General features: G+C 40.3%; 1 protein-coding gene across 1 annotated transcript; it reads left to right on the top strand.

Moving 5' to 3' along the window:
- Positions 1–8,362: 8,362 nt before the first annotated feature.
- Positions 8,363–36,686, top strand: LOC134573762 (sodium- and chloride-dependent neutral and basic amino acid transporter B(0+)-like). Its single transcript, XM_063433541.1, has 14 exons — positions 8,363–8,542; positions 15,113–15,260; positions 16,953–17,084; positions 17,957–18,118; positions 20,501–20,636; positions 21,596–21,728; positions 26,590–26,730; positions 28,184–28,412; positions 29,615–29,740; positions 32,012–32,130; positions 33,303–33,402; positions 34,313–34,422; positions 34,823–34,990; positions 35,584–36,686. The coding sequence occupies exons 1-14, from the start codon at positions 8,483–8,485 to the stop codon at positions 35,746–35,748; spliced, it is 1,929 nt and encodes a 642-aa protein (XP_063289611.1). The 5' UTR covers positions 8,363–8,482; the 3' UTR covers positions 35,749–36,686.
- Positions 36,687–72,089: the final 35,403 nt, after the last annotated feature.

The raw sequence follows: 72,089 nt of genomic DNA on the forward strand, positions 1-72,089 counted from the left end.
CCACCTCCTGGGTTGTCAATTTAATGGGTTGTTCTTTTATGACATGCGTTTGCCCATGAATTGTGCCATTTCTTGCTCCTATTTCGAGATGTTTGCGACATTCTTGGAATGGGTGGTGTCCCAGGTGTCGGGTTTGTCCTCGTTGAGGCCGGCGGTTAGGTTGGCTTACTTGGGGATCGAGATGACTCTAATGAGATGGTCTTTCGATTACCTGAAGAGAAGCTGGGTCAGTTACTCTGCCTTATCGACCGAGTTAAGGGCTCAAAAAAGTACAGTTGTAGCTGATGCAATCGCTTTTGGGTCACCTGAACTTTGCTTGTCGGGTTCTGTCCATGGGCCGAGCATTCTGTCGTCGCCTGTCCTTGGCCACGGTAGGGGTTAAACAGCCATTTCACTTTATCCGGATTACAAGTAGGCTGCGGTCAGACTTACAAGTGCGGAGCGCCTTCTTAGGTACGTATAATGGTCATTCTTGTTGGTTGCATTCGGAGGTGTCTAACCGTGAGCTGGACTTGTTTACTGACGCATCGGGGTCCATAGGTTTTGGGGCCTATTTCCAGGGGCAGTGGTGCTCTGCGGAGTGGCCGGCCAACTGGCGGGGTTCGGATCTGATGGGTAATCTGGCGTTTCTAGAGTTGTTCCCCATTGTGGTCACGGTCGAATTGTGGGGCACGGGCTTGGCGCACAGGAAGGTGATTGTTCACACGGACAACATGAGTGTGGTCCAGGTGATCAATTGTTCCACGTCTGGGTCCCCTCCGGTCTTGGCATTGCTCAGGCGTCTAGTGCTACTCTGTCTTCAATGTAATTTGTGGTTGGTAGCCAGGCATGTGCCGGGGGCAGGGGCGTATTAGCCGCGAGGCAAACAAGGCATTTGCCTTGGGCGGCATTTTCCAGGGGGCGGCAAAAAACGCCGCCCCCAAATGCCCAAGGCAAATGTCTTGTTAGCCTTGCGGCTAACAGACATGCTGGGCTGGTTGCTGGGCGGGCGGGCGGGCGGCCGGCCGGCGAGGGAGCTCTTCCCCTGAGCTCTCTGCTCAGCTCCCTCGCGCGCCGCCCGCAGAGTGAGACTGGGAGCCGGAATATGACGTCATATTCCGGCTCCGCCTCCCAGCCTCACTCTGCGGGCGGCGCGCGAGGGAGCTGAGCAGAGAGCTCAGGGGAAGAGCTCCCTCGCCGGCCGCCCAGCCTGCCCGCCAGCGCCGCCCTGCAGCCACTGGACCACCAGGGAATGGGAGAACCCCCCACCCCCAGCATTTCCAAAGGTAAGGAGGCTGGGGGGGGGGAGTAAATAAAAAAAAAAAAATGTGTTAATGTGAGTGTGTGTGTGTGTGTGTGTCTCTGACTGTGTGTGTGTGTCTGTTAGTGTGTGTGTCTGTTAGTGTGTGTGTGTGTCTGTTAGTGTGTGTGTGTCTGTTAGTGTGTGTGTGTCTGTGTCTGATAGTGTGGGTGTGTGTCTGACTGTGTGTGTGTGTCTGTTACTGTGTGTGTTAGTGTGTGTCTGTTAGTGTGTGTGTGTCTGTTAGTGTGTGTCTGTTAGTGTGTGTCTGTTAGTGTGTGTGTGTCTGTTAGTGTGTGTGTGTCTGTTAGTGTGTGTGTGTCTGTGTCTGATAGTGTGGGTGTGTGTCTGACTGTGTGTGTGTGTGTCTGTTACTGTGTGTGTTAGTGTGTGTCTGTTAGTGTGTGTGTGTCTGTTAGTGTGTGTGTGTCTGTTAGTGTGTGTGTCTGACTGTGTGTCTGTTAGTGTGTGTGTCTCACTGTGTGTGTCTGTTAGTGTGTGTGTGTGTCCGACTGTGTGTGTTTGTTAGTGTGTGTGTCCGACTGTGTGTGTTTGTTAGTGTGTGTGTGTCCGACTGTGTGTGTGTGTCTGACTGTGTGTGTCTGTTAGCTAGTGTATGCGTATCTGTCAGTGAATGTGTGTGTATTTAGAAGGCGGGGCAGGGGGGAAGGGTTGGATGGGGGTGGCGCGCGCGCGGGGGGGGGGGTGTCTGAGTTTTGTCCTGCCTAGGGCAGCACAAAACCAAGATACACCACTGGCCGGGGGTGGACAATGTCATTGCTGACTCTCTTTCTCGGTTTCAGTGGGACCGTTTTCGGGAGGCAGCTCCGGAGGCGGCGCAGACGGGAACCCTGTGCCCGCCCTACTTGTGGGACCTGGTTTCGGACATCTGAGACGATTGATTCGGGGGTCCTTATCGGAGTCTTCATGGAAGGCTTACACCGCAGTATGGGATCGCTGGTGGGCCATGGGTAGGAACGGGGATGTGGCGTCAGACTCCGGAAGATTGACCATTACGCTGTCGTTCCTGGAGTCGTTGTGTGCCGCAGGTAGGTCGGCTGCAGCGGCTGAACAATCGTTGGCTGCTCTCTCCTTTCTATTTAGTTTTTTAGGTTGGTTGGATGTCACCAAGGCTTTCTGCATTTCCCGCATTTTAAAAGGGTGGAAAAAGCGCCGCGTCCCCAACAAACGGCGACCTATCTCGGGGGCCATGCTACTGCAGCTGTTGGAAGTTCATCCGGAAGTGTGTAGCTCTACGTACGAGGTACTTTTATTTCGGATTGTGTTTCTTTGGGGCGCTGCGGATCGGAGAGCTAGTGGCCCCCAGGGCGAGTTCTGTGGCAGCGCTGAGGCTTTCCGACATCTCAGTGACACCGTAGTGCGTGACACAGTTGATTCGGCGGTCCAAGATGGACCAAGAGGGTACGGGAGCGAGGGTACGTATCGGGCTTACTTGAGGTGTATTTTGTCCGGGGTACTTGTTGCGGGCATATCTAGGCGCCAGGGGTGGCGTTGAAGGCTCGCTGCTGGTCCATCTGAATGGGTCTTCACTGAGCCGTTTTCAATTTGCAAGCCTCTTGCGGAGCTGCATTCGCAGGTTGGGGTGGGGGACCCCAGGTTGTATTCCACGCATTCATTTAGAATTGGAGCGGCGACGCAGGCGAGCGAACTGGGTTTCCCAAAGGAGGCACTTATGCGCCTGGGGCGCTGGGAGTCGGGGCGGTTCCAGCTTTACGTGCATCCTCATTTGCTGTGATGGTATACCTCTGTACAAGTGCAAGTTTAACTGGTATTCTTTGTTTTGTAGGCCACGTTCCTCGTTATGTGTGGATCCTGGGGCATTCATATGTTTACTGGGCGGCTAGGAGGGCAGAAGAAAGATCACATGGCCGTAATTTGGGATTCCCGTTCCAGGAAGTTAGGGTACGTTGGCGGGGATTGAGGGGGTTACGTTGGGATCAAGTGTACAGGGAGTGCGAGCAGCTGAGTCGCTGCGTCGCTGGCCCAGTGACGTTGATATTGCATGCGGGCGGTAATGAGGTTGGTGGATCTCATTCACGCCATGCGTCACGATCTAGCGCGCTGTTTTGCGCTTTTTCGTGACTTGACGCTGATCTGGTCAGATATAGTGCCCCGCCCAGTGTGGAAGGTGGGAGGTTATGGGAAGGCGTTTGAACGCTGTAGGCGTAAGATTAATGTGGCTATTTCACGCTTTGTGCGTAGTTTGGGCGGAATAGTGGTACGGCACTTTGAGTTGGAAGGGAATAATTCAGACGTGATGCGTCAGGATGGGGTCCACTTGACCCCAATTGGGCTGGACATATTTAATGTGGGGCTGCAATCGGGCATTGAATTGGCGCTGTCTGCGGGGGGGGGGCGCGAAGCCGGCGCAGATCAGGCTGCGGCAGGACGGCTTTGCGGTGGCGGTTTTCCCTGAACAGCGGAATCGAAAAGGTAAGGAGTATGACGCAAGGTCACCTTGGGGAGACGACAGTCGGCGCAAGGCTGATGGCTAGCGACGGCTGTGTTGGGCTCTTGGAGAACAAAGAAGGAGAACTGCCTGTTGGGTCCTCACCCAACAGCTGGCAGGAATTAAGAATTATGTTTTACTGTTTAATAAAGCTGTGGCCGTTGCCCGTATCCACTTAAAAGGTGTCCAGTGTATTATTTGGGGGCAACGGTGGGATGGAATATGGGTCAGCAGTCAAGTAGGGAAGGGGGAGCACGACTGCTGCCCAGGATAGTTGGATGGAATTATGGGAGCAACAATGTTGCAAATATGGAAGGATTTATAAGGGGGGAGCAGGGGAGGAGACTTACCAGTCAGTAGGAGATTGTCATTCACCCTAGTTTAATTTCATACCCTCCCTCCCTGGTTTTTAGGTCCCCCCCCCTTATTAGTATTTAGGGCCCCCACCCACCGCTCAGGGGTGGGGGCCAGGGGGGAAGACAATAGGTCCCCCCACATCATTTTACTTTAGGGCCCCCACCCGCCGCTCAGGGGTGGGAGACGGGGGGGCAATAGGTTATTTTTATTTTATTTTTTTAAACAGTGAGCAGCCACAGGCTGCTCACTGTTTACTAGACTAGACATGCCCCTGTTGCACTGTTTACTAGACTAGACATGCCCCTAGTCATTTTTACTTAGTATTAGTAAATTTGTCTGAAAGACCAATTTAGGCCTTTCAGCCTTTTAGTAGATAACTCCCTAATACCGTGGGAATTAGGGAGTTATCTACTAAGCGGCTGCAAAAGAAGTCCCGAAGTTGCTGAAGTCCCGAAGTTGCTGAAGTCCCGGAAGTTCCGAATTGTTAAAGTGCCGAATTGCCGAAAATTTTGGAATGCCGAACCGAAAATTTTCCCCATGCACATGCCTAAAAATTGGTATATAATATGTGTTGGTGCAGCAAATGAGGAACATCGAAATTGCACTTGAATACAAACAGAGCAAAAATGCAAAAAATGATTTGGTCCTTAAGTGAAAAATAAACAAATTAGACTTGGTCCTTAAGAGGTTAAACTCACACATTGCATCACAAACAGCCTGCTCTACTCGCAATCCCATCAACATCCTCGCTCCTTGCCCTTGTCCTACTTTTGCAGTCTGGTATCCCACTTATGGAGACACAAGAGAATAGTCCTCAGTAATTGTGAGGTACATTTTAGTGGAACTGTGATACTGACAAATAAAATTCACATTACTTTGTGTTTTATATCTGTGGGGCTCAGTAATACATTACTATGCACATTACTTTGATTTTATTAAATATTTTTGGTGGGGCGCTCTGTAATACACTCATACACACTGCAATTTTTTACTGTGGACCCATTTGATACATTCATAGACACCACACATTACTGTAAGTTTATTTTTGCTATGGAACTTTCTGATACACTGTCTGGTGTGTCCCTTCATGCAACAATTAATGCTTTCTCTGTAAATCTGGTATGGTCGATATTTGCCTGGGTTATTTGACAAATACATTCCATACATTTATTGGTGTGTATAAAGCTTTTTGGCCCTCTGCTCCATACTGAAATGAATGACATCCGAGTAGTTAAGCTATAATTTGACTTGGATCCCTGTATGATAAATTGCTACTGTTTCCTCTCCTACAATTCCTGTACTCAATGACCCATGTCTAGTAAATGATGTGATATTGGTTTCTGGGGCCTTTGTCACTCAAGGTGTGACATCCTACCAAGAGAACCAAATTGTCTCTTGATAAAAGCATTTCCTTTTGAAAATAAGGTAGTAGTGTTCAAAGTTCTTATGCTACCTACAATATTGTCTTTAACAATACAACACAGCAAGAGTTAGTTGTAATCCAATCAGATAAATACCTGAAAAATTAAACCTTTATTTTTAAAGGAGAATAATACACCATTTAAAATAACAATTGTGTGTAGTCTGTGTTATTATGCCAATCTTATCAATGATTGTGCAGTAGAGATAATGTATTGTATGGTGAAGAAACTCAAATAAACTAGTTAAAACATACACTGAAGTGAATGGTTAGCCAGAAAGTAATTAAATGCATTATCCTTTCTCCTTTATATTTGAAAAACTAGATTACGTTGCACTGCGGATAGTCCCAGGAGGACATTTTCCTAAGTGGGTTAATCTTATCAGAGCAGGCATTAGGTTACTAGAGTAGGACCTTGCAAAATTGGAGTACATTGGTGTTGTGGCAGGACTTTGCAATATATATATATATATATAGACAGACATGTTTGGATGAGTTTGGTGTGGAAGAACTTGACTAGCCCGCCTAGAGCCCTGACCTAAACCCCATCTAGCACCCTTGGGGTGAATTGTAATGGAGATTGAGAGCCAGGCCTTCCCATCCAACATCTCTGCCTGACCCCACAAATGTTCTACTGGATGAATGGGCAAAAATTCCCACAGAAACATTCCAAAATCTTGTGGAAAGCCTTCTCAGAAGAGTAGAAGCTGTTAGATCTGCAAACAATTACATATTAATGTATTTAGATTGCAACGTCATAACATTCCCTGTTAGTGTAATGTCCAGGTGCCCAATACCTTTGTCCGTATAGTGTGCGTATACAGTATGTTATGAAGTGGCATTTGCCTGTCCTGGGAATATATATAGATGAATATCATTTTGGCACCTGTGATGTTTATTTTGGCACACTAATTATAGAAGTTCTTTGTATGTTCTTTGTATGGGTGTTTATTATTTTTAAGAGATTCAAAAGTGCGTTACGTAAGTGAATTAACACGAAGTGTGACGGCACTAAGCTGAGAACTTTAAACAACATTCACTTATAAAGAATTTGACCATTGCAGATATCTATGTTGTGTACTCTATTATCCATTTAATGCATGAAGGGAATGTTCATTTTCAGTAAATACAATTAGACCAAGCCCCTGTGCCATGCAAGGATTTGGAGCATGCTATTGTGCAAGGCTTTTCCAGAATTGCACAATTTTGGCTAACACTGCTGATTTGGGGAAAATTTTCCAAGAAATGTATAAGGCAGCTTAGAGATTTTAGTGTGAATTTTGCACTTCAGTTTTCAGCTCACTTCTATTGTCTGTTTAGTGGATAAATCGCTAACAGGGTTATTTACTAAAGTGGAAAATCAAAGTGAATTCAAGTGGATTTCAAGTTTAAGGTCAAAGTAGCTGAGAACTTTTCAATTTTGGGAAATTTAACCTTAAAATTGAAATGAACTTCAATTTCACCATCAACTCTCATTTTAGTGAATAATCCTGTAAGAGTTTTGCAATGGCCCATTTTTATTGTCTTAACCTCCTGAGACCCAGCCCATTATCCTCTGTCCTCTGTACTGGACATTTCGTTCACCTGCATCTCCTTTTATTCTTTTGAGTTACTCTATCAATCCCTGCTGTATTGTAAAGAGGCCATCCTGAGCTTTCCAGTGATATGTCATGCGATAGGCTGGGATGATGGAATCTTCCTCTTCCTTTTCATCAGAAATGGATGGCATGCTGGAAGACAATTTTTTCTCCTCGGTTCCCAGGAGGTAACAGCACATCACCTGAGTTTTACTGTTCCAAAAGTGCTCCTTCACTGGCACGCAGGAGAAAGCTCTACATGATTAGTTATTACCAGATACAAACTGGAATTTATTATAGCTGATGCCTCCGCTAGTTGAGACATGAAACTGTCATTGAACTTCGCAGAATATCCCAATGAACTTGTTTACCTGTACTAAAGTCATTTCTATGTAATTCACATTTTCTGTAGGTAAACTTTTAGTCTACAAGAAAATCCACATTTTGAATGACCTTTGATAATGCTATTCAAACCCTATAATGGAACAATTCAAGTATCACCATATCATTGAGAAAAAATACAATTAAAGTAGGAACAATTGTATCTCTACACATTGCACATTGGATAATGACAAAAAAATAAATTAAAAAAAAACAAGTTTTGATCAATTTCAGTTTATCATATCTTGTCATTTCTCACAATTCAAAGCAGGAACACACTCATGAAACGAAAAGGATCAACACTATGTGGCCACAGGAACTAGGGTGACTAAAAATCTCTCGTAGTATATCAAAATAAAAAAAAACAGATGATTGGGTACACATAGGATCTAGTCAAACTGCAGACTTTATCAGAGTAAAATGGGCATTTCGCCTCACAAAGACACTTGTCATTTCCCATCACCCATTGCAGCTGAAAGGAACGGGTGTCCTTACATTGTTAACTTTCTCCAAAATCACTGTAAAAGAAAAAAAAACACTGAAAAAAATCATCATTGTATAGTGAAAATAACCCTGACTATTACAAAATCTAGTGCGAAACCGGTTACTCAAAAATAGAATTTACGTTGGCTCTATGGAGGTGAGTTGGCACAATATAATTTCCTTGAATAAAGATTTAAGTCTTAAGGTATATCTCAGTCAACCACAAGAAAATCTCTGCCAAATCTTATCTCATTGAAGATCAACAGGTTCAAGCATCAGTCCATCCCATTTGTGAAACAAATCTTTAATGTGACTGATATAATCGAGGGGGTGGTGATTTGTATTTATAAAGGAGCCTTGTGTGAGAACATTTCCCACTTGGTTTCACTGACTGGTGGAGTTAAGAAAGAAGGGAGGGCCAGAGTGTGTCTAGTACATTTGGGAGACTCCGGGACACTGAAGAAAAGCACACAGATACCTGCCAAGCACACAACTACTTATTTTTCAAAAGCAGAATGGGGAACTCAATCCCAAATTGTCTCAAATGTTGCAATAAAAAGGAAAGCTTTGATCTGGTAAGTGCTCTACAGTTTATTTAAATACTTTGGCAGGGTAAGCATTGTAGTTTGAAGAGGTTGGGAAAAAGTCAACAGGTGTCTTTAAAATTTTTTACTCAAAGCACTTTAAATGTTTTACTCGAGGCATTTTAAACAGACATACACATTTTTTTCCCACATACGGTTCAATATTGGTTTTCTTTTATTGCATGAACTTTTAAATTTAAGGTGAGAATTAGAGATAAGATTAGCAATAGGTTATTTTTATACTAAGACAACACACATAATTCAGCCTGCCTGAGAGTAATGGGAGTTGCACAGCCAGCAGCAGCAGCTATTATTTCAGGCTTGTTTCCTTAGTTTAGCTCCTAACCCTGTGATGATATGCTGGGAAGGGAGCTAGGGAGACAGGATTGCAGGATATCTATCCGCACAGTCCTCTCTCAGCATATCATCATTAGGAAATAGAGTGATCTAATGGTAGACTTGTGCACAATGGCCATTCAGCGATGCTAAACAAATCAAATGCAAGATAATTGCTGGGTGAACAAATTGATTTGTTTTCTAATTCATGAGCAAATTGGTTCATTCAGCATAGATCAATGGGATTTATGCACAAGTCTATTTAATGGCACTTGTTGCAACTATTAAGGAGTGTGTCTGTTTATCAGCCTGTCTGTCTGTCTATCCTTCTGTGTTTTACCAAGTTCATCTGTAATTTTGTTTTGTGCTGTCTGCAATAAATTGTACATAAAAAAGAGATAATAAATCTGCATATGAAGCACAGAAGTCTAGGAAAATTGAGTGAAAAATGATTTTTCAGATCTTCTTTGTCTGAGGCAGGTGTTTTCTAAAGTTGGGATATATATTGTATGTGCAGTAGCAATTTTTTTCTAATTTAAGTGCAAAGTTTTGTTAGACTAGGGTCATGTATTTTGTTAGAGACACACATACTAACACACTCACTAACAGACAAACACATACTAACACAGGCATAGGCAACCTTCAGCAGATGTTTTGGACTACACCTCCCATGATGCTTTACCAGCATTATGGGTATAAGAGCATTATGGGGGATGTAGTCCACAACATCTGGAGTGCCAAAGGTTGCCTATTCCTGTAACTAAAACATTCACTAACAGCAGTGGCGTACTAAAGGGGGTGGCGGCGGGGGTGGTCCGCCCCGCTTACCACTCACTAGGGGTGTACCCGGGGCGAACTTTCACAGGGGCGGCATTTTGCAGCCCCTGTGTCTTATATCCAGCAGCAGTAGGTCCTCTGTTCTCGCGATCCGCGAGAGCGTTGCCGCGGGTTACTATGGCAACTCGCGGAATCTCGAGAACAGAGGACCCTGCTGCTGCTGCTGGATGGGAAACGAGGATGCAGAGTTCTGGGCCCCTCTTCACTGCCCAGTGATGCTGTGCCACCAGGACCACCAGTCGAGGAGGACAGGATGGGCAGGTAAGTGGCAGCACTTATTCCACACAACATACACACTGCACACTGCATACACTACACACACACACACACACTGCATACACTACACACACTGCATACACTACACACACACTGCATACACTACACATACACACTGCATACACTACACACACCTTGCATATACTACACACACTGCATACACTACACACACACTGCATACACTATACACACACTGCATATACTACACACATACTGCATACACTATACACACACTGCATACACTATACACACACAGCACACACTACACAAACACTGCATACACTATACACACACTGCATACACTACACACACTGCATACACTACACACACTGCATACACTATACACACACTGCATACACTACACACACACACTGCATATACTACACACACTGCACACACTACACACACACACACTGTACACACACTGCATACACTATACACACACTGCATACACTACACACACTGCACACTTCATACACTATACACACTACATGCACACTGCATACACTACAAACACAGCAGACTTCATACACTATACACACACTATACACACACTGCATACACACTGCACACATCATACACACTGCACACTTCATACACTATACACACACTGCACACTTCATACACTATACACACTGCATACACACTGCACACTTCATACACTATACACACAATGCATACACACTGCACACTTGATACACTATACACACACTGCATACACTATACATACAAGCTGCATACACTATACACACACTGCATACACTATACAGACAAGCTACATACACTATACACACACTGCATACATTATACACACAAGCTGCATACATTATACACACAAGCTGCATTCACTATACACACAAGCTGCATTCACTATACACACACTGCATACACTATACAAGCGCACACACTGCATACACTACACAAACACACTGCATCCACTATGCAAACACACTGCATTCACTATGCAAACACACACTTATACATGTGTATCTGTATGTCTGTGTATCTGTATGTGTATCTGTTTGTGTGTTTGTGTATCTGTTTGTGTGTCTGTGTTTGTTTCGGTGTTCAGTGCCAAATACATAAAAAAAAATTGCAGTTGTTTTCTACATTTCAAAGTTGGGAGGGGTGCCAAATAAAGGATCCGCCCCGGGTGCCAAATACTCCAGGTACTCCCCTGACTAACAGACACACACACACACACACACACTAACAGACACACACATAGTAACACACTCCCTAAGAGAGACACACACTAACAGACACACACCCTCACACTCACTAACAGACACACACACACACACACACACACTCCCTAACAGACACACACAAACACACTCACATTTTTTGTTTTTGAATTCGATCCCCCCAGCCTCCCTACCTTTGGAGTGCTGGGGTGGATTCTTGCTTTCCCTGGGGTCCAGTGGGGCTGCTGGGCGGCCGGCCGGCCGGTCACTGCAGTCGGCGAGGGAGCACTGATCCTCCTGTTCAGCTCCCTCATGGGCCGCATAGTGATGCTGGGGCCGGAGTGACGTCATTTTCCAGTTCCGGCATAACTGCAGTGCACGCGAGGGAGCTGAACAGGAGGATCAGTGTTCCCTTGCCGCCCGCCCAGAAAGTGCTGCCGCTGTCAGCCTTGGGGGGCCCAAGAGGCTGGCTAGGCATGTGCCAGGGTTATTGGGGGGTAGCTTTTTTTGCCGCCCCCCAGAAAATGACGCCCAAGGCAAATGCCTTGTCAGCTTCACGGTAAATACACCCCTGGAGCTATCTAGTAAGAAGCTGAGAGACTAAAATTACGAAAAGGATGGGCTTTTCGGTATTTTGGTCTTTCAGACAACTATACTAATACTAAGTTAAAATGACTTAGTATTAGTAAATGAGGGAGGTTAAATCCTCGCACCTTATCCACTGTGTTGCGAGTAGCGGCATATCTACTAAACAGTGAGCAGTCAGTGGCTGCTCACTGATATAAAACTGGGCAGAGTCGCTAATCCAATAAAGGGGGACCTGGCAAAGGTCCCCCAAGGCCCCATGGTAGGGCACCTAGCTAAATAATTAACTGTCCCACCTTTGCCCCTCAAATGGGGGCTATTAAACAAAACAGGGGAACCAAGTGTCTCATAGGGTCACACTGTCACCCACAGTGGGTGGTAGCAGTGGGTGCCCTAAATCATGATCATAATATTGTCCCCTCACCCCCTACGCATTGGCGGCTGGTGTGGGCCCTAAATCCTAAAGTGGTGGTGAATCTATTGTCCTTCTCAGCCCCCACTCATTGGCAGCAGTTGGGGGAGACCCTAAATAATAAAGTAACTTAATTGTGGACCTTTTCTCCCACCCACTTGCACCCCTTGTGTTAATTACCCTCTCTCCCTGACTAGAGGTTTTAAAGCCCCTAGAAACACCCTCTAGGTAACTATCCTCCCTCCCTAATAAATAAAATATCCTACCTGAATCCTTCAATAATACTGACCATGTGATGTATTCATTTTTCTTGCATCGTCTTTTTTCTGCCCCAAATAAAGGCCAAATAAAAATCCATAAGGTTGCATTGAACTTTAAAAAAAAAAAAAAACTAATTAAAATCAGCAAAAAAAAAATACCCTGAAAGAAAATCAAGACAAAAAAAATCTATGTTCACCCCATGAGGGCTCCGCACAGAAAGAACTTCCAGTGTTCGTTTCATTCGTAATTTCTATTTGCTCATTCGTCTTTCGGACATATGGAGAGATAGCCGAATTTCAGATGAAAACGTGTTCATTTGAAAACAAACGTCCAAGTCTATATTCTCCTGTACAGTATCTACATATAACAAGACAAATCCTTTATTTATCCCTTAAAATATATAACAGACAGCAGTTCTGAAAGCTCTAAAAAAAAAAACACTAGGTTGTTGCAAAAAGCTACAAAAATTTGATGGAGAAGTGAAAAGTGAAAATGCTGTCTATGCTTATCTGTCTGTCTGTTTATATCTATTACTATCTATTTTTATTGAATGAATCTCCACTATTATGCCCTAATGCAACTCTTTTAGTGTCTTTGTATCTGTGAAAGTCACACTTCTAGGTTAGTAAATGTTAGATAGTTTTGATAACAATTTAACTGTATTTGTAAATTGAACAGAAATACTGACTGCAGGTAATTCTCATAGAACACACAAAATTTAGATATTTCTTAGAAATTTTTAACTGGAAAAAAAACAATTTTAACGTTTCACTTTTTTTCACACTAGTAGTAAAAAGATAATGTTGTGTTATGGCAGTGTACAGTGTGGGAGCAGGGTTACCCCACTCCTGTGTTCATACATGTTGCTCCTTTTAGTACTGAATATAAACAGGCTGGTAAAAAAAAACTTGGTGTCTCAATAATTATCTCCTGGAATATTTTTTTTTATTGTTAAAAGCTCTTTGGGCAGATAACTCATATAATACATATTTACGTATATTTTGATTCAGATATTTTTTGTAATGTTTTTTTTTTGTCAGTGTATCCATTTCAAATGTATTGGCGTTTCAAGGGTTAATTAGCATTAGAAAGGAGCAAAGGGCAAGCAAGGTCATTGGAGTAAGGAACAATGTAGAAAGACAATCCAGTGAACAAATCCTACTTCTTTGCAAGAACAAATGTTAACCCCATCTTAACCCACATTGCTTCGTGTGTATCTCAATCCCCCTTATGTATTTTTTGTTTCCTAACTCATCCTCACCTCTTCTATCTTTTAACCCTTAACCCTTTTGTTGCCAAGCTCCCCACATACATATACAGTCACATGCATATATACATAGACATTTAATCATACATGCTGTCATATTCAAACATGGATGCACATAGTCACATGCATAGAAACACAAACAAATGCACAGTCGCATAGATACGCAATCACACACAATCATGTGTAGACCTAGACACACAGTCACATACGCACAAAGTCAGATGCACACTGTCACATACAGTCACACACACTCTGTCAAATAAAGTCATATACACAATAACACACACAGAGTTATTAACGATCACACACAATCACACACACAATTACACATAAAGCCATCACACACAGTCATGCACACAAACCCACATAAAGTCACATGGACACAGTCGCACACAGTCATATACATACAGTCATATGCACACACATACACACATACACACAGTCTCACATTATTATTATTATTATTATTATTATATTTATATAGCGCCAACAAATTCTGCAGCGCTTTACAGTGGGTGGACGAACAAACATGTAATTGTAACCAGACAAGTTTGATACACAGAAACAGAGGTGTTGAGGGCCCTCCTCAATGAGCTTACATGCCAGAGGGGTTAGGGTAAAGTGACACAAAAGGTAAGGGAAGTATTAGGGAAGTAGATTGGTAGAATAGTATTCAATGAAAACACAGTAACACAGAAACTCAGTCATCAAACCCCTCCATCATGCTGCATATTGTTTTGCACAAGAGTAGAGGAGGCTGGAGTTACAGTCACTGGTGTCTAGTGGTGGGGATGCAGGGACACCTTCCTTCTTCCCTCTCTGAGTGCGGCACAGTTAGCAGACAGCAAGTAATGGCATATGGCTCTCTGTGAAACCTGTCCTGGGTAGAGGATAATTAAATCTTCTAGCTGGATCTCGAGCCAACACTCTACAAAAAGTAACAGGCAGGACAGGGGCGTTGATCATCAATTTAATATGTGCTAATATCATCAATTAAATATGCAGTTTGAAACACAATTATCAAGTGAGTAAGAAACATACATGCATATATATTTATTGTTTGCATTTGTGTGATACTACATCCGACTACATGTTACATCTTAAAGAGACACTCCAAATGCCATAAAAACCCATGCTATTAACATTGTTGCAAAGAGGCCCCCAGTCTCCACGCAGAAAACTCATAAGCTTATAAATGCAGACATTTGAAGCATCACCAAGAATCTACCAAGGTGACATACTAGATTTAAAATTAAAGAGTTGCATCAAGGTCTCCAATAATCAAAGCTTTAGCTTTGTAAAAACAGTTATGCCTAATTAACACTCACTTATTTGTAAATAGGTCTCAGAGTACATTTTTGTCAGCATATTAACGTGGTTAATTATTTTGTATTGTAAAGGATAAAGGCGAGAAAACTAATACTGATGAGAATACAGAACGAGGAAACTGGTCCAGCAAATCCGAATATCTCTTATCCATGGTAGGATATGCTGTGGGTTTAGGAAACGTTTGGAGATTTCCCTATCTCACCTTCCAGAATGGAGGAGGTAATGTATCATTTAACATCTTAACACATTTGCATAAGATTTTTAAATTGACAGCATGCAAGCTTGGTGTGGGATCCGAAAACAATCCCTGCTGTTTTGGGGGGAGGGCGGAGAAGGGGGGGATTGTTATAATCTCTATTTAAATAATCATCAGCTTTTGCATATTTTTAAAAGAGTGAGGGGCAGTTTTCACTGGCAATAACAAAACAAAATATTATAAGTGTAGTAATCATTTAAATATGTTACTGTGCAATCTAAGAAGGTGGGGCTGTTTCAACATTGGTTCCATGTCAAGTTAGGACTGTGTCCTGTTCTGACTGTGATGTTGGCAGTACGCCAACTGAACATTTATGGTTTGACACAAAAGTTTTCTCAGGGCATCTAAATCTGCTGTGTTACCAAAACTCAGCTGCAGTGAGCGAGGCCGTCTTCATCACTTGTATGCAGGGTAGGAAGGCAATGGAAAGGGGAGGCAGTTGCTCTCTGGGCAACTAAAATATAGAAAATGTCATCACAATCCTAAATCATATTATGTAACATTATTATTATTATTATTATTATTATTGGTATTTTATTTATTTTTTATTTATTTTATTCTAATCGTTGCAGTACAGTATAAAACATTTATTATTACATTAAGAAAGAAAATGGAATGTGGTAAGGCAATGTACTGGTTCGGTTTCAAAATGGGTGTCTTTTTTTTTTTTTTTGCCAGCCCTCCCTTGTTTCTATCTGTCATCTTTATATTGTCTTTTAATTCCTTGCTGTTATACTATGTAAATGCATATAATAATAATATGATGTAGGCCCAATCCCAGCTAGCGGCAAATTAACATGCCTATGTCTAAAAGCTTATCTACAGACATAGCACACAACATGTGTTCCATGTTGTATTGGAAATAAGCACCCTCCCCAAACAGTCGCACCATACTGAGGAGGTGCCAGTAATAGCTGATCAACCTGCACAATTGAAACAAACATATGGTGAAATAATAACTCAAACTAAAGTAAGAAATACTATATTTTAAATAAAGAATATTTTTTAATTGTATACATATATAGCCATTCTCGTGAGATCCATAATACACATGCAGTACAAAGTGTTCCTTTCTTTCATTTTGCGTGCTACCTGGGTGGCTCACTATCTGGAAATTATAATAAAAAATAAATACTATTTTGGGGGTTTTGGTGGTATTTTTTTTTTATCAATCTGTCCACTCCACTCCATAGTTATAAAACAGCTTAGGAGAACCCCAGAAACAATTTTGAGTCAAATTGTGCTTTATAACCCTTACTGTGCATTAATTAAGATATTTAATTTATTAACTTACTCTTTGAAATGTGATTGAATCTTGTATCTTTTTTACAACTCCCAATAGATGTTGGCAACTTCATACCAGAGTTATCTTTCTTTTCTTTTATGTTTTATATTGCTACAATCAACTAATGTGCTGGTAATGCCTTATCATAAAAATCCGAAAATCTAATTTTTCCTCTAGATAAAAGTTATTTTTGATCTATAATAATATGATTCTAAAACATTTAGCTTTCCCATTTAATACTGTTTATGTGTTTTATCCTGATTTTCTCTCTCTTACTTTTCATTTATTTATTCATTTCTTTTGCAATAACCTCATATGCACTGCGGCACATAAATAACCTTAAACTTACGTCATTTTCTCCTCCATTCAGGTGCATTTCTCATCCCATACACCATTATGCTTGCGCTGGCTGGACTTCCTCTGTTTTTTTTAGAGTGTTCTCTTGGACAGTTTTCTAGTTTAGGACCAGTAGCCATGTGGAAGGTTCTCCCTATCTTTGAAGGTTAGTAGACAAAAACGAGATCAATATTTTTGCCTTGCCAGATCGTTAAGAAAGAATTGTGGAAACTGTCATTATTACTCACTTAACTAGACGTGTAAATGTGTCAGGTATGCTTAAATGGATAAAGTGATCTTTGCGCTAAATTAATTTTAAAATTGAATCATTAGAACATAAACAAAACTGTCAACATACTCCTTTATTTTCAAGTGATTCAGCAGTTTGTTCAAATACGTCTAATTATAGATTTTCAACAGACAGAATATGACACAAGTCAAGATGATTGGGATCAAAATCTGTCCCATTTTTTAGGACACCTAAAGGGACCGTCCAACCCCTAAAATTATTATAGAGCAGGCATAGGCAACCTTCGGCACTCCAGATGTATTAGACTACACTTCCCATGATGCTTTGCCAACATTATGGATTTAAGAGCATTTTGGGGGATGTAGTCCACAACATCTGGAGTGTCACCGGTTGCCTAAACCTGTTAAAGAGCACAGAGGCTATGGGTTCAGCCTCTCCAGTTTTTGTCAAACAATTTCAATAGGTTTGAAATAAGCAGAAGTTTTGATTAAAATATATTCATAGGTACGCATTATTCAGCTTAAATGAAATGATGTTAACCAACTCAGAGCAAACAAATTGATACAGACTAGGGAGCTGTAGACGTTATATATATATATATATATATATATATATATATATATCTTTAAAAAAATACCAGATTAACGTTTGACATTTTAAAACTGACACTATGTGCTACACATTAAAATAACATCTGCCTTTCTATTGCGGTATCAGATTAATTTCAATTCTTTCAACGAAAGGAAACACATTAACATGGCCATCTTGTTTTGTTTTTGAATCCACAGGTGTTGGAATTACAATGGTTCTTATTTCCACACTAGTAACAATCTATTATAATATCATCATTGCCTACAGCCTGTACTATCTCTTTGCTTCGTTTACAAGTGTACTTCCGTGGTCTGAGTGTTTTGAATGGGCTGATGCCAACTGTAGCAAGACTCCCAAAGGTAATCCACTTATTTATTTAAAATAAAATATAATTTATAGTTTTCTAAACATACGGTAGATTATTTTCTATTCATTTTTGCTGTAATTTATTGGAAATCCCCTTTACAGTTTAAGTCTTTGAATATGTCCCTTAGCACCTTCTGTTTCTGTACGTCCAACTTCTTCTTGTAAAAACGTGTTTGTTAGTCCACCCATTGTACAGAGCTGTAGAATATGGTGGCAATTTATAACAAATAATAGTAGGATACAAACAGACATTGGTGAACATAGAAACATAGAATGTGACTGCATATAAGAACTGTTTGGCCCATCTAGTCTGCCCAATTTTCTAAATGATTTCATTAGTCCCTGGCCTTTTTTAAGTCTAAGATAGCCTTATGCCTATTCACGCATGCTTAAACTCCCTCACTGTGTTAACCTCTACAACTTCAGCTGGAAGACTATTCCATGTATCCACTACCCTCTTTGTAAAGTAATACTTCCTGAAATTATTTTTAAACCTTTGCTCCTCTAATTTAAGACTATGTTCTTTTGTTGTGGTACTTTTTCTTCTTTTAATTCCTTTTGATTGCTTTTATGTATTTAAATGTTTCTATCACATTCCTCCCCCTCCCCCCTGCCACCCGCGTCTAATCTTTCCTCAAAGCTATACAATGTGAAAAAGTTCAGTGCAGTCTCTCTTTCCTCTCTAAATCACCTTGTCTCCAATTTGCCTGTCTCCCCGTGTTTCTTCTTTCCCTCCTGCCCTTTATTCTTTAATCACACTTTTCTTTTCTATATTATTTTTGTCTCTTGTTTTGCTTCTTTCTCGCTCATTCATCTTTTCTCTTGTTTATTCCTGTAACTACTGTATCCCAAACTCACTGTATTCTCAATTTTATTGGTTTAAAAAAAGCAATCTACAGTGTTTTTAATCCTATTTCTTAAAACATTTTAGCTCTCTTCTAATCTTTTCATAATTCTAATCAGTTAAAGAGATCTGCACATCTTTCAGTAGAGACCTTAAAATAAGTACAAAAACAGTAATTGAGTATTCAGGCGCTTAGAATGGATAATTGTGAAAAAAAAAAAAAACGTGCTGCTACCACCAGTGTATAATCCTCTCACAGCTTAACACAAATACATAAAGTGTAGTGGTAGACTGAGTGGTTAAAAAAAACAACGCCAGTCAATAGGTGGAGCGCTCAAAGTGAGGTAACTCACCCACCTCTTGGACTGTTAGAATAACCTAGAGGTGTGGATGAGATAAAGAGCAATATCGTATAATACGTTTGGATGATAATGGAGTGGTAGTAAAAGATATAAACCCCCTCACATGGTTCTGAGCCTTGGCAGGATAGGCTCAGATCACTTAGGCAGGCGTGTTTGGGATAACACGAAACCTTTCAATGGAAGAGGGTCACGCTGTTCCTTTTAAAGATATATATTGCACCATATCTGGTATCTTATCTTTTAAAGGAACAGCGTGACCCTCTTCCATTGAAAGGTTTCGTGTTATCCCAAACATGCCTGCCTAAGTGATCTGAGCCTATCCTGCCAAGGCTCAGAACCATGTGAGTGGGTTTATATATTTTACTACCACTCCATTATCATCCAAACGTATTATACGATATTGCTCTTTATCTCATCCCCACCTCTAGGTTATTCTAAGAGACCTTAAAATCACTGCCCCTCATAGTCATGCACACTGTTTTTCAATAATGCTGCACCCAGTACTTAGAGGAAGAATAGATATTTTTCTAGATAAGAGATATCTCGCCTACTGGCAACTGATTGTGAAGCACTTGATTGCAATGAGACACTAAATGTTGACATCATTTATTTAGTGACATGCATTGTTTTTTGTGGTCTAAGTAGTGTGTCCTTTTTTCCTAGATAGAAACTGGGAAAATTCACAGTTATTCAAACTGTGAGTTACTGAAAAACACCATTTTCATCTCTTGATAATTTAAGGCAATTTGCTATACTAAAAGCAATTTGAAATTTGACGAGTTAAACAGAAGTTATCAGGGAACAGTTAGATAATTACTTAATTTAATTGCACTATGATTAGATGGCTTACTTATTAAGTTCTGCTAGTGTTTGCATTCCAGACTTAAATGAGGATATGTCAAAGACTGACAGATCTCGTCTGTGTCATGCAAACATACGAGGAAAATAAAAGCATTATATATTGTATTTTTCGGTTTTGCAAATGTCAACTATCTTGAAAACGTATCAGGTGTCTACCAGCATGTCAGTTTAAATGTTTCTGTTCTTTATACTCTACTAACAAACAAGATAGATTGTATATTTATCAAACTCAAACAAAGACATCTCTTTTGGATTAATTATCTGTCGACGGTCAATATTACCATTGACTGATAACATTTCTTTCACAGGATTTTGCAGCGTTAATATGAGCTTCGATATATTGGAAACAGTCAATCTTACTTTTGTCAAGCAACAAAACTACACCTGTTTACCTAATACAACTGTGAGGCTCGACACAGAAATCCCAAGCAAGCAATACTGGGAGTGAGTATATATCCATAAGAAATTGATACATTACCCTTTATCCATTGCAGCCTGGAATTAATTCATTTGCATAGGCTGGGTTTGATTATCTAATCTTATTTCCATACAATTATGTGACGGAAATTTAAATTGGCCTTTTCACTTAGCCATACAAAAATAGCAAAACTTTGATGGAACTTTTAATCCATGATTGCTCCATTTATGAAAATAGTAAACACTTCATACCAGAAAAACAAACCCATTACAATTATCTAAAACAAGGCCACAAATTCTTGTGAAGTGGGGATGACATTAAATGTATCTTGAAAATGTTTAACCACCCCAAGCCAAACAAGATCAATAAACATAAAGAAGAATGTTTTCCTCTATTAAATTGCCAACATTCTGATAAATTAGCTTAATGACATTATGTTCAGGCTGAAATATCACTACTGAAATCTTTTTTTGTTATATTTTGGTAGCAATATAAATAGCACAATTACTGTAGGACCCAATGAAACATATTTCCATAGAGACCATTGTCTTGTATTATTTTGGGGTCGGTAAATATTTTTTTTTGAAGTTCCCATGGTAAAAATTGGATAACCACCAATCCCTCCCACAAATAAAAAATTGTTATAGATATATATAAAAGGTCACTTTCTTTTAAAATATAATTTGATTTTTCTACATACAATTATTGATCTGGTGTTTAATTCCATAATTATTTATTTGATTAATAAAATGTAATCCAATTGTTCTTTTGTTAAAAATACATGCATAATTGAGATAGCTCTAATAAGTATGCATTATAATAATTATAGTTGTGTAAGTATATATCATTAGTCTATCAAAATAAAAGTACATTTAAATTCGGGGGGAAATTATGTAGGCCAAATAATTTAAAAGCTAATACTTAGAAATACGGGCAAATATTATTATGAGAGAACCAGCAATAATTGTTTTATTTAAATTTGTAGAAAGGTGGCACTTCGTCGTTCTAGTGGTCTCGATGAGACTGGAGAAGTTGTTTGGTACTTGGCTCTATGTCTTCTTCTTGCATGGATAATTATTGGAGCTGCACTGTTTAAAGGCATTAAATCTTCAGGAAAGGTAATGCTACGAATGACAGTCAATTGAGAGATAATCTTTGTATTGCTTTATGGGATACATAGGTGTGTACAAGGTGTCTTCCAGGTGTGCCCTAATACAGGGATCAGTTGTGTACACTGTCCTCCCATTTAGGATCCTACTTGCCAGTTTGAAATTGTTCTGGTTAAAAATCTACGTTATAATTTATCTTTGTAAATTATGTTAACCACTAGATATTGTTTTCGTTTTGAAGTACAAGTGTTCAGTTGATAGTTAAAAAAAAAGGTTTAGCTATGTTTTAGGTTTTTTTTTTATGAGTAGAAATTACCTTTTTGTTTTTGTTTTTTTCATAAAAAAAAATCCCTGATCCCCTCCCTAATAAATCTAATGCCTCTACTAAAATTTACTGTGTAAGCCTTTGATGAGATAATTATCTATATAAAATGTATTAATTAACTAAGGACTCCCTTCCTTTGATATTTCACTTCTGACTAAATCAGTACTGGGATAGCCCTTAAAATTTAAACAGAGAACTTAAATTGTCTGGCTAACCACACCATGTAATCATTCTAAAGGTCTAAAATAAATAAAGGCATAATAATCCACTCTTCCCAAAGTATATTATATTTTTTGTATCACACAGAGTACCAATATTGCTTAACATATTTGTATCATGTGATAATATGTGAGGTACTCTATGTGATCCATTCTTAAAACTAACAAGACATTTTGAATCAGCTTTTATTCAAGCTAATTTTCTGATTTCTTAGATACCTACTGAAGCCTTTTCCTTCCAAATTATAAATTAAAATGTTAGAAATTAAGCTAAAATATTCTACATCAGGATTTTGGCATATATACGTTATTTCCTCAGTAGAAAGGTGATTAAACTATTGCACACAACAAAATTCAGTTTTTGAGCATTCTATGTTATAATTGGTGTAGCATGTTTCAAACACAACTCAACTGGCCAATCATTTGTTTAAGATTCAACATAGAGTACCTTTAACGCCTTAAGGACACATGACATGTGTGACATGTCATGATTCCCTTTTATTCCAGACGTTTGGTCCTTAAGGAGTTAAAGGGACACTAAAGTTACCAAAACAATTATAGCTCAATGTAGTTCTTCTGGTAAGTATGGTCAGTTCCTGCAGGCTTTTTAATGTCAACACTGTCTTTTCATAGAAAAGGCAGTGTTTACATTGCTGCCTAGTAACACCTCTAGTGTCAGTCAATCAGACGGCCACAAGAGGTGCTTTATGGGTCAGTGCTGCAAAGTGTGCAGCACTGGTGTTGAGCATCTCCACGCTCTGCTGAACGTTCCCCATAAGCATGTATTGATTCAACGTATGTATATGAGGAGATATTGATTTTGTCACGCATACACAATAGCCTCTCAATGCTTTCCTGTGGGAATGCATTGGATAGGCTTATATCAGCATATATGATCTCAGCTACGAAGGTGGAATGAGGCAGGTCAAGTCACAACGAGACCGGCGCAACGCTGGAATAAAGGTGAGTAAAAGGGGGCTTGTGCACCGAAAAAGCTATTTTACCATTGTTACCACCAATTCACCAATGTTGAACTGTCTCATTCAACATGATGTTGCTTGAGTGTGATATAGCTTTTCCATCCATAAATTCATTGCACAAGCACTGTTAAGGATTGAGTGGAGTTTTGGATTGTATAATACAACTAATTTTTGACTAGTCCAATAAAGTGGCAATAAAATGGTTGTATTATCTCATAAATCAGATAATACATCAGCAATCATAAAGGGCAGCTGTGCAGAGCTTTCCTTTGATGGAGCCATGGTTCTGGATCATATTACGTCAGATCAGGACTGTTTTAATGAACATAAAACTAAATTGTTCTCAGCAGGCTGGTTACGTAGGTCATTAACAGACTGCATCTACCATCCAACTCTATTTTGCAGTAAAACACAGCACTAAAGGTAATGACATTAGAAGGGCAAAGTATATTGGACTTATTGCCCCATAAACTGTAGCATACTAAAAAAGAATTAACCATATAGAATGTACTACTGTATTCGGCACTCAATGACACTGCTTTTTAAACCAATAAACTCATTGCGCTGTTAGGAAACAACAGTTTAACATATTGTGAAGTGAACTATTAAGATATAAAGTGCCCCATAGAGTAAACAATTTTTTGCCCAATATGAATCTATATTGTCCCATAAAGTATTAGTTTCAACCAAATAATAACATGAATTTGCTTGGTGGTTTAATACTAATTTTTCTGTAGAGATGGTTTATCTAAAGTAGGGTTTCATCTGGAGACACCTAGTCTGAGTGTGCACGTAAGTTCCTTCCCTGGAGCCATATTTTTCGTTATTTGTGTTACACCATATGTCATTTTAATGAGGCCTATACCTCTGAGTGTAATTGTTTAAAAGATCAATGATCCAGAACATTTAAACGTTGGAGAAGAAATCAACTTTGTTGCATCTCATCAGTGTTTTTTTTTCCACTTAGGACAGAAAGGGTTATTCACTAACTTGTCAATTGTCAGGAATTTAAAGTAAATTCAAAGTAAATGTTAGACCAAAATAATGTTAAAGGGACTCTCCAGGCAGAGGACTTTACTCACCTGGTTCCAGCGCCGGGAGCCTTGTGAAGCCGTGCCCCCTATTTCGTCAAAATTACGAAATAGGCGGGTGCGAGCAGGGAGCAATCAGACGCTTCCATTTGGAAGCGTCATTGCTCCCTTGTGCGCACGCGCGGCTTCGCCGCACATGCGCACATACTTCAGAGGGCGGCATTCATGCCGCCCTCTGAAGTCCTGAGCGCACTACCGCGCATGTGCGCGGTGTGCGCGGCCGCGAGCTGAGCTGACTGACAGCTCAGCTCGCGGTCTTTGCCCGCCCCCCTCCTCTGCTGACAGGCTGGAGAGAGAAGGCGCGCACACAGTGCCTTCTCTCTCCAGCACACGTCAGACGTATTTTAATACGTCTGACGTGTACAGGGCCTTTTTAGGGCAGTGCATGATAGGAAGTCCCTCTGGTGGCCGTCTGAGTGACGGCCACTGGAGGTATTCCTATCAATCAATGTAAACACTGTATTTTCTCTGAAAATACAGTGTATACATTAGATTGCCTGCAGGGAGCTATAGATCATACCTGAACAACTACATTAAGCTGTAGTTGTTCAGGTGACTATAGTGTCCCTTTAAAAAGTAAATGTACATTTTATATAAGCATATTTTTTTAACCTTGCACATAAAGATATGTTGAATTTTTTTTTGTGTGTGTGTTTATGTATCATTTTCAAAAGAAATACATTTTGAAAAGGAATAAATAAGGGCAAAATCACAATATAAAGACACTGACACAGTTTCACTGTTTCAACGAATGATAGGCTTGGACTGCTCCTTTTCAGAAGGAAGATGTGATGTGTAAAATTACACCTAAAAAGGAAAACCTACAAACAATGCAAATTGCAACTTTCATGTTGTGGATTTCAAACAATTATTTACTCAGACTCAGCAGTTACTTAAATAAAACACTTAACAGCAAATTAAAATGAACTTAAATGAACTTAAACCATGCAAGAATATATAAGCGTGGGATAGGCATAAGGCTATCCTAACTATAAGATAAGGCCAGGCGCTACTGAAAGTATTTAAAAATTGGGCAGACTAGATGGACCGAATGGTTCTTATCTGCCGTCACATTCTATGTTTCTATATATGTTGTATGACATACGAGCATACAGTCCTACCATACATGTGCTACAATATCCATCTCCAGTAATTACTGAAGATGTAGTACTCCCCAATTTGCTGAGATAACTGTTGGCTATTACCATGGTTACAGGATACAGGTGTTCCATTTATCCTCTACCTTCTTTGGTAGCTCAGTTTACTGTATGCTTGTGAAGGTACAACGGCAGTAGATCATAAGTCCAGGGCTGAAGACCAACTGTAGGGTCGAAAGTTGCTGAAAGCTTTGTTGTTATAAATTTGCCTTGTTGAATTTTGGAGTGCCTTGACCTTTCTTTCTTCTGGACAACTCCAAACCTGGAGAAACAACTATCCCACTGTTTTCAGTGGTTGGCAACTTGGCATGGAGACGTTATATTCTTTTGATCCCAGGCATAATAAGTTATTTAATGTAGTGGCTCTACCTTACTCAATGGTGCCCCTTTAGTACTGAGAACTGTGTAGTGAAAGTGTTTGGCAGGATATATTTCAGTATGTGTTATTAATGAAAACGGATAGTTGAGCTTATTTTACTGAAGAATAGGTCACCTAGCTAATTGCTTATTGTACATAATCTAGGTCCCAATCATAAAACATTAAGATGGGAACCTAGATTATGTACAATAAGCCACTGTGTAAGAGAGAATTTGTAGGAGATTGAGAAAGCCAAGGCTCTCTCCGGCACATAGTCCGACCCATTTTAAGCAGCACTGAAAATGGGGAAAATACTCTTCCACATTATCATGTGCAGAAACACCCCATTTGGACAGCAATGATAGTCTGTGAGGGCTAGTATATCTCTAACACAATTAGATACAATGAGCTGTAGTGGGTATGGTGATTACAGTGCCCCTTTAATTATTTATGCAGGAAATAAAAGCTGAAAAGCAATGTAACACTGTATTTCGATAATGAAAATGATCGGTTCAGCTGAGTTGGAAACTTTTTTCCCAAATGGATATTCTGGCCAATCTTTTTGGAGCTGCGTGTCGATGAGCCAGAATTCACTGTTTTGCAAACACACAAACCTCAACCCTGCCAGCAAAAATATATGCACATTTTCCACCTCCATTTAATTCTATAATGAAATCATGCAAGAATGTAATGTAAGTTTGAAACTGCTGAATGTGTAACTGATCATGCTTGTTTTGACAGGTGGTATACTTCACTGCGATATTTCCATATATTGTCCTTCTTATTCTCTTGGTACGAGGCGCTACGCTGGAAGGGGCGTACGAAGGGATTAGTTATTATATTGGCACACAGTCGGATTTTTCAAAACTAAATAACGCAGATGTAAGTGGTATCTTAATATCAGTAATTAATGTTTATTTATACTGTTTCATAGTCATATTTTAGATTTTTTTTATGCCAGTTAGAAAGAGGCTCAAGGAATTTTTACGTCCTAGTCTATAGCATAATATTTGGCTCTCGGCTCTCATTCTGAATTGTTCTTTAATGTAAGCAATATTCTCCCACCTTTACAAAGCCTCAACTTGCTTCTTTTTTTGCTAAGTGATTACTATTATATCCCACAACAAAAAACGTGATGCTATTATTATTATTATTATTAATATTTATAATGCGCTCGCAAATTCCACAGGGCTGTACAGCAGGTGTGTTAACAAACGAGTAGTTGCAACATGACAAGTTGTTAACGGTTAAATTGATATAATAGAGCGCTGACTCTGGTGGGCAGCGAACACTGAAACTTGGGTAACCTAACAACCCAAAAATACCGTACAAGTAAAACGTAAAAGAGAAACAGGTTTTCTTGGCTGAATTGATATAATAGGGGGGATAGATTTAGCGCTGACTCTGGTGGGCAGCAAACACTGAAACTTGGGTAACCTAACAACCCAAAAATACCGTACAAGTAAAACGTAAAAGAGAAACAGGTTTTCTTGGTTGAATTAATATAATAGGGGGGATAGATATAGCGCTGACTCTGGTGGGCAGCAAACACTGAAACTTTGGTAACCTAACAACCCAAAAATACCGTACAAGTAAATCGTAAAAGAGAAACAGGTTTTCTTGGTTAAATTGATATAATAGGGGGGATAGATATAGCGCTGACTCTGGTGGGCAGTGAATACTGAAACTTGGGTAACCTAATAACCCAAAAATACCGTACAAGTAAAACGTAAAAGAGAAATAGGTTTTCTTGGTTAAATTGATATAATAGGGGGGATAGATATAGTGCTGACTCTGGTGGGCAGTGAATACTGAAACTTGGGTAACCTAACAACCCAAAAATACAGTGCAAGTAAAACGTAAAAGAGAAACAGGTTTACTTAGTTAAATTGATATAATAGGGGGGATAGATATAGCGCTGACTCTGGTGGGCAGTGAATACTGAAACTTGGGTAACCTAACAACCCAAAAATACAGTGCAAGTAAAACGTAAAAGAGAAACAGGTTTACTTAGTTAAATTGATATAATAGGGGGGATAGATATAGCGCTGACTCTGGTGGGCAGTGAATACTGAAACTTGGGTAACCTAACAACCCAAAAATACAGTGCAAGTAAAACGTAAAAGAGAAACAGGTTTACTTAGTTAAATTGATACACCTTCCTGAAGTGAGTTTCATTAATAAGCCTCCGTGAGAAGTTGGGCAGACTGCCATCCACACTAGCCTCACAATCCTAGATTAAGACACTTATGTCTATTGTATTACACATCTTTCATACAGAACATTGATTTGTAATGCCATGAACATTTCATAATCATTATATTTTCTTCTACAGGTCTGGAAAGATGCTGCCACTCAGATATTTTTCTCCTTATCAACTGCATGGGGTGGCCTGGTAGCTCTCTCGTCGTACAACAAATTTAAAAATAATTGTTATGGAGATGCCATAATGGTGTGCGTTACAAACTGCCTCACAAGCGTCTTTGCTGGATTTGCAATATTCTCCATATTGGGCCACATGGCCTTTAAAGCTGAGAAGCCTGTACAGGAGGTAGTGGATTCAGGTAAACTCAGTGTGACCACTAAACAGCTTAATGCAAAATACACAACAAGGGGCAATCACTAAAATGTTGATTGTCAGGAAATCAAACTGAATTCAAAGTAAAGTTTAGGCCAAAATTAAATTCTCCTGCTGGTTAATGCTGTCAGTTCAGCTAACTTTTGAAATTAATTCTGACTTCCTTTTAAATGCCCATCAAGTAATTAAGTCATTTATTTTAATTATTATTATAATTAATACAGTGTCAACAAATTATTCGGTGCTTTACAATCATATAATGGGAATAATTGACAGCAACAAGTTGACATACAAAATATTAACAGAGACAAGAGGGATAGAAGTCCCTGTTCAAACAAGCTTACTAGCTATGAATGACTAGCTATGAATTAGTGAATAACCTGGAAAATACAAAATATCTGCAGAGAAAATTATATATCTGAAGAAAATGTTATATATGTACTACTTTATTAGTACTTTTCAGTGTATATTCTGTACTGTATGTGTGTGTGTATACACAAGACATTCAACTTCAAACTAGCTTTAAAATCTATAAAGTCATAAACATTTTAAAACCCATGGCTTAGGTAAAAATAATAAGGGTTTAGTTACAATCTAACCAACTTACTGTCTCCAATTTTTATATGCAATATTCTAACAGCTGATACGCAATCTGGGCGCCCACCCACCCGATACGCAATCTGGGCCCCAACCCACCCTGGGCCCCCACCACCCTACTCAACATTCAGTCCGAGTTATCTAAACACACAGAACCAAAGATTATAGTAACATCTTGTATGTCCCAACAGCCATTACTAACTAAACTACAACATATAAATCTACGCGCTGTATTTTCAATTTGCAAAGTAAAACTAAGGCTTTAGTGGAGATTAATGATGTCTAGACAATGTATATGTGCTTGTTTGTTAAATGTTACTTTGTTGAGGAGTGTTTTCTCCTTTGGAAGTGTAATTTGGATATATGGATTTTTTTTTTCATTTTAATGTTTCACACTAATCAAATTTATTTAGAAATGTTGATTATTGGTTTTAAAAACTATATTGACGATTGTTGGAAATATTTAGCAGTAATGGATACATGAAAAATATATATTGTTGATAATAAGGGAATTTCTCATACATTATGCTCTGTACCTGTTGTTATATTGCATTATAGATTTTTACTATATTGATTTATATATTTTACTAGGATTTGCTTTAGCGTTCATTGCCTATCCAGAAGCTCTGTCCCAGCTGCCCGTTGCTCCACTGTGGTCTATTTTGTTCTTTTTCATGCTGCTGACTCTTGGGTTGGACTCTCAATTTGCATCTGTAGGTGAGTGTGTGCTGATTTTATCTGGATAAATGTCAGTTAATCATTTGATGAGTTAAAGGAATATATTATACTTGCCCGTTCCACGTTAACACAAATGTGGTTTGTAGTTAATAAAATAAATTAATGTTTTTTTGTTTTCAAATTAATCAATGAAAAGATATTTTGTTCAACCACGGGCCATCAGAACTCTGGTTACGTCACCGTATTGTGCCTGTGTATTGTTTAAACTTTCGATGCCTTTCTAATCTTGTCACTTCCTTCTCTGTGTATACATGGATCATTTCAGGGAATTGTGATAACAATAGTAGCATGTAGAGTGCCAAGTTACATATTATAAGGCCATAAACAATCACTGTTTAGGTCCTTTGCTGAGCAAAATGTACCAGTTTGTCTTGTAACTGAGTCAAAGGATGCATGACAAACTAGTACATCATGTACAAAATGAATTACAGCTCCAAGCTTTGTACAGAAAAAAAAAATACAAAGGTTGTCTCAAATCTTAAAAAACCTTTTTTATCGGTGGGAGCTAAGAAAGCAGAGCGGATGTTTTACATATCCCAAGTGTATGAGTTATCGTCTAAATCTGGAATTGTAGAGAAGTGACAAGTGAATTACAAACTTAAGGCTGATATAACCATATTTAAAAATGATTTAAAAACAGAGTTTCTCTCTTCTGCATAGCTATGTAGAGTAAGCTACCACTATGTAATACCACAAGTAAATGATTAGTGAAGAGTGTAAAGTTAAGTTAGTTATATATTTACCCCCAAAATTTTGATGCAAACCATTAACAATAGACATCAATTAACATTAAGAAAACATTTAGGGGCTTATATTAGTAATAATCTGTACTAATTGAACTGTTTAAAGATTTATTTGAACATAGTAAATACTTTTATAAATTAGTGGAGAATCTTGTTTCTCAATGTAGAACAACCTTATTTTCCATAATATATTTTTGTAATTTGGAGAACTTTTTTTTAATAGAAACATTGCAGTTTTGAAATTATATCGGGTAAAAACATATATGGGTCTAGATTTAATGTTTTTGGACACGTGTTTCATATTATAACTTTTCTAATTATTTATTTACAAAAAGTACCATAGGTTTTATTGGTAACTTCTGTAGGTACATCATTTGAAAAAAAAAAAAAATTCTAACAGATTGCAGTCATTTAAAAAGCTTATCAAAGAATACTAAATGTAGGTCATAAATAAAAAAGTAAAATAAAAATGCATTAATTTTCAATTTTATGTAGAGAAACCTAGGGTTAGGATAACAAGGAGGAGGGGGGGGGGGTGAAAGGAGACCCCCGACTGATAAAATGGAAAGCAAGGTCTAGAGATGAAAATGGAAAAGGATAAAAAAAATAAGCAGAATAATAAAAACAACATATATTTTGAGGGTTTGTGAAATGTCATCTACTGATCATGAGTTCAGAGATGGTTCCATCTGGTATTGTAATATGGGCTGTGGATTGTCTTATTGAACTGCATCATGAATGATAAAGTTACTGATCTTTGGAATCCACGTGTACGACTCAGCAAACAAAACATTTAAAATATCGGTATACAAATACTGATTAATGCGGAGTTTGTGCAAGGTTGCTTAAAATACATCTTTTCCAACTCATCTATTTCTTAACTTAACTTTCAAAAATAAGATTTATGCTAATCAAAATTCAAAAGGACATAGTCTGCCAATTGTGTTTAAATTGCTTACCCATCCAAATTGGATAGAACGTTATGCTATTTGTCCTTAACTTGTCAGAACAGTTCCATTTAGTAGTTTCCCAACTAAGCCCTCAGGTAATGACTGATTAACCATATAATTAAAATCCAGTTTACTCGCTGACTCACAAGGAAGGGACGCACCTTCTATATGGGAAAATAATCTCTACTAATATAATGATGATTAAATATATTGAAAAAGTAAAACCCTTGTTTCTACATAAAGTTCAGTTTTAAGTATGACAATAGTGAGTATTATAACAGAGATATATCTACACAATGTTGTTGCATTTGTATTTTTTTTTTTTTTTTTTTAAATTCTACATCCTAATTGCTTATTCACAAACCGTATGCAGTTCCAAACTGAAAAAAATTTTTTGGGAAAATTTAGGCCAGAGTAACTTAGTTGGAAACATTTTACAATGGTTTTCGTGTCCAAAATCTTGCAACTTAGTTGTCACCTGAACACAACTGGATGAAAAGTACAGCGACTAGTACACACTCATGCCTAAATGTGGTTTTCTTTTACTTACCGCACAGAGACAATAACAACCACTATACAAGATGCGTACCCAAAGGTGATGAAGAAAATGCGTGGTTTGATAACTGTTGGAGCGTGCATTGTGTTTTTCTTTCTTGGTCTACTCTGTGTTACTGAGGTAATATTTTTTATATTATTATTATTATTTATAAAGCACCAACAAATTTAGCAGCACTGTAACTATAAAGGGTCAATAGGTTGCCTGACAAATAAGTAGCTGCAACGAGACAAATTGGACGTACTGGAACATAAAGTGCTGAGTGAGGGCCCTGCACAAATGAGCTTATATTCTTTGGGTTTTGAGAGTCTGCATTTTTTAGGTGGAAACATCTCAGTCTAATAATGAATGATGCTTCTGTTAATATCGGGCTAGGGCCCGATTCTCTGCATGTGGCATATTGCCTGTCATGAGTCCTCCTATAAAGCTTGCTAAAGGTCTCCAATATTAATTTGTTAGGTAATTATGGAGTTTAGCTTGAGCTTTTTTCGATTTAGCTCCTACCGGGCAGAGATTTGACGTCTTTATTCCCCCTAACCCCTCCTTTCCTTGAATAACGTATATACAGGTAGTCCTCACTTAACGACTTACCTGTTTACCAAATGTCCCTGGTTCCAACCTAGTACCAGGCTGGTAGCAGGCTGAGGTGGTCTATGTTCGAGAGAATTTCCCTGAACGTACATTTGAGGGACTCACCACGATTTGTTAGGGGAATTCCCTTCGAACATAGACCTGTTCTCTAGAGCATGCAAGACTTGGTTGTCACGCTGGTCTGATGCAACCTCACTTAGTGACCAATTCGTTTTATGACCTAGTCATAGGAACGGAACTCAGTCGATAAGTGAGGAGTGCCTGTACTGCAATTTTATGCATATGTTTGTGAAATTGGTAACATTCAGCTCTGCCCAATGTGTAGATGATACTTTACGTTCATCCGGTACAATATAATGAGACACTAGAAGCTATTTTTTATTATTCCTGAAATCAAAATCATGCTTTGCTTTAGCACCCATGATTTTTAAACTTAGATGAGTACTTGACATAGAAATATTGCTTGTATACTCATCAACCTTTCTCTGACATGATTGAATTACTGAATAAATTGCCCACTAGAGGACAGCCTAATCATAGCTCATAACACACTCTCTTTGACAGTGTTGCTCCTAACTCTATCTATGCCAACACAATCAAGCAACAAACTATGGAAGCATGATAGGCAGATATGTAAAGTGCTATCAGTATTTAAATTGACTTTTTCATGTCTGCTGATAATTATTATTCTGATTTTGCAGGCAGGGATTTTCTGGGTGGATCTTATTGATTACTTTTGTGCTGGATGGGGAATTCTTATTGCAGCAATTCTGGAGATTATAGGAATCTGCTGGATTTATGGTGAGTGTAACGTAATAAAACCGATGTTACTAAATAACAATGTATCTAGCAGTGTAGCAGCAATATACAAACTAAGGCCAGATGTCACCTTATATAGTAGCAGTAGACACTAGGGGCAGATGTCACCTTATATAGTTGCAGTAGACACTAAGGGCAGATGTGATCACACAATAGATTAACCCCTTAAGGACCAAACTTCTGGAGTAAAAGGGAATCATGACATGTCACACATGTCATGTGTCCTTAAGGGGTTAAATAACTAGTATCAAAAATAATCAATGTGCCAGGACAGTCATGATATAATATGATTTGCCTATCCCTTGTCCTAAATTGATAAAATAATGGATAGACAGGAAGACAGAAAAACCTTCACATATAAAGAAAATGAATTGCCAGAATGCAAACCTCAGCTATTGATGGGTCAGCTGTAGTCTGCAGTATGGCACAAACTTCAGAGTTAATAGAGGGGTCATATTTGACATAAGCATTTTAATAGGGTTTTTTAGATTTACAAAGGCAGAACATTATTCTCAAAATGATTCCTTGAGTCAATTTCTATTAAACTAAAGTAAAGCATTAAAGGATCAGTCATGCAATATGAGCCTGACACTCAATGTCAGGCACAAAATATGGTACCAAGTCTGGTTGCAGGTCCAGCTCTGATATATTATACAAATGTTATGTGACATTTCAGGGTAGCAGTTATAGGTCAAGACCTAGACTGTGTCCGTTTAGCTGTATGCAATTCACAAAAAAATATTCATAACAATAATGCATGTGTCCTATAAAAATGCCAATGAGTGGTGTTTGAAAATCTCCAGAACCTTGAGATAGCATTATGTTTGCATAATATACCCTACAGCATCAAGAGTCTGTAATAGTGCTGTAATATTTTTCTTGTCTTCCAAAGGTGGAAACCGTTTTATTGAAGATATTGAAATGATGATTGGGAAAAAAAATTGGATATTCTGGCTGTGGTGGAGAATGTGCTGGTTTTTCATAACTCCTCTTCTATTGTTAGTAAGTCAACAAAACTCTGTGAGATTCAGTTCATGTAATTGAGGACATAGGTTGGGGCGACCTGAGCCACAGTGTTCTTGGAGACACAAATCCCTTTTCCTCATGCTAGTATAAATAGTATGTTCAGTTGGATTTTCCCACTGCCATGGCAAATAAATCTGAAATGAACCATCTTGGCTAATTAACTAATTTCTCTCAAGCATCAAACATTGTTTTTTTCTTAGTGATATCTTCTATTTTGCATGCTGACAATGAGGCAAACCAGGGAAATTTAGTTGCTGGTTATTTGCCAGAGCCAATTAATGCTACATAATCCAAAATTGTGGATTTTGCTGAACTAAGTGTGGTCTAGACAACATTCTGCGTTACTCATGACAACATTCTATTGTTCTCTTTGTAGGCCATTTTGATCTGGTCCCTGGTAACATTTTCAAGCCCAATGCATGGATCTATTCCATACCCCACATGGGGCGTTGTTATAGGCTGGTTAATGATAATATTCTGCCTTATTTGGATTCCTATCCTTGCGTGTGTCAAACTGTACCAGTCTGAAGGAACACTTTTGCAGGTAAGAATCCATGACCATGATGCTATACATACATTTAGACACTATGGGGTCTACTCACTATGATAGACCTGGGACTTTTTGGAATAGTAATAGACAATGTAGTGAAACATTCTTTATATGTTACTAATATTGAGTCAGTTGCAAAGTCACACTATTAAAATATACTATTAACTTTGCTATCCACAAAACACCAAGTTGGATCCGACTTCAAAAACTAAGCTTGGTCGGTTCTTCAAGTTGGGAATTTAATTTAGAACATTAGCAATAATGGGCAAGTAATTAAATATATCTAAATTAATAAATTAATAAAACATTAGGACTTAAAAAAAAACAAAAAATAAAAATAAAAAAACACTCTAAGCCAGGAAGTAGACATGTGGGTGGAGAATTAAAAAAGAAATTTTAAAAAATTAAGAATGGTTTCAAGCTTGATTCAAGTCCTTTACATACCTTTATAGTCAGATGAAGTAATTTTCCTCTATATTCTGTGCTATATAGAAGGCTTTAAGCTCCTAATTTTTAAACATTTAGATTTTTGTATCCGTCATTGTAAATCACATAGGATATAATAGTAAAAGATAATTTATTTACAGCGCTTTCGGAAGATATGTTCCCCAACCCCAGACTGGGGACCTGCCCTGGAGCAACATCGACAAGGAAGATACAAATCTACTGATTTACAGAAAGTTACAAATGATGTCAATTTGCCAACAATAGATGGAGGATTTGTCAACACAGAGTTTGTTCCGGATAACTAAAAGAAAAACCAAAGGATATATTTATTATTTTTGTTTTTATTGGTGCAAAGAGGTTTTTTTTAACCAGTAAGAAACCAGATCTCCTTTATTGTGCATGGAATAGCAAGTGGCACATTGGACAAGAGCATTTCTTGAAGCTATTCCTTGTAGTATGGTTTAAACATCGGAAAATTCAACAGCACAAATTTCATAGTGAACTTGATAAATATAAAACACAATCATTATTCAAATGAAATTCCCATTTGCATCATCCTTTTTTTTTAAGGAATGTTTTTAAGGAATGTTAGGTTTTAGAGATTGTTCTTGTAATTTTTTTTTTTTAATTTTACCAAAGATATAGTTTGTTCATATGAGTTTATAATAATATAATGCAACACAACACTTCTTAAATGCACAAAAAAAAATGCAAGAATTCATCGCCATGATGCCAGATACATGGTGCTCATAGTATAAAAATATTTTGCACAACTATTCCATATCTGTGTTTGCCACTTTCAAATGAAGAGTGGAGACTGGTTCTCATCCATCATTATTATTGCGCGTAAATATATATATTTTTTTTTAGATTCACTTGAATGATACACTGTGCAGAATACGTTTGTGCATGCGCAGTAGTTCTCTTAATTGAATGCTTCAGGATTGCCAGGACTGACTGAAGAGATAGCAGCCCATTTCTAAATGGCCTCGTGGACAGTGAAAGATCAGAGGCCCAAAGATGTATTGCTAAAGAGGGACCTTCAGACTTGACTATCTCTATAACACATTCATTTCCATGTCACTGTCTTAGTGTTGTCTTAGTGTTGCATATGTTTCACTATGCAATTTGTATGAATCATTTATCCAAGTGTCACTGACATGTTTACATCTAATTTTCAAAGATTTTTTTTTAAGCAATTTATTAAATCTGATGAGTTTTGTTTCATTTGTTGCTGCATTTACACCTTAACCATCTTATTCGAATATCCAATTTTTCCAACAAAGGATTTATCAATCTTTCATACACTTTTTCTTACAGAAAAGTGTTTTGTTTCGGTTCTCTTTTTCCCGCTACTCTAAATTTAGTGGTCCTCTGAAATAACTGCAACATTGGGGAATTTTACTATGTATAAAACTATGATGTTTTAAATTACTTTTAGAACACTTTAATAAATACAATTTTACAAAAAGACAGAATTTAACACTCACTTTTTCAGAACACTTTGAGGAATAACCCCATTGCAACTATTATTGAAGCATTCCATAAACCTGGACAAAATTAGTATATATGATTCCTTAATGGGGCACTCTGAGAAATATAGCGCCTAGTGTGTAATGATGCCATCCCACAGTTTATTGTCAAATAGTGTAGGGGCCGTTTGCCACAAACTGTGACTCTTCCTGATGCGTAGAGACCACCCTCTCCTCGGCTGCACAGATAATGCAAAATTAATATATACAAATTATCAGTGTAAATTTCATCCAACCGAATGGCTTAATTCTCTCCAGCATGCTTAACCAATCACTGCCCTCCAAGGTGTAACTGATATTGATAATACAGATGTATTAATTCCACATTATCAGTTGGGACAAGTAGGGAGTGCTCCCCAGGCACTGGGAAGAGCCTTAATTAATGTCAAGCTGGTCCTAAATAGTTTGACAGTAAGCCATTGGGATATTGCAATGAAACACTAGGCAACATAACCACTAAAGCAAGTTGTAGTGATTTAATTGCTTAGAGTACATTTAGGATATGATAATTAATGTTTCAATATGCATGTATGAACTTTTTCTGGGGGGGCAAAAATAACAAAAAACGACAATACATTTTTTAACAGGAAGCTGGTTAGTCGAAATGTATACTGCAATATCCTGCATACACACAACCACTCCACACGCGCAAGTGTTTCCCATTGGAACACACTGTAATATATCTGTAATTCTTCTTTTAAATGAATGGGAGAATATTGTTTGATTGAATTCAGCCACTTGTTACTTTTCATTTCACCAGAATTTCCAATTTCATTCAGAAGCACCACACTTATTTGGTTTCTTTTTTCTTCTACAACTTCTCAAACCAAAGTGTCATCCCATCAGTACTGTGATATCTTCAGTTATGTATTTTACATTTATATTCATGGTTAGGGATTACAATCAACAATCTCTGTAAAGGGAAAAAAATAGAATTGCACAAAGTTTACTAAATCGTTTAATATTAGATAGAAGGAAACTGTATCTGATATATAGCAACATCATTGTACATATTGCATATTCTTTATCTTACACTCACAGTGAGATATATTTGTGTTTTAAATGTCATTGTGATATATATATATATATAATGGTTCTGTGTGTAATAACGTGTAGGTGGCTTAAGGCAGTTCTATCAAATGTTGGACCAAAATCCTAAACTCAGATGTTTGCATATATACAGTATCTCACAAAAGTGAGTACACCCCTCACATTTTTGTAAATATTTTATTATATCTTTTCATGTGGCAACACTGAAGAAATGACACCCTGCTACAATGTAAAGTAGTAAGTGTACAGCCTGTTTAAAAGTGTTAATTTGCTGTCCCCTCAAAATAACTCAACAATTAATGGCTGTGTGTTGTCACATGAAAAGTGGCAAACCTCTCAGGTGGCTCCTACACTAACCATTCACCTTGCTTCCTTGAACTTCTGGCAAAGATATCTCTAATGAGACAGAGGGGTATTTTTATATACACCCCTACATGCGTATTAACCCTTAATAAGGAACACACGTGGCAGGTGGGCTAATCTCTCTCATGGCCATTGGAGAAACTAAATAACCTCCATTTGTTTAAATATGCATAGGGATTTGGGAAGAGCGCAGGTAATTTTTTCTTTGTTTTTTATTGTATGTATTGGGGCTGATGTGTCCTATGGTCGTTGCTGCCACCCAAGAGTAGCGGGAGTTTGAGCGCAGGACTTGTTTTTTTGTATTTGTATTCAGGTTAGGTATATGAAACCCAAAATGCAGTACTTGAAAGTAAGCAAAATTAAAAAAACAAAGTCTAGGGAAAACAAATGTGGCAAGGGCAAGGCAAGGTCAGACAGTCCAATAGCCAAAAATCCAGGCAGCTAGTATCAGAAACGGAAGGGCAGGCCAGAGGTCAGATAGATCCAGGAGATCAGCTTTAACACAGGTAACTTACAGGGTATTAGCACAGAACAACTGAGCAATTAAATAGGGTAAAAAATGTAAGGCACTCCTATTCTGACATGCCTCTATAACACCCTATTGGTGCATTGTGCTGTCAGTTAAGCAGGGTTTCCATGGGAGTAAACATATCCCTAATTAATTCCAACCGCACCCACAGGGCTGCCCTGCAGCATGGAATAGTCCTGCACGTCTCCTAAGCGTCTATCATTGCCTGGGAGACGTGATGCGAACAATGTTTAGAGGTTGCAGCCCGCCCCTTGCATTTGCGCATGCATTCCATTGGCCTTGACTCTGAGGTGCCGCCGGAGCAGCGATGGAACAGAGGTTAGTCTTGACAAACTAGTCATATTGTTTCAAAATGTCTTTTTTAAATTGTTTGTCAACTTACCTGGGACCCTTTGGGAACTCATTGCTGCAATCCTAATTCTGAATTCTCTTGCAGGGAGAACCCAGTGAACCAAGCAGGCCTATGTAGAGCTGCTCTCATTGGCTGAAAGTGCCAGCTGACTGCTGTCAGTCAATGAGCCTGGTGCCGTATCGGGTTATGCTTAACCCAGGATAGACATCGGCTTCCCTTGCAGGAGAAGCTGGATGTGAAGCATGTTCCCAGGGAACAGCAGTAAGTTTTCGTTTGACTTCTTACTCTGGGTGGTCACCAGGGCAATCGTGGCACCATAACCAGAGCAGCCGGCTGTGGTGGTTATGCTGCATTGAGTGTTCTTTTAAATACTACAGTAGTTATTAAGCAGTTTACAATCTGTGTACAGCAAAATGCTGTCACTGCTACCTGAAATACACCAGGTACATCTACCATGTACTAAAGTATGTAATCTAGCAGTGTTTATGAGAAATTCCATTAAATATTATAATGTAAATTATAACCATAAAAATTATTTTAGCAGTCAGTTTTATAGTAGAAAAATATACTTTTTTGCTCATGGTACATGGTGAGTTTGTGCCTTCTTCTTGACCATTGAAAGTTTGTGGTCCTTACCTATGTAGTGTGGAGCTCATTTTGACTTTTCCTCTTGTGTTCATGTTATGCATTTCCTGACCCAACTTTTTTATTGACCATCCCTGATCACTACCTATACTAAACTTGGTTCGTTTGACTTATATGTTCTCTGGAATCCTTAATTTGGCTTGTCTTAGTTTTGTGAGTTACCTTACACCTTATGACTTTTTCTTTTATATTAAGCCCAGCCTACTCTATGGTCTGGAAAGACTTCTTTATCCCTTTGTCTTCACCTGCAGCTCAATATCTGATTTTTGATTTCAGGTTAGCTGACAGTATGGGTTACAATGTTATCGCCCTCAAATGCAAAAGGGGCCTCCTCATTGCTTTTTTACCAAGAAAATTCGGGCAACAACAATGTGCATAGCCCTCCCCTTCATGTAGAACAATAACTAAAAAACTAATTAGACAGCACTGATGTACATAAAATGATCTCTAGTCTTTTACATATGAAATCAAGTGTACTGAGACTTACTTAAAATGGCATGAATAACAACTTTGGAAATATGCTTCTCAATGATTTATGTATTTTTCTAGGGATAAACATAAAGGTATTTTTGTCAGTTCTTCGAATAAAGTTTTAATCAATTATATTTCTCCACGTTTCATTTTTTTCCTGTATGCTGTAGTGCAATAGTAAATTGTGCATTTATTCTGTTATTATGAACATGTTAAACTATACTTCCCCTAGTATAGTTCACGTGTCCACCAAAATCCATTAGTTCACAACTTAAATCGGTCAAATTTATTTTTTATTTTTTTTATCTTTGGAAAATGCCACAATTTTGTGTTTTGGTTTTCCAAACAATGTAACATTGTTGGATATATTACAGCTATTGATTAAACTCCATTTGATTTGAATTCTAAGTCAACAATAATACAATCATTTGAATAACTTAGCACCCTGTTTTTTTTTTCCCTCAACAAAATCCATAACAATAGGTATAGACTACCTGGGAGACCACTCCATATTCTATACTATGTCTGAATACTTGGATATTCAACTACACCAATTTGTTATAAGCACCAGAGCCTATATTAAAGATGCATTTTTGGTTTAAATAGATGCATCTTCCTTATTCTCCATCATATATCATTTAAAAGGAATAAAAGCAGTTGAATTATTTATTGCAAATTCAGCAATACTCACAACACTATTTAATTTTAGCTCAAAGGGACTCAGAATAATTTTAACTACTCTTGGCAATAAGGTGTTTTATTTGCAGGCGTTCAGTATGGAAATAAGGATTCAAAGCGTTCAAATTATTTATTGGAAATTCAGCAATACTCAGGACACAAGATGATTTATTTTAAATGGAATCAAATTGATTTTAACTAATAATTACATTTGGAATTTTTATTTACAGGGTACAGTGATGGGGACAACGTTTGTCCCCAGCTATGCAAACCTATCCATAGCGTATTGGGAAAATTCCCATACCTACCTAAAGATATAACCATTTAGAGTTTTTTATATATATATATAAATGCCAAAAAATAGCTGCTCACCGGCCTTTAAAAACTCAAATGCTTTATTCAAATCAGGATAAAATCAACGACCAACGTTTCAGTCCCCGCTCGGGACTTTCATCAGGGTCAAGGATGATAGGACAACAAAAAATACATGCATAAAATGACAATATATAGCTAGAATAGCAATTAAGAATAACTCACCCAGGTGCATTGTGTCAATGGCGAATACCGCCGTGTATAATAATAATAATAATAATAATAATAATAATAACAAAGTATTTAACCAGGAAAGGTACATTCAGATTACTCTGGTTTCCAAGTACGTCCTGGGGATGTTACCTTAGCCCAACATCCAGGGGTTGTTACTATCACCCAATTTAATGGTACTCATTTTATCTACCTCGGAAGGATGAAGGGCTGAGTCAACCCTGCCGGGATAATTGTGAATATTGTGACATATTACCAATAAAGGTTTAATAAATTATCTATTAAGATAGATCATAAATATGTTCTTAAGTATCCTTTATATGTTTTTTTCGGTACTCTCCTTGCATGTCTGTTTCTACATTTTTCCTCATAGACACTGAGCTTTTATTTTAGTCATTCATTATGGCACGTATCACGTGCACATTTGGGGGCGGAGTTTCAAGGTACATGCTCGCGCATACCAGGAAGCATACACGGCTTTTAGCCGCGATTGATATGCCGCACCCCGCCTTGCAGCCAAGGCGTTTATGGCTGTAACAGCCGACTAGCATTATGACACATATCACGTGCACGTTTAGGGGCGGAGCTCAGAAGCATAAGAGTGCGCATACCCGGAATTATACACGGTGGTATTCGCCATTATGCACCTGGGTGAGTTATTCTTAATTGCTATTATAGCTATATATTGTCATTTTATGCATGTATTTTTTGTTGTCCTATCATCCTTGACCCTGATGAAAGTCCCGAGCGGGGACTGAAACGTTGGTCGCTGATTTTATCCTGATTTGAATAAAGCATTTGAGTTTTTAAAGATCGGTGAGCAGCTATTTTTTGGCATTTTTGTATCTTTGGAGTCCAGGCTTTGGCACCCGGCTAATGAGGATCTACTGAGCGTGAGTGTAGGGTATTTTTCTGTTTTTTTTTATATATATATAATATATATATATATATATATATATATATATATATATATATTACAATCCTTATTAAGTATTTCCAACCTAATACAGATAAATGAAAGAAGTAGAAAAAAAAATGGTAGGGCAGCAGATGTAAACTTAGTAAACACAGAATTTAATATACAGTTTAGCTACACATTTGATTAAACATAAACGGCAGGCAATGAACAGTAGCGGATTTGGCTTGGCCTACGTTAAAGAATAAAACTAACCTTGATAAATGTGTCTTAAAGCGGTCATTTAAAAGACATAAAAACTGGGCAGTCAGGAAGATATTTTAGGCATGTCACTGAACAAAAAAAAGTGACAGATATGCTTTAATATGGTTAACAAATGGTTAACAAAACTATTGTGTAAATTAAGGTCAGTTGCAAAATCAGGGATATTAGTTTACGGTACATAACACAAACAATATGTGACCTACCTTGATTAAATATTATGAAAGATGAATAACATTGCGATAATGCATTACAAAATTAACTTACAATAGTCTTTTAATTATTAAAATGTCCCAATAAAGGAAATCACCAAAGAATTCCAAAATACAAAGAGCTACATACTTCTCGATTACTAACATGAAATACCATATTTTATACTTTTAGATTACCATCGATTATTCAGAATTCATCTTTAAACAGTCTGCATAAAATTGTGTGTGTTTTGTATTCAAATATTTTTATCGTTTTCCAACAATAAAAAAAGGAAAGCATAAGTGAATAACAGAATGATTACCAGGAGCTCAGCACACTTTGTAATGTAATATAAATACCATGCAAAAGTAAGTCAATTGGCAAATCTAAAGTACTGGGCACTGTTACCATATTGTATTACTGTGTTTTATTATGAAAGAAACATGAAATTTGTATCATGTATTTATTAACAAAGTATTAACAGTCTTGGAACTCAGAGGAATTGTCTATATTCTATATTATGAGTGGCTTCATGAATAATTTTAGATCAAATAAATAAAATACTGCACAGACAGCATCATACTCTAGCCAAGCCTGACTGTATTAAATGTAGCCAAGTACACAACATTTATGTAGTGTTAATGAGGCTATCTAAAGTTTTCTTAAAAAGTCATGCTGTTTTTTGTAAACTATTCAACGTTCTTCTGATGGTGAGAACATAAAAATAAAAAACAAAATCCCACCATACAAAGAATGTCATGCAAATGTACATGTTGCTCTTACTCAATCCTATTTCTAAATGTATGACCTATCAAAATCCATTGCTGTCTCCATATACAATAAGCTTATTTTATTTTATAATGTTATACAACATATATTGAATTTATATCGTAAGCATTTAACTAAAACTCTTTTGTAGCTGTGGTTTCTCTCTACCAACACAATTTCTTTCACATTGTTTTATTGTTAAACAAGTCCTACAATTTTGCCTTGGACAACTTCTTTATTAGAAGACTATGTAAATATAACTCTCAAAGAGCCAGAGAGACCAACTAATAAAGATCAAATAAACAGAGAAGGGGGCGGGGCCTGACAGCCAAGATGGCCAGACGTGCGTCCTGAGTCCTCCGGCACCAGCAGCCACGAATTCGACAATTCTGCCCAAACCACGGGTGCTGGCGACTCAGGGTGCTTGGATCGGGCTGCAGTACCAAGCAGGGAACACAAAGATACCAGTCCGGCACAGATCCGCGCCGGTAGAGCCTGCACCGGCCATGAGGCCTAAAACGGAGCGGAGCCTGCAGCAGGGTGGAGGCGGCCGACCGCCCGGCAAGGGACCCGCTTCCACACGAGACACACGCACAGCCCTGCTACCCCCCCCAATGGACCGGCGGGGGTTATCCCGGTCCTCGCTGGGGACGGTTACCCCCATCCAAGCGACAGAACCAGCAGACAGGCAGCACTGCAAGGGCCCAAACAAGATGGCGGCTAGGACGAGACCCGTGAAGGGGAGAACTCGCATCAAGCCACCTGTACACGCTCTGGAATTCTTTGACCGGCTGAGAGCACGCCTCTGGTCAGTACTCCACACTAAAGACCAGACCTTCACGCAGGTATTGAGACACGCAGCGGCGTGGATTCGCCCCACGACCCGCCGCCACCTAAGCAGACGACCGCCAGTGGCACCCAGGGCGGCCGCCCGACGGTGGTTGCACCAAGCGCCCAAACAGCAAAAAAATACACTACAACTCCCGGGCACTAGCTCCCGCTCGAATGCTCACCAGAAGGGGACCACACTTCTTGCCAGGCCCACTTCCCGCCCAACGACATCTACAACCTGCACAGCGGAGCCATGCAGCTTGAGTGCAAACACTGACCCTCACCCCCTAGAGCACAAGCCTGCTGGACTGGCCTCCCACACAAGCTACCTACAAGCTCCAAGAGCCGAAGTCCAGCTAGGCTCGCATCTTCTCCTGCATGGCGCAAGGACACACCGGGGGATCATCTCACAGACCAACGCACATCCAAACGACACAGGGACACCAAGCTCCCACACACTAGAGAGACCGGGCCAAGTGCACCGACCAACGCAGGGGGCACATACTCAGCCCCAAAACGGCATCGACTGACCCACCAGGGACTTGGACTCAATTTCAGGCACATCGCTCGTTGTAACCCAGCCTCATATGCCTCGAATGGTCCCCCTATTACAACGTTTGGTTCCTCTCCTATGTTACCTACATTATTTGTTTTCGTTGTCTCAATTACTGCTCATTTGTACGCTACCAGAGGCCTGACTATCACCCTAGCGCAGCCGGGTGTAACCCTGTCGATGTCTCCCCTAGTACTCACTAAGCTACTGTGGACTTGTAATCAGCTATGTCTTAGCCAAAATCCCTTTACCTACTGAATATCTTCATTGTGGCATAGTTGATCTACTTTGTTTTAGTTACAAGCTCAATATATAGACGTCCACCATCTTCCTAATACCGCAAATCTAGACATGTTAGCCTGAATCATATCAAGCGTGTTAAAATATAAGTTTCTTAAACAAACGCCCTTTTAGCGATGCTTAGCCTAGTTAATGTGCCTCACGGAATCATCATTTTAGATTGTTCCTTCATATATCGTGTTTAATATAAGCTTCAATTTGCAGTAAAAGCTTAAGCATTGTCACACTTTAGACCTATTTGTTATATCGTGTTTAGCCATGAACATCAAACCTGTATATGAAGCCTATCTTTATTAATATTGTTTCTCAACCAAGCTTGTATTACTCTGTTTGCATGAGTGTTTCACAAAAAAAACAAAAAACATGGCAATCTTTCTTTGAGGTGCATTGCACACCATCTTGTTATCATATACTCGTGTTACCCCACAATGCCTCCTCTTTTTCTTCTGTACCCCATGACGCATATGCCATAATAAAAGAAAGATTTACAAAAAAAAATAAACAGAGAAGGGGCGGCGGAGCCTGACTGCCATTGATAATAGTCACAGCTAGCTAAAAACCTGCTTAGATTGTACAACTTTACAGAGTTTTGTGTCATCTGCAAACACTGAAACATGGCTTTCAATGCACAGTCTACACACATGTTTTGTTCCCTTAATTACACTTTAATGCCTTTGTTACCCGATTGGGTTTGAGGGAACTGGCCACCTCCATAATCACCCATACCCTCTCCAGCTCCTAAGGCACAAACCAAGGTTTCACTAATCTTTCCTCCTGACTTGAGCATAAACACAGGTTCCAGAATGTTTTTTTTATTTTGTATAATTCTTTTTTTTTTGCAATAACAGAGAAAATTACGTAATGCAGTCATATGGCTTGCGCAGAAGCCTCATTGTGAATTCAAGAAGTATATATTGCCGTTAGGTGGTTCATGAGGTTTTCATGGCATTTCGTGTGCATCATCTGTACTAAAAATCTGTCTGTCATTGGTTTTATAAGTATTGTGAATGAAAAGAACAACAAGCAGTAATGTAGAACATGAATAATATATAACAGTATGTTTAAGTTGCCATCTTATTTTGGTGGCTTTGGTGCGTTGAACTTATAGGCAGGGGTACCGGTTGGCTCGGCCTAATGATAGGGAGTGGGGAAGGGAGGGGAGGGGGTGGGAAGGCGGGGATGGTATACGAGGGGGAGGGGGGTCTTGGTCGTCCTTTGTGATTTATTGTTTGTAAATGTAATTTTCCCATGTCTTAGTTAATGTTTTCATTGAGCCTCTTATTTGGGCCGTCAATTTGTCCATGAGGTGAAACTCTTTAATTTTGTTGAGTCCAGAATGTTTTATACTTAAGAAATCTTGATACTTCTAGGAGGAAAGGCTTCCAGCGTGGTGTGCAGACGCCCCCTATTCATGGACCCACTAAGTTGACCCGCCTCAATTGGTGCCTGTTGTAAGACAAGTTGTTCCATCTTTCACCTGTCTCTACTACTTTCATTTTCTTCTAATTGGTTTGTCTTGGTCTCTCCTCCCCCTTTCTTTTGCTCCCCTTTCCTATATCCCTCCCTCCTATAGTGACCAAGCACCCCATTATCTATTCTAGTCACAGTATACTTTGATTGGCACACAGACAGAGCGCTGATATCCTATTAGTCCAGGATACTTACTTCTCCACACTAAGATATTTTCCCTTATGCAGCCAACATTGTAACTGCTTCTTTCTAGCAAATTCACCTGTTAACACAACCAAAAGTGTAGCAATGTTACTTCACTCCTCCTACCCATTAACAGACATCCTCAAACTCTGACCCTCAGAGCAAATTTGTGTCTGTTACAGGTAAAATTGGTTCCAAAAATGTTCTGTTTTGTGCATGCTCTGACTTATCCAGATCCTTCCTTCTGGTACTCTTTCACAGCTTATACCTCATATTACCTGCTCATTTGATCTTGGAAGGTGACTGCAATGCTCTCCGTAGACAGGAGGGGCCCAATTACCCAACCCCATCAAACATCCAAAAATGACAGTCTATCACAAATAGAAGGCAAACAAGATGTTTGTTTGCTGATTATCGACTCCTCTCCAACTGTCCCGAATGCATGTGATGTCCAAGAATCTGTGCTGGAAGGGGGTGGAGAAATAGGATCCTTCTTACATTATTGGTGGATGAGCCTCAAGTCACAACTTTATCATCACAAATTTTAGGTAAACCATACCCTCTAGACACAAGGCCACTTTTACTCTCCAAATCTTTAGATTATTTCACTAGAGGTGAAAATAAACTGGCTGCTGGAATAGCATTGTTGGCTCGCAGAGCATTTGGGGAACTCTGAGCCTCATCGGATGTTCCCACCATAGCCAGAATTATCCAAAAGATCAAAGAGGCCTTGGAAATGGATAAACTCACAGCAAAGATGCACAACACACCCAAATCATTCCATAACATTTGTGAATCATGGTCTGATGAAGATGAGATAACTTTCATCACCTACCTAAAACATAAGTTAAAATCTCTCTTTGGGACTATAGGCACTAACATCTGGTTATACCCTTCCCCCATTCCCTTTTTTTTCTCCTGGGCACACAATCTCTCTTTGATCTCCTTCCACCCTTACTCTATCTTTCTTCTTTTTTAATATGTATATAGTTCCATCACCATGTTCCTCTCCCCACACTGCCCCTGAAGTCTAAACCTTCCTATATAACTAATAATTAGCAATCACCATCATTCCTACAATTTTACTGAAAAGGGTTCCTCTCTTAGTACTTGGTAACATTCATAACCATTGATAGCCTTTATCCAATTTTACTTCCTTTCTCTTTAGCTAGTTCAGAAGGAACTCAATCCTCTCCCCTACCTGTATGCTTTTCGCAAACCATAAGATATTCATGAAATTACATTGGGCATCTGATGATCGCTGGTATTGAATGTTTAGATAACAGATGTCTTGACATGCTGTGTTTTATGTGTTTTATTACATAATGACACATCATCATGGACATAATCATTAATCCAACATGAGGAGATTTTTAATGAATGCTTGCATTTACCAGTAAAGTCTAATGCCCTGATTCATTTTAATCTTACTCAAGTGATTTCAGCAAGCATGACTAACATTTATTTATATTTTTAAATTAATTGTTGTACTTACTCTCTCTCACTGTTTCCAGAATTTACCAACAGCCACCCACCTTGGTGACAGTATAAAGGAGGAGCTTTAAAAATACATAAATGTTTATTTTTGGGGGGATTGCATAAAATACCACAATTCCTGATAATGATGATACATGGAGGTTGTTTTTCTATAAGATGGCCCTCTGTAAATCTAATCTATTACACTAGAGTTTTCTTTTGAAGACTAACCTGACATCACAGCGCAGCACACAAAAGGCTACTGTAAGAAATTATATTTATAAGAAATCATTAATCAGAACAGTACTATATTGTGAAGCATGTATTGAAATATGTAAAACCTTAGAATAAATTACTGGTAGATCAATAAACCTTTTTGTAGGAATGATTCACATCTTAGAAGGATGTGCACAATTCCACTGCATCCTGTGGAGTGGAAGAGAACAGCTCAGATCCCTTGTCGAAACCAGTCTATGTCCCAGTCATCTGTGCCACATCAGTGAAATTGGCAGGGATATATGTATGGTAGGCAATATTTGTATAAATAAAATGAGACCACACAATAACCACAGACCACATTTAATTACTTTTCAATGGGCTTGGCCGTGGTGTTTATTCAAAGCTCAAGGGGCTTACAACCAAAACTTTGTAACCATAACCATATAACATATGCTTCACCACCTTTCAAATCTTTGAACTTTATTAATCACCATTTTTCCAGTCAGTCATAACTAACCTGACTGGCTTTTATTTAAAACCATTTACCACCATATCCTTCCTTAGAACTTGACCCTGAGGATGACTTTGCCCCAGTGCTTCATAACACCATGACAATATGTCAGGAATCTTACCTGGTGTGGAGTCCAGTATGCAGAGATATATACCTTCACGCTTGCAAATAAACACAGACCAAGGTGACCAGATAAGAAGCCACCTGGCCTGTGAGTCTGTGCATGGGGGCTGTGCAGGATATATCTCCAAGTCATAGTATAGGCAAGGACACAAGCAGGTGGATCATTGAGGAGAAGCCAAAGTCAGAGGATGCCTGAGGTCAGGATAAACAAGGGTAAGCCAAGATCAAAGGATGCCAGAGGTCAGGATAAAGGAAGATAAGCCAAGGTCAGGGGTCGTCTGGAGAGCATTGGATCAAGAACACAAATACAGGAACCAGAGTCAATGAACTGACACTGCCCTCAGAGAGAGGCAGTGTTTTATACCTGGCTGATTAGGCATCTGCTTCAGGTGGACTCAGTTAGACAGGAGCAGCCACAGGACAAGTCCAACCCACTAGTGCTGGAGACATAGTCAGGTAGAACAGGACTAGAAATACTCAGAGGAATAGGAGCTGCTGTGGCATTCAGGTAGAAAAGTAGGCCTAGAACCGCAAAGTACCCAGGTTTAAATCCCCTTCTGGGCACTTCTGGGATGACCACGACTGGCCGTCTGGATGTCACAGTGAGAACCGTGACAGGACCCACCCTCTTTATGAACACCCTCCAGCCGTGAACAGGCTCTTTATTTATGCAATACACCTCATCGGTTTCACTATCCGAATCAAGAAAGTCCTTATAGTCAAAGTCCCCAGAGTGAAGTCCCTTATCATTGTGAAACTCCATAGGATCAGCTTCTGGTACAGCTGGAGAGCAGTCAAGGTCTTTGATGCAGGTAGTAAATACTTCTCGTACCTCAGCAGGTGCGGAGTTCATGGCTTGCAATGCCTTCTCGAACTGTAGTAAATCATTAATACGGACCATTAGAAGCAAAGGCACAATCCAAAAGTAGGTCTTCTTTGGGCTGGCAGGAAGTAGTGATAGTGTCAACTGAAATATTTAGAGGATGAGGTGCTGATGTCTCTTGAACAGAAGGTGGAGACTTCTCAGGAGTACTGTGTTGGTTGTTTACCATAGTCTGGGTACCCTTCTGTGTCATGGAATGAGCAGCAACCATGACAGTTTCCAGGCTGTGTTGGCGAGATGACCGGACGGTCCGTAAGGTACCCAATAGAAGAGCTTTGAGGCTTAGGTGGACGAGTTGGGCAGAGAGAGATTATGTGCCCTCATTCTCCACAATAAAAACACAGGCCATGGACTCTCCTCAGGAGGCAATCTGGTACGGATCAATCCGATCTCCATGGGATCCACCCTGTCCACTGGAGTTTCATGGCTTACTTTCATTTTTGATTACATTCAGGATGACAAGGTCGGTCACTGAAGGTGGGTTCGTACTGAAACAGGGTGGAGTCATCTTTTCCTCTGGGTACCTGAGATCTGCAGGAACCTTGAGCAGGCTTGGGAGTACTTTCTTGGAGTTAAGGCACTGAGAGTCCATAGTGGTTATAAATGACTCCCAGTTGTCCAAGATAGCACTTTTCTCCTGCAGCTTCTGATATGCCCACGTCTTCAGCTGTCCGGAAAGCAGATTAACAGCGGAACGAACCTTGACAAAGTCGCTGTAATAGGTTCTGGGCTTAAGGACAAACAGGGGGGCCAACGGTGTGATATGGAGCCAGGCAGCGAGGGAGGGAGCTGTCAGTGGTGCCAGGAGATGTAATATGACATCATTTTGGACTCCCCATGTGCCTCACCCCCCAGCCACTGCATGTGTCTCATCCCCCCACCACCACCAGACAGAAATAGGATCCTTCTTACATTATTGGTGGATGTGCCTCAAGTCACAACTTTATCATCACAAATTTTAGGTAAACCATACCCTCTAGACACAAGGCCACTTTTACTCTCCAAATCTTTAGATTATTTCACTAGAGGAGAAAATAAACTGGCTGCTGGAATAGCATTGTCGGCTCGCAGAGCATTTGGGGAACTCTGAGCCTCATCTGATGTTCCCACCATAGCCAGAATTATCCAAAAGATCAAAGAGGCCTTGGAAATGGATAACCTCACAGCACAGATACACAACACACCAACATCATTCCATAACATTTGGGAATCATGGTCTTATAGAAACATCCAATGAAGATGAGATAACTTTCGTCACCTACCTAAAACATAAGTTAAAATCTCTCTTTGGGACTATAGGCACATCTGGTTATACCCTTCCCCCATTCCCTGTTTTTTTTCTCCTGGGCACACAATCTCTCTTTGATCTCCTTCCACCCTTACTCTATCTTTCTTCTTTTTTAATAAGTATATAGTTCCACCCCATCACCATGTTCCTCTCCCCACACTGCCCCTGAAGTCTAAACCTTCCTATATAACTAATAATTAGCAATCACCATCATTCACTACAATTTTACTGAAAAGTGTTCCTCTCTTAGTACTTGGTAACATTCATAACCATTGATAGCCTTTATCCAATGTTACTTCCTTTCTCTTTAGCTAGTTCAGAAGGAACTCAATCCTCTCCCCTACCTGTATGCTTTTCGCAAACCATAAGATATTCATGAAATTACATTGGGCTTCTGATGATCGCTGGTATTGAATGTTTAGATAACAGATGTCTTGACTTGCTGTGTTTTATGTGTTTTATTAGATAATGACACATCATCATGGACATAATCTTCAATCCAACATGAGGAGATTTTTAATGAATGCTTGCATTTACCAGTAAAGTCTAATGCCCTGATTCATTTTAATCTTACTCAAGTGATTTCAGCAAGCATGACTAACATTTATTTATATTTTTAAATTAATTGTTGTACTTACTCTCTCTCACTGTTCCCAGAATTTACCAACAGCCACCCACTTTGGTGACAGTATAAAGGAGGAGCTTTAAAAATACATAAATGTTTATTTTGGGGGGGATTGTCTAAAATACCACAATTCCTGATAATGATGATACATGGAGGTTGTTTTTCTATAAGATGGCCCTCTGTAAATCTAATCTATTGCACTACAGTTTTCTTTTGAAGACTAACCTCACATCACAGCGCAGCACACAAAAGGCTACTGTAAGAAATTATATTTATAGGAAATCATTAATCAGAACAGTACTATATTGTGAAGCATGTATTGAAATATGTAAAACCTTAGAATAAATTACTGGTAGATCAATAAACCTTTTTGTAGGAATGATTCGCATCTTAGAAGGATGTGCACAATTCCACTGCATCCTGTGGAGTGGAAGAGAACAGCTCAGATCCCTTGTCGAAACCAGTCTATGTCCCAGTCATCTGTGCCACATCAGTGAAATTGGCAGGGATATATGTATGGTAGGCAATATTTGTATAAATAAAATGAGACCACACAATAACCACAGACCACATTTACTTACTTTTTAATGGGCTTGGCCGTGGTGTTTATTCAAAGCTCAAGGGGCTTACAACCAAAACTTTGTAACCATAACCATATAACATATGCTTCACCACCTTTCAAATCTTTTAACTTTATTAATCACCATTTTTCCAGTCAGTCATAACTAACCTGACTGCCTTTTATTTAAAACCATTTACCACCATATCCTTCCTTAGAACTTGACCCTGAGGATGACTTTGCCCCAGTGCTTCATAACACCATGACAATATGTCAGGAATCTTACCTGATGTGGAGTCCAGTATGCAGAGATATATACCTTCACGCTTGCAAATAAACACAGACCAAGGTGACCAGATAAGAAGCCACCTGGCCTGTGAGTCTGTGCATGGGGGCTGTGCAGGATATATCTCCAAGTCACAGTATAGGCAAGGACACAAGCAGGAGGATCATCGAGGAGAAGCCAAAGTCAGTTGACAAATAAGTAGAGAAGTGTACTGACTCCGCTAGGAATTGTGGAGTATATTTTTGCCAAAATAGTTGAAATTGATAATCTTTCAATTTGCCTAGTTTCCCACTTAAGTTTGTAATTCCATTTAGTGAATAAACTACACACAGGGCCGGTGCAAGGATTTTTGTCGCCCTACGTGAAAAAACTTTTGCCGCCCTATTCGTTCCACCCACTCATGCAGACTTACCTATAACTGACCAATACACACACACGCTGACCCATAGAGACACACACACACTGGACACACATACACACACGCTCACACTGCCCCCCCTCCACACATACACATTGACCCATGCAGACACACACAGACCCATACACACAGACACACACTGACTCATAAAGACACACATACTGACCCATACACACAAACAGACCCATACATACACACTGACTCATAAACACACACGCTGACCCATGTAGACACACGCTGACCCATACACACGCACAGAGACCCTTACACACAAACAGACCCATACATACACATACACATTGACAAATGCAAACACATGCAGACATAGACTGATACATACACACACACACACACACAGACCCATACATACACACAGACACACATACCCATACACACACAGACCCATGAATCCACACACAGACCCATACATCCACACACACCCCTATATATTCACACAGACCCATACAGCCACAAACACACACATACACACAGACAAATACCTCCACACACACAGACCCATGTGCTGACTGACATACACAAACATACTGACTGACACAGACTGACACACATTCTAAGAAACACACACTGCAAGTTCTCTCTTATCTGCATTGCACTTTGCTCTTCGTTCCTGTCTTCTTTACTGCGCCCGGTGGCCCACACTTTTTCCCCAACCCTATTTCCTGTTATTCTCCCGCCCACTTATCCCCACATACAGGGAAAGGGGTGGGAGCAAGTGAATGACACGCCCTTGCGCAGCCGCGGTGCTTGGCTTGGAGAGGGGTCCTGTCTTTGCAGGCTGTGGTGAATGCCGGACCGACGTTCTACCGGGCGCTAGTCTACAAGTAAGTGCTCCCCAGCACCTGGTAATGTGGCCTACTCTATATAATCACTTCAACTTGATGGGGGGGGAGGCGGCCAGACAAGCAGTAAAGCCACTTCCGGCACCCCATCTTAACAAGCACCCTAGCCGGCTGCCTACTTAGTCAATAGAACGCGCCGGCCCTAACCACACATTAAAAGATAAACGGACATATTACTGTGAAGAATGGACACATTTGAAAATTTGGCAGATATTTGAAAATGTCACTGTGAATTAGCAGGAAATTAGAGAAATTTGTTTTAAGTGGGTAGAGGCTTAGGTTGGAGGGCAGATTTCTCTGACTGGTGGACTGGTGGTGTTTAAGGAATGAGTGGAGTCAGAAACACATTAGTCTTCCTCCTGTTTGCTTCTGGATTTTATAGCTTAGTAAAGCATTAGAGTTATTTCCTTTAAAATTAAAAAAAAATATCCTTTGATCTGGAATGCAATTTTTTTTTTAAATAGTATATAATACACCAGTTTTACTTTTAATATAGAAAACAGTCTAATACAACAGCCTCCTTATTTCTACGGCAATTTCATAAACTGTTTAATACATTTTGAGGTTCTGTTTTTGGAGGTTAAGTGAATTTGTATCTCAATAGTGAATAAATATACTATGTGTTGTGCTCTTGTCTTGATACCGGAGAAACTGACGGAAGCCAAGCACAGAGAGATGGACACAGGTTTCTTCAGGAAGGAAGAGATTCTTTATTGGATCACCGATCGGGACTCAGAGGGACTAGCGTCACCAAAATACAGCAAAGTCTGAGTACTGAATACATAGAGTACATTCCTTATATAGCACTGTAGCTCCTCCCACAATTAACTACACCCACACATACCCTTAACCTATTTAATGAATAGAGTCTAAACTCATCCATCCGGTCTAACCACGTGGCTCATCTGATACAAAGGAGAGGGACGCGTAATTCCAGTTCTTACATTCCTGCACCTGGTCAGTACAGTGATGACAGTATCTTAGCTACGTGTTATTAACTAACTGATACTACAAACACATATACATACATATGCCTTGTGGCAATCTTAGCCTGCTAAACTTGTATTTTACTGGAATTACATCACATTCCCCCCTTTGATGCCTCTGATATTTCACAATTACTTGAGGCATCACTTAACCTTGGTTTGCATATACCTCAGGTTACCATGAACCAGACCAGACTTATCTTATGATGTGAATCTTCAACATTCATCTTCTTGCATTGGTTCTCCCTGATCTAGAGCCTTATACTTATATATCGCCATTATCTGTGCAGCAGCCTTCCTCTCTGCTATACTTCCTATCAGGCTTTGCACAGACCTAACTACTAAGGGTATAAGACACGGTAGGAGTAGACACAACAGTAAAATCAGTAGGACTCCACCTACCACTGCCTTAAGCCCTCCAAACCACTCATACCAGCTACCAAACCAACTACTTGGATTGTACCCTTTCCATACCTGAGTAGGCACATGCGCTAGTTTAACCATATGGCTAGTAAGCTCAGCTATTGCTTGCCCTTCGTCATCTATTTGAAGACAGCAATTACTTAGGTTAAACTTCCCACATACACCTCCCTCTACTGCCAAAAGGTAATCCAAGGCTAATCTATTTTGGTAGACTGCTGTCCTCATCCTGGTGTTATGCTTCGCTAGAAGATTGAGCGCTTGTGATGTCTCATTTGTGATAATCTCAACCACCGCCTGTAATCTTATAATACGGTTGAGCATATAAATAGGGGTTCTATAACCAAAGGTACCATCCTCAGCCCACGTGGCTGGCCCATAATAATCTATAATACGCTGGGGAGGCCATTCATTATCTTCCCAGGCGCCTATCTCTATGGGTCCCCTTTTCTTCCTATGATTCACATCATACACTTTAACACCTAAAGTCTCACCTGTTTCAATCGGTAACAAGAAGAAGGATGGTTTGAGCATACCCAACACACATGCCCCTTCCCAGTCCTGTGGCAACTCCGAATAGGCTTTCTTACCACAGATCCAGTACAAATTTGCTGGGGCTCTCCAGGTAGATGTGATGGATAGATCAAACCACACATCCTTTAAATTGGCATATCTAGCAAACGGGTTAGATGGTTCTGAGACATTTGAAGCCGACCACCAAGTTGTATTCTTTGTATCATCATCATAAGCTTTTTGCCCTAGACAAGTTAATTCTCCTACAGAAGTATTATACATCATTCCTTTCCTTGCTATGCAAACATAACCTATGATGGAGGTCTTTAATCTCCACTCAGATTTACCTCTAACACTCATATGATAATCGGCTTGTGTAGATATTAATTGGTCAACTGCCTCAGAACCGGACATTACCTCCTTTGCTTCCCAAGGCCATTGGTCTCCCATGTTAGTACCTCCACACACATAGCAGTTGGTAACATTAAGACTACCGGCAATACTTTCAGCTAAATCGATGAACAGGTTTTTAGCATTATGGGGGATCTTATTATCTATACTCATCTCTTCGTAAAAGGAATGGTATACTTGATGAGTCTGGGAGGATACCGTATCAGTCTCTATTCCTATAAACAATAATGTCCCAGGATCTAAACCCGTCCCGTATATTTGAAACCCAAATAAATTTCCATACTTATCTAAGAACTTGTCGGGGTTATTAATGAGTATATGGACTGGGTTGCATTCCATAGACTTACAATAAGGGCTAGTCGGCAACTTAGTCACTATCATGTCTTTGTCTACTGTCTGTCCCCAAGTTGCCCACCCCACACAAGACCAATATGGGCAAAAGTTATAATCTCTATTTGGGCATCTAGGACTTACATATTTATTTTTGCTACTGGGACAAATATATTTATCGTTAGACCCATACGTCCTCTCCCATCTAAGATCCCCACATACATTCCACGGCTTTCTACCACTCGATATCGCTTTACACGCATCAAATAGCAGAACACCCGAAGAATGTACGGATTCTAACACCGTTTTATTAATTAGGGTCCCCTGAGGATCTCCATTCCTGAGAGTCAACCAGATTGTACGAGGTTGATACTCCGGACTGAAGCACTTAGGTTCTCCTACTCCTAAATGGCACACACTATAATCTATATTTAAGTATCTACATCTCGATACATCTCCTTTACACTCGTATTGTGAATGCCAAATTAGGGTTTGGGAAATATGGTTACCTGTTCTCGTAGTCTTAATGCATACCTCACAGCTAGGAGTGTCGGTACCTCTACCTTCCTGAATATAAAAACACATGTAAATAAACACAATCAAAAGCACATCTTTCGCCGTCATCCTCAGTCTTCGTCCGTGCGATGGAACCTCAGCTTCCAGGATGTGAGGGCTGCAGGGAATGGAGTTCTGCTCGTCTTCACAGGTGTCCCTTCGAGACTTTCCTGGCTTATACACTATGTGATGGTAAGCGGACAGGCTTTATTATGGCCTTCTCACTCACACCTGTAACAATAAAATTTGTAATCCACAATAATTCCTCGTTACTCCGACTGAGTAGTGCGTTTTAACCGGATCTTGCAGGGATTCTCTGGATCTACTGTAACTTGCCAAGAATCGACTGCTGCTGGTTTAACCCTGGAGTGATGTATCCACGGAGTCACTTCTGCTACTTTTATTGCTGTAGGGGTAGACAAAAGAACAACATAAGGACCTCTCCACTTGGGCCCTAACGGTACATTATTCCACTCTTTAATCCACACTTGATCTCCTGGATGATAACTATGAACAGGGGGATAAATATTCACAGGTAATCTATCTTGTACCCATTTCTGTACCTCCTCCATAGTCTTACCCAACTCTACAACCTGCTGCTGGGTAATTCCTTCTCCCAACTGACTCAAGTCCCCCCTTAAGTTACCAAGTACGGGAGGTGGTCGCCCATACATGATTTCAAAAGGAGAGAGGCCCATCCTTCTGGTAGGGGTACTGCGGATTCGCAATAAAGCTATGGGTAAGAGAACGTTCCACTTAAGTTGGGTTTCCTGACACATTTTAGCCAACTGGTTCTTTATAGTTCTATTCATTCTCTCTACCTTACCAGAACTCTGGGGTCTATATGCAGTATGAAGCCTCCACTTTATACCAAGCATATGAGTCAGTTGTTGTAGGCACTGATGAACAAAAGCTGGACCATTGTCCGATCCTATAGAACAGGGTAGTCCATATCGGGGTATTATTTCTCGTAGCAGGAATCTCACAACTTCTCCTGCTTTCTCTGTACGAGTAGGACATGCTTCTACCCAGCCTGAATAGGTGCACACAATTACCAGCAGGTAACGATGTCCACCCGATTTAGGCATCACTGTAAAGTCTATTTGTAGATCGGACATGGGGAGTCCCCCCATAAACTGAACTCCTGGTGGCTTTACTGGTCCTTGTCTTGCATTATTCTTAGCACACGTTACACATCTGCGTACAATGGCCTGAGTCAAGTTGGACAATCTTGGTATGTAGAAATGTTTTCTAAGAGATTCTTCAGTACTGTCTCTCCCAGAATGTGTCCCGTTGTGATAATTTTGGACAATTTCTACCGCTAGCGATGCTGGTATAACTATTCTTCCATCTTCTAGCTGATACCACTTGTTCTCCAGATACTTTCCCGGTTCAGTCTTTAACCACTCCTCTTCTTGAGCTGTATAAACTGGAGTCCATTGGGACAGTGGAGTTGGTATAAGAGCAGCTATATGCCCCACATACTCCTGTCTTCCTGATTCAGCAGCACGCTTAGCTGCACTATCTGCCATCCGATTTCCCTTGGTTACATCACCATCACCTCTCAGATGTGCTCGACAATGAATAATACCGACTTCTTTCGGCTCCCACACTGCTTCCAATAGTTGTAGGATTTCAGCTGCGTACTTGATTTCTTTGCCCTCTGAATTCAGTAGTCCTCTTTCTTTATACAAAGCTCCGTGGGCATGAGTGGTTAAAAACGCATACTTAGAGTCCGTATAGATATTTACTCTTAAACCTTCAGCCAATTGTAACGCTCGTGTTAGTGCTATTAATTCTGCCTTTTGTGCTGATGTTCCTTTCGCCAGTGGCCGAGCTTCTATCACCTTGTCTATGGTTGTTACTGCATATCCTGCATAGCGGATCCCTTCTTTCACATAACTACTGCCGTCGGTGTAATATTGAACATCGGGGTTCTGGATGGGAAAATCACGAAGATCTGGTCTACTTGAGAATACTTCATCCATTACTTCCAAACAATCATGTTGACTTTCAGTAGGTTGTGGCAAAAGGGTAGCTGGATTTAAGGTGTTTACAGTCTCTAAATGCACTCTTGGGTTTTCACACAACATTGCTTGATACTTGGTCATACGGCTATTACTAAACCAATGATTTCCTTTGTAATCCAACAACGTCTGTACTGCATGTGGGACTCGTACATAAAGTTCTTGACCCAGAGTGAGTTTATCGGCTTCAGCTACTAGCAGGGCGGCTGCAGCTACGGCTCTTAGACAAGGTGGAAGTCCGCTGGCCACTGCATCCAGTTGCTTAGACATGTAGGCAACAGGTCTTTGCCATGATCCCAAGTACTGTGTCAATACTCCCACAGCCATTCTTCTTTGCTCGTGTACATATAAGTAGAATGGTCGTGTGTGATCAGGTAGACCTAATGCTGGGGCACTCATCAAAGCCTTCTTCACATCTTCAAATGCCGTTTGCTGTTCTTGGGTCCATAAGAAGGGGTCGTGCTCTGTACCTTTGATAGCTGCGTACAGAGGTTTTGCTAGTATCGCATAGCTGGGAATCCATATCCTACAGAAGCCTGCTGCCCCCAAGAATTCTCGCACTTGTCTTCTATTCTTGGGTATTGGTATTTGGCAGACAGCTTCTTTTCTCTCTGGCCCCATAATTCTTTGACCTTCAGAGATATGGAATCCTAGATACTTGACAGTTGGCAAACACAACTGAGCCTTCTTTCTAGACACCTTGTATCCTGCCTTCCAGAGAATGTGTAGTAGATCGTGCGTTGCTTGCTGACAGATTTCTTTTGTAACTGCTGCTATCAACAAGTCATCTACATATTGTAACAATACACACTCTCCTGGGATGGACTCGAAATCCAATAGATCTTGACTTAGGGCTGAACCAAATAGGGTAGGTGAATTTTTAAACCCTTGGGGCAGTCTTGTCCAAGTCATTTGGCGTTTTGAGCCCGTTACAGCGTTCTCCCACTGGAAAGCGAAAATACATTGACTTTCTGCGGCAATTCGGAGGCAAAAGAAGGCATCTTTGAGATCTAAGACTGTGAAGTAAGTAGCCCCGCCCGGAATTAAAGCAAGCAGGTTATATGGATTGGGTACAACTGGATGTATGCTAACAACCGCATCATTGACTGCTCTTAAGTCCTGCACAGGTCGATACTCATCTGTGCCGGGCTTTTGAACAGGCAGCAATGGGGTGTTCCAGGGGGAAGTACAGAATTTTAGGATACCATACCGTATGAACTTATCCAGATAGGATTGGATGTTCTTCTTAGCCTTCTGCGGAATGTGATATTGTCTTAGGCTCACTGGATAAACCCCATGTTTCAGTTCAATTTTTATTGGTGGAATATTGCGGGCCAGTCCTGGTGGGTTGTTCTCTGCCCAAACTCCTGGTATGTTAAACAATGTCTCATCACTCCTAGGGTTTTGGCTAGTCAACACTGTATAAAGTCGCCACTCTTCTTCCTTTGGTACGGATAAAGTCATAATACCTGAAGGTCCATTAAACTTTAAAGATGTTGTTCCATCTGGTAGGAACGTAATCTGCGCTTGTAATTTGGATAGCATATCACGTCCCAGCAATTGGACTGGACATTCAGGCATATAAAGGAATTGGTGTTTTACTACGTGGCCTCCCAATGTACAGAGTCGACTTTTAAGAACCGGTCTTTCAGCACTTCTTCCAGTTGCTCCTATCACAGTAATAGTCCTTCCAGATGGAGGAGCAACTAGATTAGTCACCACTGAATGTTCAGCACCAGTGTCGATCATGAACGCACTCCTTTTCCCCCCTATTGATACATCGACCATAGGCTCCGCTCGACCAAGGGGGATGGAGCCCGGTCGGTATCAATAGTCCTCCATGACCGTGTCAGCCAATCCTACGAAGTCCCTACCTTCTCTATCGCGGGACCTTTGCGCTGCTGGAATATATCTGTCTTCCCTAACACTTCCTCTGTTCCCATTACTCCCTCTATAACCATTACTCCCTCCGGGGCCTCCTCTACCTCTCGCTCTGCCTCTAAAGTTTCCGTAGCCTGCCCTGGGTAGGACCCTCTCGTACTGCTCTCTTTGCGGACATTCGTTCCTCCAATGCCCTTCTTCCTTGCAATACGCACACTGATCCCTACTCAAAGGCTCCCTACTCCATCTATTATTGCCTCTATCTGGGCCCCGTTTATCTACGCCTGCGATCGCTACCGCTAGCATATCAGCCTTTTTACGCATCTTGCGCTCCTCCTCTTTCTTGCTTTCTGTTTCCCTATTCATATACACCTTATTAGCTACCTCCATTAGTTGGGTGATTGACATACCTGCAAACCCTTCTAGCTTTTGTAGCTTGCGCTTAATATCTCCGTAAGCTTGGCTGACAAAGGCGGAGTTCACCATTCGGGAATTGTCTGCGTCTTCCGGATTAAAGGGGGTGTACAAGCGGTACGCCTCCAATAATCGGTCATAAAAGACACTGGGCGCTTCATCGCTTTTCTGGATCACCTCAACTGTCTTCGACATGTTAATGGCTTTCTTTCCTCCGGCTTTCATGCCAGCAATTATAGCGTCTCTATAGGCTCTGAGTTGAACCATATCAGCACCATTTACGTTCCAATCGGGATCAGTGTTGGGATAATGTGTTGCGGCCCATGCTGCTGGATTAGCTTGGTTCAAAGCACGGGCTCTATCTTCTAATGCTTTAATGGCTGCTTGATTTATTCTTGTCCTTTCCTCATTGTTAAATAAAGTCATTAGTAACTGCTGGCAATCAGCCCATGTCGGATTATGCGTCTGTACTATTGAGGTGAACAGATCAGTCATGGCTTGTGGTTTCTCAGTATACGAGGAATTATGGGTCTTCCAGTTTAAAAGGTCGGTAGTGGTGAAAGGGACATATACGAAGACAGGGTCAGCGTGTGCCATTTGACCTGCGGCATCGATATAAGCTGACCCGGGATTTAAGCGAAGAGGCATCTGATAGTGCTTTAATTGTTGGGCACCAGTCAACTGTCGGGTTTGGATGGGGCTACGTAGGGAAGCGTCAGTCATGGGTTCCGGTCGGGGAGAGATAGGGTATGGGGATGTGGGAGGTTGGTTTTGGGAAAAGGTAGTGAATAGAACACTTCGGGCCGAGCTAGATGAAGCTTGACCGGAAGTCTGAAGTGGCGCCAAATCAGGATATTCATTTTTAATGGAGGTTGGTCTGTCTGGTTCCGGAAGGGGGGATTTAGTACGAGGGGGGGTGGATCCTGCACTGGAGGAGGAAGCGGAAGTGGATGGGGGTAGTGAGGGAAGGGTTACAGGACTTCCTGCGTTTGCGTCACTTCTTCTTAACGGAAAGTAAGGGGGCGGCAAAGGGATCTCGGACTCAGGGGGCGTGTCCAAAATGGGCCTAACACCAGCCCTAGTGGACGAACAAGTCCTAGCTACCATGAGGCGACACTGTTCCTCGTGGCATGTCCGGAGCCATTTTGGCGAGTCATTTACGGCCTGTCTCCAACAATCAATATAAGGAAACTGGCCGTAAAGTTCAGGCCTACCTGATACAGCCACGTGTAAGCGCTGTACCAGAGTTGGATCCAAACTGCCACGTGGCGGCCATGCCGCAACCAAAGTAGGCCACTCCCTAGTGCACAAAGTGACCAAACGTACAGGGGACATCTTAACCCCAAAATCACAAACTTTGAATCCCTTTTTAAAATTCTTAACCATACATCCTAAGGGATCCGGAATCGTTGACTGCGACGCACCCATATTTAACAGTGGAACGTTGTCGACAACGATTACTATACACGCGTACTATTCAACAGTCACACCCGTTTCCTCTGGCAACAGCACCACGTGGTACGGTTATCAAGTGAAACGTACACAATAACAATAAACACTCAGGGAATTCCCGTACACACACAGCTGCTACACCAGTCACTATATAATCAATATTATGCCCTTTGGCGTAACTACACAGTCACCCACGCTATAATTCTCTATATACGAATTACCCGTCTATAACACACCCCAGTAACATCGTCCTTTACAAATAGCGGTTACAGTACGGTTAGCATAGGTCAAAGCACAAGTTAAGGTCACAATACAATTATTAGTGGTTATGGTGTTAAACATGCAATGGACGACAATGATTAGTACTTATTATATAATGTCAGTAAATATACAGGGTTATGGTACCGTGCACTATAATACAGCAACACACTATTAACACTCTCGCTAGACGGCTGAGCTCGCGCTATCTAACAAGATATACACTTTACTAAATAATCGTTAACACATTTACAATTCCCAACTAAACTATTGGCCAGTACCTTGAATGGACTACCTAAAACTATATACACCCGTTTTGGTTAGCCACACTGCCCAATCACCACATATACATAGCGAGCTAGAGATCCGAATTTACACAGGCGCCTCTTAGTCGCACTATACAACGAGCTAGAGATCCGAATTTACACAGGCGCCTCTTAGTCGTACTATCAAAAGTCTAGTGGGTTCCAAATTTACACGCCTTCCCACTTAGCCCAGATAGGATGAGAACTAGCGAACCGAATTTACACAGGCGCCGCTTAGTCTCCCGGTCCCTCCGACCTAGCGAACGTAATATACACCCTAGAACGCTAGTCTAGACAAGACACCGGTGTCCGGCTAGGGCTATCTTACACCAGGACCCCGCCTGACTAACCAAATCAAACGGTCTGACTAAAGAGCGTTCGATCGAGCGGTGCGCCTTCGCTCCTTCCCTCCGACAGAGGGGGCAGATACAGATTCAAAAACCCCTTTGGGCCTACCGCACAATCGGTATACCCCTAGCGGGTCCTGCCGTCTAAAACAGCAGTTATCTTACCTCCTCGTTCCTGAACCTGAGTTCACACTCATCGACGGGGACACCCCAGCACTTCTCACGTAGAGGCCGATGATCTCCTGGACAACAGACCAGTGGCGCCGAGACGAAGGGAGGTCCACGCAGAAGTTCAGGGGTGCAGCCGTAGAGAACGTGGGCAAAGATAGACCGTCTCACGCCTCTGCCTCTCAGCTACCGTTGAACGATGAGCTTCCCGGCCAATGCACCAAATGATACCGGAGAAACTGACGGAAGCCAAGCACAGAGAGATGGACACAGGTTTCTTCAGGAAGGAAGAGATTCTTTATTGGATCACCGATCGGGACTCAGAGGGACTAGCGTCACCAAAATACAGCAAAGTCTGAGTACTGAATACATAGAGTACATTCCTTATATAGCACTGTAGCTCCTCCCACAATTAACTACACCCACACATACCCTTAACCTATTTAATGAATAGAGTCTAAACTCATCCATCCGGTCTAACCACGTGGCTCATCTGATACAAAGGAGAGGGACGCGTAATTCCAGTTCTTACATTCCTGCACCTGGTCAGTACAGTGATGACAGTATCTTAGCTACGTGTTATTAACTAACTGATACTACAAACACATATACATACATATGCCTTGTGGCAATCTTAGCCTGCTAAACTTGTATTTTACTGGAATTACATCACAGTCTAATTCTATTCAGTTGAATTTGGTAAATGCAGGCCAAAAGACACAACAATGCTATTTTTGATACTTGAGGCCTTAAGTTTCTAAATTTAGTTTTCAAATCACTACAATTGAATGTTTAATGGGGAAAAAAAACTCCTTAGTTGAGTCACACTTATTGGTCGCAGTGTGAAGTCATACAAGAGAACAGAGAACATCTAAATTCTATCGCTATAATACTACCATCTTGTGGCTATGGATAATAATGCTTCAAAACAGTACTGCAATGCATAATAAACAAATAAATACAGACTATTTTAATGTGATTTTGTCACGGAATAACTCATGTTAAAAATGGGAGGGGCGGGGCCGGACCACCATGCTAACCGGTCGCATGCAGGAGAGGCTCCGGAGAAAACGGGCCTCTTAAGCTACTTAACGCAGACTTTGGCACTATAAACGAGCCAACGAGAAACCCACGGCTGTGGGAAAGGCAGCAGACCCCGAGATCGGGAATTCTGGCCCCCAAGAGGAAGCACGGAGCTTCGAGGGCTGCGGCCTACACGGTAGGGGAGTGAGGTGGACGGCCGCCGCCGGGTCTCCCTTCCCTTCTACCACATGCCGACTGCCTGAGTCGCTTGCCGGCCCCGTTTTCCCCCCCTATGGACCGGGGGGGTCATCCCGGTCCCCACTGGGGAGAGCTTGAGCCATGGGGACCAAGGCGCACGAAACCCACAGGACTCACCTCACAAGATGGCGGCGGATCACGGCCTGTGCCACCTAATCCTACATCAGGGAGTCCCCATGAGTCGCAGTTACAACACCTGCCATGCCGGAGGGCCCCAAATAAACTATAACCGCCGAAACTACGGTCTGCCGCTGTCTGGGAGAGAGAAACCCCTACTGCCCACAATGGGCCAAGAGCAGGAAGAAAAATCCCCCGTACCTGTCGCCCCTCAGTTGAGCCTAACAACCAACTCACCCAACCAGCTACCCACCAGGCTACTTGCCCTTCCGGGCTGAGAACACCTTGAGGCATCGCTGCCCTGCATCAACCGAGCAACCGGAGGATTACCTACCATAATTGCATACCCCCGCGACTCTCTACACACCCCAGGCAGGGGAGGGGCTTGGTCCGCATGTACACCAGAGTCAGAGAACTAGCGATACCCACCCTTATACAGAGCTTTCTCTTAAATATGCAACCCTGTCCACCAAAGCAGTCATGTGAAAACTCACCCTAGCTAAGATAATTGCAGTATAAAAACATCTGTACACGTGCCTGTTTTTCATATAATTGTACTAACTACCCGCCTAGCTACCCCCACAACTATCTGGTTGGTTGGAATGATGTACCATTTAACATGATACTACTCCTGACAACAAACAAAGTATTTTATGTTTCCCTTTTTTTTGTGTGTTTCAACTCGTCTTTGATTATCATACTGATTCCGACAATGTTGTCGCTAGAAGTCCCGTGTTAACACGTATAATGCAGCTATGTTTAAGGGTGTAAGGCCTTGGGGGTTAACTGTACTAGCCATTCAGTGTGGCCAGATTTCTCATCTGCCTACCTAATATATTTAACAAGAAATTTTCATGTCTGCTATATCCTACGATTGAATCATCAGTCTTGTTTTCCATGCAGACTTGTATGTCCCAGCATTCATTATACTGCAATAGTGTACAGCTAAGCAACCTTAACTCATCCACTTGCTACACTACATGGCAGTAAATATTCATCAATGTTAAGCCTGTTATATTGTTTGTATTAAAAAAAAAAAAAAAAGTGCACGCACTCATGCCACTGAATATATATGTATGCTGTTGTGGCGTTTGAAATGTCATGTACCTACCTGCACAACAAAAATAAATAATAAAAAAAAAATGGGAATTGAAAAAATATGAATTGTCAAATTATAAATAAGTGCATCTTTTTGTGTGTATAAACCACAAATATACAAGGTTAAATGCTAGAGTATGCAAAATTCAGACTGCCGTGAATGTCCAGTCATTAAATACCTCATCAAATTAGCAGTGAGCTGGGGCCTGTAGAGGAATATTAGCTAAATGATGGGAGCTATAATAATGTGGGACAGTAGGTGGGGCTATAATAAAAGAGGCATTCCTGCCTCCACCCACGAGCAGCAGGTTAGCTCTATGTTATCCCCTGTGACGGACCTTCAGGTCACCTATTCCAGCAGGAGTTTCCCTAACTCTCACTCTCTTATTAAAGACTGTACTAACTGTATTTTGACCCTCAATCCCATGTCTCCCGAGTCACACAGACTTGTTCGCTGTGGCAGGAGCAGCCTAGACCAGCCAGAAAGACACAATACGCTAGACCGGGAGTAGCTTATTATTGTCTTCCCCTCCCCCTTTATAAATCTGTTATGTTATTATAATTCCCTGTATGTTTTCTGACATGTTTTGGGTATTTGTATTTTATTAAGTTTGTCACAGCAGTCTTTATGTAATGATCATATGGGCTAGTCACAAGTAAAACTAAAGCTTTGTATGTTAGTTCCTTTTGGAACTTGTGTCCTGTGTGGATTTTTAAGGATCCCAGTGACAGAGTCTTCAGACCTGTTGGCTGGTTGCAGGATCCCTCTAGCCCTAGGATAATTCAAGAGAGCTTGGCTTGAGAGCTGCAAGTGCCTTTGTAAAGACAAGAGCTATAACATTGCAGGCGGATGTGGATACCGGCCTGGAAGCAAGGCTGCAGTGGAATGAGCAGAGGACGATAACCGCCTAAATGGAGAGCTGCATCCTGGTAGGGTGGAAGAGCTCCAGAAGGACCCCAGTCAAGCAGGTTTCCAGGTTCCAGCTAGGGAGCAAGCTTGGCGGAGGTACCCAGCCGGGTTACAGGGAGCTCCGTCACACACCCCTTTTTGTTATAGCATAGACCTGATCTGGCATATTTTACCTTTTATTATAATACAGTCACACTTCTTGCCTATGTCTGGGAGAAAGGAAGGAACAACTAGCATATTATTTGAGGATCCACTCTCTACTTACGAATGGGGGCAGGGCAGTGGAGAAAGGCATGTCCACCCCCTGTTGTAAGATTACTGTAACGCGACACCCACAGAGGAACAGCGACAGTCCTTCCTTATTCCCATTATATTAATAACGCGTTCCACTACCCAAGGGCCACAAGCAAAACAAATACCAGAAAACCTACTAAACAGCGTACCCTCAGTCACCCAAAAAAATACACAGGAAACATACAAAGGTGTAGGAATACTGACGCTCAAAAGTGTCACCTCGAAAGTAAAAATGAAAATAACAAAATACAACTTTAATCAAGTAAAGATATAATAACCAGGGGTACCTAATGGGAAAACAAACTGAACATGGTGTGATATTGTAAACCAGTCAGTGAAATTGCAAGTGATGTGAAATCGCAAGACATTTAGGTGGTTCAGGCTCATCTCCCCTGTTAGGGGTATCTAGGGATAATGGTTCTTTGCTCTTGAATGGACGTTTTCCACCATCACCAGCACTGTGTAAACAACTATAACCAAATATGCAAAGTGTCAGAAACCCTTTTTACTTAGACATTTTCACACCACCTAGAGAGCCACTTCGTAGAATCTACTAGGTGCTGCTAAAAAAAAAACACACATTTAAAAAAATAAATATGAATAAAACTGTCTGTAAATTTGGATATTCTAGCATGGTTGAACATGCATAGAAATTTTTAAAATCATAACTATATATAGTGTTTAGCAGAACAAAATATATGTCTACATATTGTGATATCTACAAGCCCTGTCCTATTGCACTCAACAAAATAAAGATGTAGAGTTGCAAGAATTATTTTTGGCTGGAGAGTCAAATAATCCAGAAGAGGGAGCTCTCAAACAAGCCAATGAGGGGGATGCAAATATTCTGTTACTTGGATTGTGAATCGTTTTTAACTGTTGTACTTCTGGATTTAAAGACCACGGGATTGTTCAGACCTCTTCTTAACAGCAATGACCAATGGGGTCGTCCCTCCTCAGGCTTGCTCTCTGAATGCTTTGAATTCAGGTAACTTTCAAGACCACAAGCAAGCACAAGAACGAATGCTCCTTGCTCAGTTTTAACTTCTCTCAAATATAAAAACTAGATTTTGATACTGGGTGAGCACAAACAGAGCTACATATGTAATCTATAACGATACTGCTTTCAGCCTAACCTAAGTCTAGATGTACTTATAATTATGCTAATATGTTATACATACACTTCTAGATGATAGTCCTCTTTCTGTTTAATGTAAATGTATATATGTCCCCTTCTATGTGCCCTTCTTTGATTACATATATGTAAAACATTATACTTGTGCCTTTTTCACTTCTGGAGAAAACAATTTAGCATCAGCAAGATTTAAACTTTTGCCTTGGCTCGACTAAATTTCATTAATAAATATGATAAGGGAAAACAAAACATATAAATCAAACAGGTGCAAAACAGTCTAATCAGTGTACTGCTAAATATATAATTAAAGTAAATATTTTCCCACCATTTGGTTCATAAATCAAGTAAGAAAAAGTAACCAATACAGGGAAAAAGGTGAGTAGAGGGGTAGCAGTAAAAAAATTCTATATACATTTTTTTCAATTGGAAATTGTATTGATTTTGACATATAAAGAAATACAACACAAAGAATTACATATTAATAAATATGACTGCAATACAGTATGGGTAATAAGCTTAATGTCCAATGGTGTATATACAAAAGAACACAAGAATGAAAAAAACAAAAAGATAAATCATACAGTGGGATACTAAACCCTCTTAACGCCGCCGGGCTTTTCTATGCCGTCCTGGAAAAGATGGGCTTTAACGCTGCATGGCGGCATACAACGCCCAGCAATTCGGCAGCCTCCCTGGCGATCTATACTTGCCAATCACCGTGACCCGGTTGTGAGGACTTCCTGACAGCCTGATATATGGTCTCAAAGTCAACATGAGCAATCTGGCAAATTTCAATGTGAAAAAACGGAAATGGGCAAATCTTATATTTGACCCTGTAACTTTCCGAAACACCATAAAACCTGGACATGGGGGTACTGTTGCATTCATGAGTCATTGCTGAATACAAATATTAGTGTTTTAGAGCAATAAAACATAAAATGCTGATGATAGTATCGGTGAAAGCGAAGTGTATTTGTGAAAAATGCAAAAGACAAATATGAATGCTAAATTTGACCAATGTTTGTGACTAAGTTGCTACTAAGAAAGACTGGACATACCTACCCCATTTTGAATACCCTGGACTGTCTACATTTTGAAATGGTATGCCATGATGGGATCATTTTCATTCCTGGGCAACCATACAGTCTCAAATACAAAATAGCCAATCTGGCAAATTTCAATGTGTTTTAAGTGAAAAGGGAAAGCCCTATATTTGACCCTGTAACTTTCCAAAACACTATAAACCTGTATATAGGGGGTACTGTTGTACTCGTGAGACATTGCTGAACACAAATATGTGTATTTTATTGCAGTGAAATCGAACAGTACTATGACATTCACAGTTAAAATGCTGCGCAGAACTAAGAAAATAACATTTCTTAATTTCTCACCTTTTCAGTTTTTATTCCTATAAAAAAATTTCATATCTAACTATTTGATGTAAAATGAAAGCCCTGTTTCTCCTGAACAAACTTATATTTAATATGAAAGGTGAATTTCGGTTGAACAGACATATAGCGCAAATGAAAGGTTTTTGTTTTGAATTTTGATCAGAACTAAAATGTAAATATGTAGACTGGATTTTTGTTTGGCCTTTTTTGGGGGGCTCAAGAAAATCCAGGTAATGGATTTTTTAGCCCCATCCTCGCTATTATTAGGGTGTGGGGGGAAGGTAAGGACTTTATTTTAGGAGGAAACTAGGGAATTGTGGACTCCTAGCCACCATGGGGGCACCTTACTATTATTTGGGGGGGTCAACAATGGCATGTCCACCCCTACTTCATATTTAATTAAGGCCCCCACCTGCCAGCATGGGTAAAGGCCAGTGGAGGAGAGACTATGTTACACCCATTTTTTAAATATTAGGCCCCTATGGGTGGTGGTCAGGAGAGGAGACATGAGGTCCCCCGTTAAATATACATATTAGGGACCCAACTGCCAGCATAGGTGGGGCTGTGGGAGGGGACACTAGCCATTATAAGCCATATACCATATTATAAGTATTAGGACCCCCACCCACCATCATGGATGGTAGACCGGGGGTGTGGACACTTAGCTCCACCCCCCTGTATTATAAACATTAGGGCCCCCACTGGCATGTGTGGGGGCCAGGGGAGGGCACTCTAGTTCTTCTTCCTTATTATACATATTAGGACCACCCCCTGCCAGCATGGCTGAGAGCCAGGGGAGGGGATACTATTTCCCCCTATAAAAGTTAAAACGGCTTCCCTGTTTTACATATTTAGTATACATGACCCACCTGCCAGATATTACATTACCTCCCGTATAGTTATATGGGGGCCTTACTGACCCCATAAGGTTTTTATTAACCCTCATGTGCTGAGAGATGGAGCTGGCAGCAGGTAAATAGTTCTTCAAATTATCATTTCACTTGCAAAACTCAAGTGAATGATAATTTTCAATGGAGCATCCTGCCGGATGCATTCGGTCTATCATTGGCCATTGATAAATCTCAGATTTCGGTCACTGATTTTCCGAATTCTTCTGAACAAATATTACAGAATCAGTCGGAATGACCAAATCGTGATCACATTTGGCTTTAGTAAATCTAAAAATTGACAATGCTGTCGGAATTAATTTGTTTTCACCGGCGCTGCCTCCACCCCTTTGTGACATCATCGAAATGGCCACTTTTTAGCCAATCCAAGGCACGGGGCAGGGCCAAATCCCATTTTGGCCAATCAGGATCTCCTCATAGAGATGCATTGAATCAATGCATATCTATGAGGAAAATTCAGTGTCTCCATGCAGAGCGTGGGGACGCTGAATGGCAGGGCTGCTTACCTGAAGGGAGCTATTATACTCACCAGAAACACCCCCCCCCCCCCCCATATTTTT

Source organism: Pelobates fuscus, chromosome 9 (genome assembly GCF_036172605.1).
Source record: "Pelobates fuscus isolate aPelFus1 chromosome 9, aPelFus1.pri, whole genome shotgun sequence".
Taxonomy (NCBI): Eukaryota; Metazoa; Chordata; class Amphibia; order Anura; family Pelobatidae; genus Pelobates; species Pelobates fuscus.

What these genes read in the sequence shown, in the direction of transcription:
- LOC134573762 (XM_063433541.1), top strand. Translation starts at nt 8,483, where the DNA reads ATGGGGAACTCAATCCCAAATTGTCTCAAATGTTGCAATAAAAAGGAA. An exon ending in CTGTAGCAAGACTCCCAAAG is followed by an intron (nt 18,119 to 20,500) that starts GTAATCCACTTA and finishes TTTCTTTCACAG; the next exon opens with GATTTTGCAGCGTTAATATG. An exon ending in CCAAGCAAGCAATACTGGGA is followed by an intron (nt 20,637 to 21,595) that starts GTGAGTATATAT and finishes TTAAATTTGTAG; the next exon opens with AAAGGTGGCACTTCGTCGTT.